Raw genomic sequence first — 72,089 nt, 5'->3', positions numbered from 1 at the left:
ATGGTAAAAATACCTTCCCTTTGGGTGGTTGTTTGTTTTCACTCCTGTGGTTTTTCTCTAGGTCTGGTAGCACTTCTCATGTCTGAGCTGGAGTAACCATTAGCCTGTAGAGCCCAGTTTAGATGTTTCAATTAATCTTCCAGGAAGTGGGGTTTGCAGATCCTTTTTGCACAGTCTACCAGTATTTTTATAGTGCTCCTTTTTTGTCCTGGGTGATGGTTGGAGTTCTTGTGTAGGTATCTGTCCATGTGTGTAAGTATTCTGTATACTGTGTGACCCAATCATTGGTTCAGTTTGCGGATGACTAGGACATCCAAGAATGGTAATGTTCCTTCCTTTTGTATTTCCGTCATGAATTGGATGTTGGGGCAGATGTTGTTCAGATGGTTCAAAAACAAATATGTTTTTAGTTGTTGTAAGTTGCCTTGAACCCCAATCTGGAAAAATTAATGGAGGAGGAGGAGGAGGAGGAGGAGGAGGAGAAGAAGAAGAAGAAGAAGAAGAAGAAGAAGAAGAAGAAGAGCTGTTTTGTAAATCCAGATTTTTCTGCTGAATGTGAATTCATATGCAGTGAAAAGAAATCAAATTATTGATTATACCTGTAGTTCCCTTTAAGAAGAATAAGGAAATTAGTGATAATAAATCAGCAGTGCACAGATTCTTTCTTTTGTTGGGACATGGACATATAGACCAAAGGATGCTTGCATCCAGTACTATGGGGTCCACATGATCTTTTAAAGTCCAGACAGGAAGATAAAGACTCAGCGGCTATACAGACCGGCAATTTGTGCCGGCCTGTATGCGCGATGAGGGCTGAGCAAAGCCCTTATTGCACCACCTGGGTGCCATTTTCTGTGCGCCTATCCATACGGCATGCGCCATGATGATGCATGCCGGGTGCAGCACCCAAATGATGCAACACAGAAGGGGTGTCATCATGGCGCACCGGTGTACCTGTGGTGCACCTTCAGGGATGCAAAAAGAAGCCCCTTTTGGGGGCTTCTTTTTTACTCCCTCCTGAGGCCATAATGTGTAGTGTCCACAGCCTCCATCCAGGGCAAAAAGGGGTGGTGTCTTGCCGCCCATATGTAGAGCCCCTCAGTCCAGCCTGTTCTTTCCTCCCTCTGTGAACAGCTGATCATGAGACTCATTGTTTTGTTGCTGCTATATGCCCTCAAATCACCTCTGACTTATGGTGATCCAACCATGGGTTGTTGTTTTTTCTTTTGTTTTGTTTTGCTAGATTTGTTTAGAGAGGTTTTTGCACTGCCTTCCTCTAAGGCTGAAGAGATGCCCAAGGTCACTGGGTGTATTTTCATGACTAAGTGGGATTTGACGTCTGATCTCCCAGTCTACACACAAACCACTACATGATGCTTGCTCTCTCAGTAGCCCCAGCTCTAGAAAATACAAAGGAAATGCAATGAAGTATTTATTGTACAACAGAGCTATGTTTGAAAAGTAAGCTCGCTTGTGATATCTTATATTTACTGAATTCCATATACATCAAATTCAAAACAAGTGGAGTTTGTGTTTGTGTTTGTCCCCTTTAGTTGCCCTGCACCAGCTAGCAGTACTTTTTTGGGATGGGAAAGCAAACATCCTGAATCACCTTATGGATGATGAGTCAAGAGGCCAATGGCTTCTCAAAAACAGAGGTGACTAGCTAATTCTGAGCTACGGGTATTTCAGCAGAAACTGATATAACTGCAATGCTTGTGATCAGGAGGGTGAACCAGTTCTGCTCAACTGGTAAAAGCATCATCTGAATACCATCTGCTGCCTCCGTCAAGAAGCTCAGGGGAAATAATAGGAGCCGAAACGAAAACTGAGTGTGATACAAAGAGCCTAGAGGCAACTTTCATCATGCTGTGCATCATAAGATGTTGAAAGTTGCCTCTGGGCTCTTCATTTCACACTCAGCAATGGGGAAGCTGGGGCTTTCTGCTTTTTGTTAAACAGCCAATCAATTTTCGAATATCTCGCAGAACTATTCCTTTAAGAAACATGTAAATATTATTTTGCAATGGTTATTGTGTCATCTTTTACAACCCTTTGGCCTACATTCAACTTTATGGCAGTTGCTGAGGGAGTCATGCTACTGGTATTGGCTGCCAAGCACTTTTCCCATGGCAGTTATGCCACAAGTGGAATTTCTTCTAACTTCATCCTGTAATTACTGTTTCTATCCCTAATGTACTGCACAATATAGATGGTGACAGGAAATTCTCTGTAAGGGAAGACACTTGTCATTTATCTTTTTTGCTGGTCTTTTCCATGTGAACAAAACATAGGTTATCCAGTACACAGTTAATTCTAAAGATGCATACAATCCTTCAGCACACCATGAATGGACAGTAAACTGTAAGAGAAATTTGTTCATTACAGTTGATGTAAATTGGTTGCTCATCTGCTTTTGTGATCAGTAAAGAGAAGTCCCAGAGGAACTATGTTATATCTGCCCCAACCAACTTCAAGTCCCTATGGAAAAGGCCCTTAGGATTTAGAACCCAGTGACTGGCACCGTTTTGAAGTTCTCATTTTTATCTGAAGTTTTAATTTGTGTTAGTCTCATTGGATTCAGCTCTGCTTTCCCTTATACCATGAAGCTTAACATACATCTCTGATTTTTCAGAAGGTGAGTCAAAGATAAAGGCATGTTCATATATGAGAGAAGTGTGTTCTATGTTTCTTCAAGGGCAGCCACTGGGAGTGGATTTCTTTTGTAAGGGGACTATTTTTGAAGATCAGGATCCAAGAGAAAAAATGGTTATGGGCCTGTGGAAAAGGGACAGAGGCTAGAGCCACACTACTCAGTTATAGCAGCATGATATCACTTTAACATTCATGATTCCATCCTCAGGAATTCTGGGACCGGTAGTCTGATAAGGGGCTTAGAGTTGTCTGCTAGTGAGCTCTAGTGTACTCCCCTGAATAAACATTTTAGTTGCTAAGGTATCCTGATATTACCTCAAGCTCTGGCTCCTGATCGTCCATCTCAGTTGAGATATCACGTTAATATTAAAAGGGATGCTGAAGTGGGTAACCTGAAAGGCAACTCCATTGCAGAGACCTGGCTGTACCATATTTGGAAATCCAGATCACTGTAACACGGGAAGAAGCAACAGAACCCACTACAATGAGATCATCCAAAGATGATCTCAGGGGTGTGCACTGGAGCTCTCCAGCAGTGAATTCTAAGGATCCCCCCAAATTGCACACTCCAGAATTCCCTAAAATGGAGCCATGAGAGTTAAAGTAACATCAAACTGTTATAAATATGCAATCTGTACATACCAAAAGCTTAAGCCAAGGAAAGCCTAATTCCTATTGAGGAAATAAAGATGCATTGAGACTCCACCATTCCAGAGTGGGTGGAATCCTAGGATGTAATGTTCTTCTCCATCCCTCTACCCCACAAGAAGGCTTCACACAGAAAAACAGGTGCCAAGAAAAAGCATGGGGAAGCCAGACCCTTCTTCAACAGACCCTTCTTCAACGATTCTTTTATCCCTGTTGGGCAATAAATGATCTCTTATCACAGACCTGGTCACTATCATCTCTCCTGAAAGGACCTGCCAGGCTGGGCTGCAGGAGTAAGCTGTAAGGCTATAGCAACTTTAAGACTATGAAAAAGAAAGGATTTTGTCAGCCTATAAAGTGACAGGAAACGAAAGGCATATCCACAGAACCCAACAGTCTAACAGTCAGTGTGTGACATTATCACTTGCCTCACTAATGGAATGTGGGCAGATGTAACACTCAAAGGTCATATAGTAAAGATTTCATTTTTATGTTTCATGATAGTTTAGATCAGCCTCATGAAAGTATGTCCCAACTCATGTGTTTGGGTATTGGTTACAGGAGCTGCTATTAAAAGCACCTGAAACAAGGATTTGGGGGTTTATCCAAGCTGGGCCCTTTGAACTAGAGAGAAACGTATGAGAGGGAAACTCAGCTGAGAACTGACTGACACATCTTGAAATATTTCATCTCTACTGATAGCAAAAACAATAAACCTGCACCCTATTTTTTGATCTCTCCTCTGATTTATGGCACCGCCATTTCTCTTCTGAGCTGACACCTCAAAGGCTTTGAGATTTTCAGGCATTTCCCTTTTGCTTTTTCTTAGTCACTCAGGTGTAACTGCTATAAAGTGAGGAAAAACACGGAACAGAGTTGGTTTGGCAATCCAAGACATCTGCAGCTGACTTTATTGAGGGCATGGTCAAGCTACACAAGACCTTTTCTTGGCACATTTTCCTTCTGAGTTAGCAAAATTTTGTATTCTTTCCCCAGATTTCAGATGTCCTGTAGGAATTATGTCAGGGGCTTATTCTGATTTTGTAAATGATGCCATGCTATTTTGCATCCATGCTTATATCTATATGAGAAATAAAACTATTCTTTTTCACATGCTGACTATGAGATAGGATTCACTATATGTGGTTTCTGGTTTTTCTCCGAAGGATCAAGAGCAACCATTTAATAAGTTATTAATGCTTACTTAATCTAGAAAAGGTGTGTGCTGGAAAATTACATGGTCCAGATGTCTGTGAAACGTTCTCTTAAACTGATTGCTCTTTTTATCCAACGCTGTTTAAATGGTAGAGATGACAGCTGTTTTAGAGTTGGAAATGCAAATCTGAAGGAGCCCATTGTCATACAAATCGACTAACAAATCATAGAAAGGGAGCAAATCACCTTGTTCATTTACAGTCATCTACAGAAACGGTAACACCAATTTTTCTATGATTTTTCAGATTCCTTTGTTTAGACCATATCTATAATACATATATATATATAATTTTCATAACAATTGCCACACACACACAAAGTAAACTTATGGAGAAAAGTACGTCCTTTTGGGGAGGGACCCCCAAATTGTACTCTACTTCACTAAATAAAGGCCCATATTAATCCTCATAGCTAGTGAAATGGTTACTTCTTTGACAAAGGAATTGCAAAAACAGGTTCCCACAGGAAACTTTGTGAAGCATTGATTCCTTTTGTTTAGGAATGACTCGAGAGCATTACAAACTGGAATCATTATCTTATTGTCATTTTATGAATTTTGTGAACAGTATTGGCCTAGACCAGGGGTTTCCAACCTGTGCTCCAAGGAGCCCAGGTGCTCCGTGGCCACTCCAGGAAAATGAAAGAAATAAAAATTGAATGAAATTAAAGAATAATATATATTCTTATATATACTCCTAAAAACCATTAACTTGTAAGACATAGGGTAGGCCTCTTAAGGGCTCCGCCATAGAAATAAGGGCTCCGCAAGTCAAAAGGTTTAGGAACCCCTAGCCTAGACTATTTTTTAATGTAATGCCCCATTTTTGATCCATTTTATATATCTTTCTGGATGCAGGTGCATAATATATCTGCCAAGTGAAGACAACCCCTCCTGATCTGATGAAATGGTCTCTAGATCACAAACAATTACAGTCAGCCCTTCTTATACACGGATTTTTTTATACATGGATTCAAGCATCCACAGTTTGAAAATGTTAAAAAAAAAGTATAAATTTCAAATTTTAAACCTTGATTTTCCATTTTTTATAAGGAACACCATTTTGCTATGTCATTATATTTAATGGGACTTGAACATCCACGGATTTTGTTATCCACGGGGGAACTTGGAACCAAACCCCAGCTTATAACAAGGGTCCACTGTATGTCACAACAAATGTGTAAGTGTGTCAAATGCCAGAGGACTCTGCCCAGCTATTTTCGCTGCACAGTATGGACATGACTACAACTCTGAAATATGGATGATAGTCAAAAACTCTCAGAAAGTCTGTGCATGGTACAGGCCTCTGTCTCTGAACCAGATTCTTGATGTTAGAGAGGAAATGCATATCTGTAAAACCCATGAAGAATGCTTATCCTATACTGACCTGGAAATAAGGTGCATTGAAATCTGTGGTGTTTACTACTGCGTGGATATGTACAGGATTGCTCTGTAAGGCTACCGTTCTGTCCATACTTAGATATTGTTCCCTAGTAGACATCCCCTCCAAACAAACATGCAGAGGATCAGGCTACAAGCCAGTAGCCCTATGCGGACTTCTGCTTGCTTTGGATGGAGTATGTATGATTTCATGGAGACAATTCTTCATTTCCTCTTTCTTATTCCATTAGAGTTCCTTCAGATGCATGCCCTATCCCAACAGAAGAAACAAATTTCTTCAAGGCTAAAACTATACTGATCTATGATTTCCATTTTCCTTTCAAGTTTAGAAAAGGAGATTAGGAGGACTCAGGAAATGGAATAAACCTAGATTTCTGAGAGATTGTTCGTTGATATAGTATAGTATAAAGAGAAAGAAGCAGGCTATGAAAGCTCATACCTTCAGTGTTTTCCTTTCAGTTAGTCTCAAAGGTGCTACTAGATCCCTTTCCATATTGTATGTATGTATGTGTGTGTATATGAGTTGCTTTAGAAAATGAATATTTAGGAAGAAGAAAATGGAAGAAGTGAAGAGTGTTTAACAATTAGTAATTAATTGAAAGAGGGTTTAAGAAAGTAGAAGAGGGCGAATTTAAGTATGGAACATTTTTAAGGAAGGCTGTAGAGATGAGAAGGAAAAGAAAGTTGAGAAGAGGATGGGGTAAAGAAGTAAGGTTAGATTAGAGTGGATGATTGGAGAGAAGAGCGAAATTTCGAGGATGGAAGGTATAGAGAGAGGATAAGGTGCGAAAGAAAAAATGGGAATATGGAATGTATCCAATTATATTATTAAGAACGTTAAAGCTGGAATGTTCTAATTTAAGAAATTCACAAATATGCCATCCGGTACTCGACCTCACCCTTGCTGTATTTGTATGTTATTGTTGTACAAATGCAGATATATTCTTGATTTTGTTTTCCTGTTTTCTTGAAATTATGACATTGTAATTGATGTAGTATTGCAGTAGGGAGTGTATGGATGTATATTTTAAAACATGATGTGTTTAATAAAAATATTTTAAAAATTTAAAAAAAGAAAATAAATATTTAGGCTATGTGTATCTTCTGTTGCCTACAATTAAATAAACAGCATCTAAAAACTTGTGATCCTTGAGCTGCCATGATCAAAATATTCCTTAGCAAAGATGGTGGGAATGATAAGTAACATGATATGGATAAAGAACATGGCTGCTTAAAGGGCCAACAGTGCAAGGTGGTAGCCCCATTAAGGTTTCTGGGCCTCAAGGTTTGTTGTGAAGTGCTGCTTTCTTAGGTTCTCCAACAAAAGGAATAAATTATCAGGCCTGGCTGAGAAGATCAAGTCAAAAGAGTGTGTTTGTGGGATTAGGAGAAGATTATTTTCTGCTCGATGTAATGGAAATAAAATGTTGTTCATTCCACCCATGTGGTCACCAGGCTCAAATCCTGAAGTAGTAAGGACAGCCAAGCACTTTCCCTGACAAGCCAGGATCTAGGATCTCGCAACAGCTTACCCCACTAGGTCTCATTGCAACCAAACCAGTCCAGGTTCTGCCCCAATAAACAAAGCAACACTCTTTTGGCTTTTAGGCCTCACCCTTTCATAGTCACATTCAGAAGTCAAGGCAGCTCTATGGACACTATAATCCATGTGCACATCTTTTCTCAACCAACTGCCCTTGTTTTATAAGGAGTCAGAGAAGAGAGAGAGAGAGAGAGAGAATGACATTTTACACATTTTTTTCAAGGTGCCGGTTCTAGTAACATGGCATTTTTGAATGAGACCATAGGGGGCATTTTTTTTCTTTGAACAATAGGAAAATGCATTAAAGGGCACATCTGAAAAACATGGGGCCATGCTTTTTGGTGATGTAAATCAACATTTATTTCACTCTAGTCATTCTGACACTCCCTAGCTGAGGAGGTACCCCAAAATGTTTCCTGTACTCTGCGGTTATGCTTTATGCTTTAAACAGTTTTCAGCTGGAGTTTATAGGGAAGAAATAATTAAATGCAGCCCATCGCAGTAAGAGTCCATTTCCGTCACTCTTGAAGTCAGAAATTATATATATATATATATATATATATATATATATATATACACATACACACACACACACACACACACACACACACACACTTTTGTGCTTTTGTTTATTTCTATGATACCACCTGGGTGATTTCGACTGAATTAATTAACATTTCTGTCAGGACTTTAGATGTGGAAAAGGGTGGGGAAGGAAGAGAAAAGGAAGAGCCTCCTTGTCTTGTTAGAGTCTGTTTGCTATAATGATGTCTAGAGCTGGAGGCCAATATGCCAATCGCTGCAATGCTCTCCCTGGGAATGGAACCTTTCCTTGCCATAACCAGGAAAAAAGAATGCTGCCTGTGCCAGAGAAGCTGGCATGACAGCAAAGCTTAAGACCAAGCTGGAAAATGGTGTCTCTGTGTCCAACTCATCTTCGGGTATGTCCTGGTACTCATCTTTATGGAGGAAATGGATTTTATTTTTCTTGACTCTAGGCTAGAAGTCTATTATTATTATTATTATTATTATTATTATTATTATTATTATTATTACCCTGCTCTTTCCCCAAAACTGTGACCCAAAGCAGCTCACAACATTAAAAGAACAATATAATTAAAAACATGGAAAAATGATACATTAAAACAGAATTAAATTGTTACAATATTAAAATAGATTGCTTATTAAAAGCATAAAAATACAGTTTAAATTGTTTAAACCACTTAAAATGATACAACATCCCTATCCGGTCCTTTAAAAACATTTGGTTTTATAAGCCTGCCTGCATAAGAAAGTTTTAACTTGCCAGTGGAAGGACAAGGAAGAGGCCATTGTGATCTCCCTTGGAAGGGAGTATTGTCATTTAGAATGTGTATATATGACTCCATGAATTTCATACGTTTTCTTAGGCAAGGAATATTCAGAGGTGGTTGGTCATTTTCTTCCTCTGAAATAAAGCCTTGCAGCAACTGGTATTCCTTGGCAGTCTCCCATCCATGTAGGCATCATGGGTCAGTGTTTGCTGTACAAACAGAACATCACACACCAAAACCTTATGCCAGCTAGGGCAAACATATTCAATTAGTATAAAGTAATGTATTTGTAACCATGGTGTAATGGTTTGAGTGTTGGACTATGACTTTGGAAATCAGGGCTCGATTCCCAGCTCAGCCATGAAACCCACTGGGTGACCTTGGGCAAGTCACATGCTCTCAGCCTTAGGGGAAGGTAATGACAAACCTCTCTGGACAAATCTTGCCAAGACAACCATGATAGGGTCACCTTAGGGTTGCCATAAATCGGAAACGACTTGAAGGCACACAGCAGCAACTTGTTCATAATGCTGAGTGATGTCACTATGTTATCTATTTTCTTTTAAAGAAATGGTGATGCTGTTAACAAAAATAATGATGTTTCCATGCTCTGTTTGGATGGCTATAGACCCTGCATGTGGACTTCCTTGTTCAACATTCTGAGAAGAAATTAGAAGGAGATTATTCACAGTCCGTAATATGATATGGAGAAATTCATGTACTGAACCAGGTAATTGGGAATGTTGGCAACCACACTACATTTGTCACATCCACAGATATCCTCAACATAACAAAGTATTCCTCCAAAAGTACTGCTGACACCATCAATTACGTATCTCGAGAAATTAATGCATGTTTTTAATATTTGCATTTAGTCAGAGGTGTGACCAAGATAAGTCCATATGCCCAGCCATAGAAGAAAAAGGAACAAGGGAGGTGAATTCTAAATGCAATATGGTTTCATTAATAACTAACTGGGAAGATTCCAAAGGGAATTATTTATAAAGTGATTTTAAAATATCATTTGAATAACCATAACTGGAAACATGGCCATGTTACTGGCTTACACATACAGCCTCTCTGCATTGTACGTCTTATTGTATTGTCTGGACTAATGCATGCTTATGTCCATAAGGAATAATCCCTTCTAGAATAGCAGTAATAATGATATAATTATATTTATCAGTTAAGTACCTAAAGAGCAACTATGCATGCATGCACACACTCATATGCTGCATTTACAGACTTATACTCTCATAAATGCAAAAGTCTGCTCAAGGTTTCAAAGTGTACACAAGTTGGAATACAAGATACAAAAGGAATTCAGCCCTCTCAATGTATGTTTGGCATGACATATAGGCCCGTTGCAGACGGAAACCCTAGGATGGACTCAGTCCATACTAGGGTTAGAAAGGGGCGTCTCTTCCAGATGCCCCTAACCCTAGCACAGAATGAGTCTGTAACAAATGGCGGCAGCCGTTCCACACAGTTGCTGCCATCTTGACGTAATGGATGCTCTGCGTCCGCATGTCGCACCCTGGAAGTGATGCCGCAGGTGCGCGACTAGCGCCTCACGGCGTCTCTTCCGGGGAGCAAAGAAGGAGTGTGATTTTCACTCTCCTTCTTTGCTGCGTCCGGGAACCACGCCGTTTGGCTGCTGCGGTTCTCGGATGCAGTAACCGGCAGCGGCAGCAGACCACCACATTTCAGCGGTCTGTAACCCACCATAGTATCTTTTGCTTTCAGTGGGATGCACACAGGTGAAAAACATTCATATACAGTAATCCATCTGTTACTGTATATTTTACCAGCTCTAAAGAATCAAGAAAAAATGTCTCCAGACGTGAAGCAATTTTTCAATATATATTCAGATCTCTAAACTAGTTTTTTCCCTTCTCATTCAAATTAAGAAAAGAGATTGGCTTTCTTTCTTTCATTTTATAATCTTGTTCACTTTTCTTCAAGGGCTGTTCTTGAGCTGGTGCTGCCAAATGAGAAATGTCAAAGTGCAGTCATCCAGACAGAGCACATTACTGGAAAAGCCAGTATTGGTTTTTCTGACCTGCAGGATGAAACGTAAATCATACTTTAAATTTATCCTTCTTTCCCCCCCAATGCCATCATATAGTAATGCTTAATAGACCACATTCTTTATTGTTAGATGTATTGCATCTTCCTCTGCAGATTTCGTTCAGATGGCCAAATCCAGGAAACATTTCTCCAAAAACTAATCACTACTGTTGTGTATGTGGTAATTCAAAATATTTCATTTGTGTTCCAATAATTCCAGATTTTCCTCCTCTGTCTTCTGAAGCACATCCTTCTTTCCAGTGCATTTGAACTAATGCTGAAGAGAAGTGCCTCGCTGCCTTAACTGTCCAATTTCCATGCTATGAAAAAGGAGCTTAAAGGGAGTCAAAAAGAGTTTGAAGCACATTTGTTCCCATGGTTGACACTGGTAACCACTGCACACTATGCAGTACATTTTAAGTATCTGATCATAGTTGAATTATAGTGATTATAAAGCTGGTTCAGAGTGATGGTAGGGCTTCTGGAACAAACTTTTTGCTAATGCCCCTAGTGCCATGATTTCTTTCCTTTAAGTTTTTCTTTTAAGTTCAAGGCAACCCCCTTTTTAATATTCCAGGCTATTAAAGTATTCAAGGCATTAAAAATTCCATTGATTGCTCTGTTTTTGTCTGCGGTTGTTATTTATTTGATTTATAACCTTCCCTTCTTCACAAATCATTTAAAAACATAAAACTTCCAAACACAAATTACAAATATTTTTTTGGGGGGAAAAACAATCAATGAAATAAAATTATGAGCAGGAAGAAAAGCGAGGAAAGAGAAAAAAAGATTTATTGCAGGATTTGATTTTTCTTGGCATTTTAATTTTGTATACTACCCTGGAACCAAATTTGATGATTGGTGGTGCATAAATCTTTTAACTAAATAACCAAACAAATGAGAAGATATTATCACCATCACCACCACCACAGTTTTTAGAGACTTGCGTTTGGTATGAAAGAAATGCCAGGACATGGGGCTGCATACATATTTCTTTTGCCTTGATAATCTGCAAAAAATATTACACACACACACAAATGGAAAAGCCCTGCAAAATCCTTTAGTACAGAGATTAGTTTTGATGCATGTGCATGCTGCAGGCTATGGTGACACTATAATATAATATAATATAATATAATATAATATAATATAATATAATATATAATCATCAACACTCTTATTCAGTTCAGTTTCTTTTCCTGCAGGACAAAGACTAACCATTTCTGGATACAGACGCTGCTAAACAGGAAACTGGGAGCTAACTGTAGGTGAGGGGAGAGGAGCAAGCGCATGTTTATACCAGGGATGGGGAACATGCAGCCCCACTCTGACCATTTTTGCAGCCCTCGGAGGCTGTCTTTGCCACTGCTACTGCCACCAATGAAATTACTGCTGTGGGACATGTGTCTCTCTAAATTTGCCACCATGCTGTCAGATTTCAGTGGTATCAGACTTTGTCCCTTTGAAAATGAGACATTAAAACACCCAGGGTTTATGCATCTTGCTTTAAAGCTCATTGGACTCTTCACAGGTTTTCTGAAAATGCTAATTGGATTCAAAACAATGTATGTAATTCCTGTTGCATTGTTTTACAGCAGGCGTATTCTGGTATAGTGGGTCATAATGATTTGGAGGGTTGTGTGAATCAAGCCTATGAAGTATTTTTTTAGCCTGTGGTTTATAGTCATATTTGAAGACTTACCAGGTACTATGTGAGAACCTGCATGGTGTAGTGATCTGAGTGTTTGACTAGGATTCCAGGACACCAAGTCTGAATACCCATTCAGCTATGAAAACCCATGACCTTAGGTAAGTGATAGCCTCAGAGGAACAAATCTTGCCTAGAAAGCCCCAGAATCAATATTGGAAAGCAAGACTAATGGACAGACTGTTGTCCAATGGACAAAGAAAATGCAAATACAAAATGTTAAAGGGCTGACTTCATTCATTTTTTCCTCTGAGTACTTCTACTGGTATTAGCTGTGGTTGTTTTTTTCTGAAAGACATGAACTTCTTGCAAGTCTAAAAATGATTTGTCACTGCAGACATAAATATAGGCGCTCCGGATGTATGCATCTTGGGCTCAGTCATTTAAGTTAAATATAAGATTTCAAAAATGATGACTGCAACATATTTTCACATTCTCTTTGAAAACAGTGAAGCCTTTAAATTTTTCATTAGTTTCCAAGACCCTCCAACAAGGAACTTTTGTGTCTTTTTTTTTTTTTAGAGTGTTATTCTCATGCTATGATCAATGACTGAATGAGCATGTGAGTGCATAATGCACACAGGCATTACTGGAGATTCTACTCCACCTGGCTTTTGCTACAGTGGCTCTTAAAGAATCTGGGATAATATTTATCTTTTTTAAAAATTTATTTTAAAAAATATTTATCTGATCAACACAGTTTGCCTGTATTTTTTAAAAAATGGCTTCATGGTCCTCAGTTAATGAAATAGCCTTATATTTCTAGCAGTGCAGAGAGTGAGACACAGAAAATCATTCCCACCTTGAACTCTTACATTTGCTGTGTTTGCAGCCCCTTGGTAATTCTCCCTTCTACTTTTCTTTGGGTGCCTAAACTGTATTTCTAAAAACTGATCTGATGTTTCGAGTTATAGCAACACTAGAATTTTAGGGATTGAAAGACACTCTAATGATGGAGGGGAATTATTTAGAGAAGGCAATACTCCCATTATGTTAAAGTGAAACTATACACATGACATTCAGCTAGAACAGGAGTGCACAGTGTATGGCTTGCTGGTGCCACCAAATCTGCCAGTGAGTTGTTGAATTTGAACTGGTATGATGTTAAAACCTCTCGGAAGCACTATTCTGCTTTAAACTAAGGAACATTCTCTCCATGCATCTTGTTTTTAAAGGAAATTGCATCTTTTTTGGCACCATTAAAACTTTAAATGACACAGAAACAAATATGATGATGTAGTAGAAGCCTGATATAGGACCTTATCGCACACACAAATTTAAACGTTCTAGGGACTGGAGGAGGACGCTCGTGTGCACGCGCGGCCGCCCCAAAATGGATTTTATCGCACACGAAGGCGTCCTCCAAGAGGCCCCGTTCCATCCCCCGGCGTGCACCCGTTCGCGTCCAGTCCTGACGGGCGCCATTTTTTGCAGACGGAAGGTAATCTGTCAGGCAAAAATCACGCCCGTCAGGACTGGACGCGAATGGGTGCACACTGGGGGACGGAACAGGGCCTCTTGGAGGACTGAATTGTGTGCGATAAAATCCGTTTTTGGGCGGCCGTGCACGCACACGAGCGTCCTCCTTCAGTCCCCATAACGTTTAAATTTGTGTGTGCGATAAGGTCCTAAGTCTCCTGTGCATTGTTGGAAGGGAGGATCTAATATGGCTCCTCAGCCTGGAAACTAGAAATATGACATTTTCTACAAATGGATAGAAACAGCTGAATGCAGACACATATGCACACTAGTTCTTAGGGTTTTTATAAAACGTCAGCTTTTCTTTTAAAAATAAAAAATTCTGAACAGTTTTTTTAAAATGGAGAAACATGTTCATAAGTGTCTGCATACATTTTAGTTAAAATAGTTTTCATACGCAATCTTTTTGGACCAAAATTAGGAGAAATAGACAGCCAGTTGTATTCAAAGGGTTGGGTCTGGAATTCCTGTAAATGTAATTGTAGTCATGGCAAGCTCCTGCTGGAATGGCACATGGCTGGGATTTTCATCTATCTTGTACCCAGAAAAAGTACTACAGAAAGCTGAAAGAGGCTCCAAAATAATGTGGGAGGAAGACATTTCTCCAGTAGTTACTTGTGTTAGATCCCAAGAAAGGGCCCCTTCTTTTTTGCAGAATGAAGACTCCGAATCCAACCTAATTTCGTAGTGTCCAGAAGAGAAGGTAGTAGATTCTAATGCATACAGTCATGGTCTCGGAATGGCTATTTTGCTTTGAGGTGGATATTCAGATCCACAATTCATACATTCCAGGGGAGACATACCAGAGTTTACATGTTATCAGATTTATTCAATATACATTTTTTTCAGGCGCATTAATATGAGAATGGGAAACAACTTTAAAAAGCTGTCTTTGTTGGCTAGTGTAGTATTTCCTGTGGAAGTATTTCTGTTGTTTTGGTTTGTGGGTTTGCTTGTTTATTTCTTTTTTTTCCCTCCTCACAGAAGACACATATTAGGCTGAGATCCTACATCAAATAGGAGGAGCATTGATACCCCACCCATGCAATTCTATGTTTTCTCCACCCGGAAGGTGTTAAGCCCTGAGAGAAACCTCTACTGTTGTTACTAGTGGGAAAAGAAAAGACAGTGGGAGCAATTCAAATGATGAAGGGGCAGCTGATCTTATTTTGGCTGGAAGAAGAAGAAAAGAGGGCACTCATAGATGGAGTGCACCCTCCTTTTCCTTCCCTTTGGAGCCCAGACCAGCTGTGTATTCCATTTGCTTTTCTCTGCCTTTTTCTGTGACCGTTCTGCTGAGTACTCCCCAAGTCTAACCAATCATACTCCAAATGATTTTTAAAGCTGAACTCATAGACAGAATATGCACAGCGTTTAACCCAAAGGGCCCAAAATAAGGTCTGTCTCTCAAGAATAGGGATATTTGGGACCTCATGAAAAAGGACAACATGAAGTAAGGTGTATTCCTCATGAAGAGGAACACTTGGAATATATGGGGGAAGGCTTGTAGCATATGCCAAAGATATCCACAGTTCCTGAGATCTTTGTTAAGCTTCCTCTTGTTATGTACAGTCCCCAGAAAATAATGGATGATTGCAGCAGCTTTGCATCTACACTGAGATGTGCCTTTAGAAGCATAATAAGGACTTGATAATGATGACTGAGAACTTGTCTATAGCATGATCAACCTTGTATTTACATACAAAGTCCTCTTCTTCACCATCTTTCCCTAGCAAGAACTTCAGCTAGTTTAACCTAAGCAAGCTGGACAATTGAAAAGTTGCCTTAGAAACCACTTCTTTTCACTTTCATTTAATTCAGGCAATCACTCTTTCTTTCTTTCTTTCTTTCTTTCTTTCTGACTCTTTATAGCCTCCCTTTCCATCTGCTTTTTATTATCACCTCCAGCTCTAATCCCCTCCTTAGTTGTTCACATAATCACCCCTTTATTTGAGAACCTGTGTTTTCACCCTTTGATCCAAGGCTCGTCTTTGAACTTTCTAGCCCCCTTTTATCCAGCCACACTTAGCCTAGATCTTCCTTGCCTGTTTCCCATTGCTTCCTATGGTCTATTGCTCCATGGCATGGCATTTCACCCAATCCTATTGTAGTCTCTGTGCAGGAGATGAATATGCCCGTTCTTTCTTTTCACAGACTGTCACCAAGTCTGTTCACTTGTTTAGAGTTACTTCCAATTACTTCTTGGTTTGGCATGTAAGGCATAACTCAAGTGTGAGTGGCTGCAAGCCATACAAGGCCTAGATCATAATTGCTTTAAATCCTCTTATTTTTGTCCCTTTGTCTTACAGATATAGCAGATATATGTTAATAGTTTGCTTCCCAATAAGAACATTTGGAACATTTACAAGCAGCAGGCAGGATTCTGCCCTTGTTTTAACAGGAGTTTTGTTTGTGTTTTTGTATTTAGCTCCTGGAGTTCTGTGAGTTCTTTTAGAGATGGAATTCTCCTATTTTTGTGGGTTTTTATAATTCTGCATATCATGTGTTTTGTATTTTTGCCGCAGCTGCCTAACATGGTTATCTACACTTCAAAAATATTTATTGATTTATCTGTTTATTTCCCACTCTCTCCTCCCAAGTGTGACTCAAAATTGGTAAAAGAAGCAGAAACTGAGGAGCATCCCATGGAATCCGCAGAAGAAACTGGAGACATGTCTCAAGAAGCTTGAAGGCAATTATTTTATATGGGGGAAAAAAGGGGCTGACATGAGCCGGTCTGTGTATACGCTCAAGGCCTTCCTCCAGGACTATTTAGAATCAAGGTTTGGACATTCAGACAATTGCTCTGGCCTCAGAGGGAGGAAAGCTGCCTGTTGAGAGGCCTTTGTAGGGTCTTTACCAGTTTTCCTATGAGACTCTGCCTAAACCTCCACTGCTACCAAATGTGAAGACTTCCACAACTCTGACTGTTAGCACCAAGAGTGAAGGCTTGCCCTTGTCCCCACCTCTGCCACCAATGTGAGGTTCTCCTCCTGTCCTACTGCAGTGGCCACCAACTATGGGAACCTCCTGGATGCCCTCAAGGTACCTTTGTGAGATATTAAGAAACTTATACCCCCACCAGACACCACTCTTCTTTATTCACTGCTGCTACCATAGATATCTTGTCTGAATCCAAGGCCATAAGGCAGGGTATAAATACAAAACCAATGCTTTATTTACAGAAGTTGAACATAACAAAGCAGATTAATTAGTTAATGCGTTTAGAACACAGCTCACACTTTCTCACACATTTTAGTCCTAGCCAATTCAGTCTCTTAAACATCACTCATTAATTCCTAAATATGAATGACTGTTTCTCTTAACGCTAATCCTCACTTCATCCATTCTTTTCATCTAACTGCCTTGACTATGGCTGCCATCACACTGCAAAATTAATGCAGTTTGGCCCGACTTTAACTGCTATGGCTCCATGATATAGAATTCTGGAAATTCTACTTTGTTGTGGCACCAGAGCTCTCTGACAGAGAAGGCTCACAAAATTACACATCCCAGAAATCCATAGCATTGAACCATGGAAGTTAAAGTGGTGTGAAACTGCATTAATTCTGCAGTGTAGATGCAGCCCATATCAATTGTCAACTCAAATGTCATTCATCAAACTTATCACAGACCCTTCACTCATTCCATCCAGTCACCACACGCAACATACCTTCTTCCCTTATTACCTGGAAAACACACTGCACACACACTGCATACACACGCACACACGCGCACGCGCACACACACACACACACATATAGAGAGAGAATTTACATCATATATATAGTAAATTGAATAACATTTTATATCAAAGGCCCATGACATCACAGCTGTCCCTTCAAACAAACTATCATTGCTTTGGTCTCGTAGGGAGGGAGAGTAGCCATCATCGGCTGAACTTAATCCCCAACCTCCCACTGCTACCCCCTTTCCTCCGTGTACCTTACAGATTATAAACTTCAGAGCAAGGAACTTTCAAATTAACAATTTGTAAACCACTCTGAGACCCTTATGGGCTGAAGGAGTATAAATAATGTAACTAACTATTTCTGGACCAGGAATTCTCAAACTACTAACTGCAGAGCAACATAATAAAACACCATTTTTTGAACATCTTGATATGTGTCCTCAGTTTCTAATCTAGACAGCTAAGAAGACGATTAAAAACTGGTATAGGTTGAGTGTCCTTTATCTGGAAATTCAAAATCCTCCAGGAATCCAAAATTGTTCACGTAGGCCTGTTACAGACAGCCAAAATAAAGCTGCTTCGAGTCACAGTGGAGGTATGGTGTTTCAATGATGCATGCGTCCTAAGAGTCCAGAAGTCGCACCAAAGCCACACTCCAGCCCTAAGGACTCATCATTGAAACAACATACCTCCACTGTGACTCGAAGCAGCTTTATTTTGGCTGTCTGTAACAGGCCATGGATGGCTAAAATAGTGATGGCTCTATTTTCTGATGGTTCAGTGTACACAAATTTTATTTTATACACAAAATTCTTTTAAAAAATATTGTGTATAAAATTATCTCCCAGGTATGTGTATAAGGTGTATATGAAATATAGGAATTTTGTGTTTAAATTTGGGTCCTATCTGCAAGATATTTCACTATGTATATGCAAATATTCGAAAAAACCCAAACATCTGAAATCCAAAACACTGCTGGTACCAGATATTTCAGACAAAGGATACTCAACCTCTACAGATAAAAATGCCCAAAATTATACTATGAAAAGGCGCTTAAACAACTTGTATTATTTAAAACCTACTTGAATTAAACACAGTTTAAAAGCATGCCAATGAAACACACCGTGCCTACCTTGGTCGTCCTCTTGTTTTTCAGTGTGTATGTGTCCTATGTGCTTATCACACTAGTCAGTTGTTTCAGGTTGCCTTCCTAGAAAACCATTTCACCTATAATCTTAAAGATTGCTGACACTTTTTATCACACCCTCACCATGTTTGTGTTTTAATGACATGATAGCATAAAAGAAAATACTTTCGTTTCCATAGAATAAGTTTCTCAATAATAATGCCGTCTTGGATCACATACTAGGAGAAAGGCAGGATATAAATCCCAGAAACAAACTATCCCATTTGTACCACCTTGTTTGCTCCCAACTCCTGTGTCATGATTGGTTTTATTTTAAAAAAATTCTCTTTTAATTTTTTAAATTGTTTTGTTTTAATTTTTAAAATTAAAACACAATTACAGCATGACACTACAGTGCTCTTACACTATTGCCTGTTTTTAAAAAATAAAAATAAATATGAATAATCCTTAATTTAAAACAGGTAAGTAAAGGAAAGAAATTTGGAAATCATTCCCAATACAGTAAAGGCATCTGAAGAGTGCAGCAAGGAACCGTGGGACCCATAGGATCTAGGCAATAGATACATAGAAATAAGTTTTTACAGATCGCCTCAGGCTTGATATATATTTTGCCATCCCACCCAAGCATTAATGATGATTGCAGCTTGGGACAATAATAGAGTCACTCATAACCATAACAAATAATATAGCAAACAACCTACAAAACAAGAAGGAAGGAGGGAGAAATTCCATTCTGAAAAACCAAATGCAGTGCCCAAAGCTCCTACACTTACTTGAAATTTGTCAGGTTTCATCGCTCGGAATGAGCCACTGTGTCCAAAAATGGCATAAAATTACCTAAAAATACTGCCCCCCCCTTTTTTTTTAAAAAAGATATAGGCATGCTTAAATTTTGCCTTATTAAAAAGCCACCATATCTGATGTTTGGCAAGTTCCATTCCCTGGGAAGGGAGTGGAATCAGAATTATAGAGCTGGAAGTGGCTATAAGGGCCACCTTGTCCCACCCTTGATAGTGACCTAAGCAAAGCCCCAAAGGTAGGCTCCAAACCAAATCTCTTTTGGTTTATGCTCTCCACCTGCATCAAGCTGTGTATGTGGTGGGAATAGTGTGGCCAAGAAGCCTTGGCAATTTCATCTTTTTTAAAAAAGCAGCACCAAATTCTCATTTACTGCCATTTTTAAATATTTTCCCAAGACATAGAATCAATGGAGGATGCAGGTGGGTGACTCAGTGTTAATGGGGCGGTGAATCCACCCTGGGTTTGAGTGTCAACTCTAAAGGCAGTATCCAAAATATTGAACTTCATCCACAAAATAGGCCCGGTACCTTGCATAACTATTTTATTTCATTTATTATTTTTATCCTGCCTTTATTCTAGTTCACACTAGAACCTCAAAGGTTCCCACTGAGATAGAAGCCATTAACCACCACTGGATACAACGCAGTATGGATTGCTATGCGGCAACAAAGAGTAATTTTACCATTTAGAACAGCAGCTCAACCGTGCCTTGAAAGTGAGAGTAAATGAAAAGGAAGTAAAGAGGTAAAGATGGGAAGATTTCAAAAGCACACACCAACCGGTGCTGAAAAATTCTTACTGTCCTAAAAAATAAAGGACATTTCAAATGCTTTTGGAGGGATGTGTTTATAAATTCAGAAATGGCATCTGGAAGTGCTTTGCTGCAGAGCAGTGCAAGGAGTGCAAGTTTTCACTTAGTTCCTCAGCCTTGCAGGGCCATCATTTCCCCCTATTGTTGTGGTGCCTGTAGATTATTTTTAGAAAATTGGAACAATCTATGCTGTCCCTGGAGGAGGAAGCCCTGTTCCTCTGATCTAGGAGAATGCTATTGAAACAGACCGACAAAAGAGGGAGAAATTACTGTTCTGTTTCTTTTTCAGGGCAACCATTTATGTTAGGCGCTGTCATCATGAACTCTTCAAAGGGGCAGCTCCCTATTTTCTACCTGGTAGTCATCTGAATAGATTTAGTTGAAGAAAGCTTTAAAAGCACTGAACCAGCTGTTAAGAAACCAAGTGTTTGTTATATAGATCACCATTTTTATTCAGAAAGGTTGATCAAAGTTGTAAATAAGTTGCTGCTGTGGTTTTAGATGTTTGGTTACTTTTTAGTGCAAATAAATAACACCACCACCACCAACAACAATAATAATTCACTTATAAGTTGAGGTGGGAATCAAGTCCACTTTCAGATGGGTGGGACTTCAAATCCCAGCAGCCCTAGCCACAGTGAAGCATGCTGGCTGTTGCAGTCCAATAATGTCTGGAGAGTTGTATCATTCCCATCCTCACATTATGAACCTAAAGAGCCCCGCTACTGCAGTCCTTCCAGCACTAAAGGAATTTCTTCTTGAAATTTTAATCACTCTGACAGGGACTTAGAGGCTCGGCAGACTGCCGTTTAGAGACACTGCTGCGCCACCCCTGGAAACTCTGGGGTGGGGACATGGCAACCGCATGCCATACTCCCAACCTGGCGCAAAAAGAAGTCACAAAAAGCGGCTTCTTTTTGTGCCTTTTCTTTAGGGTGTTAGGGGAGAAGTCCTGAAACATCAGCATCTGCTCTGGATGGGGTTGCACTCCCTCTTAAATATCAGGTTTGTGGCCTGGAGCCCCAAGCAACTTCAGTGGCTCATAGTCCCATTTTCTACCTTTGGATGATCTATCAGAAGTAGTGACTATTCCTGAACAGGGTCTGCTTGGCTGCAGTGGTCCGGGCATCCCAAGGCTAAATGATTTCAGTGTCCTCACTGCACATAACACTTTTGTTTTTAATGGTTAAAGCCCTAAACAGGGTTGTACTTGGTTATCTGACAGACTGCCTTCTCCCATTTGGTCTTTGGAGAGATCCTCTTGGTAGTGCTCCTGCTCTTCAGGATCACTCAGTATTTACTTAGAGCAGGTCAGGGCAATATGGTGAAACATGCTATATAAATGCTATTCATTAGATATTCAGCTTACTTCAACTATTCTTAGTTTTGAATGCATGTTTAAAATGTACTTATCTATGCAAGCCTGCCCTATTTAATCTAATGGCAATTTAATGAACCACATAAAGATTGTATGTATATGCGTGTATTTTGCATCTAGGGAGCTTAACCCATGGCTTACTAAATCGATTTACCTCTATCCGGCTTAAAGCTTAATTCAGATGGCATCCTGATGTTATCAGAAGATTTTTGCAGCCAAATTTGCTGTCCGAATACATCCTGGGTGCATCCACGCTTCCAGGAGCGTTCATCGCAGCTCTTTTTGGATCAAGAGTTTTCTGTCTTAAGAAAATGGCTGCCGGAACACTTTTGGAAATGAGGATGGACCTGGGCTGTATTTAGGCAGCAAATTCGGTGGCAAAAATCTTCTGATAACATCAGGATGCTGCCTGAATTAAGCTTTAAGCCAGATAGAGATAAATCAATTTAGTAAACTATGGGATAAACTCCCTAAGTGTATATATTTTATGTTTTATTGATCTGCACACCTATGATATTTTTCAATCTAAGTAGCAAGTACATATTTGTAAATAAATAAGCAATCTTTTATCCCTCATTTTCCAGATGTTTCAGCCATTCATCTATGGAAGACAGACAAATGGGTAACTAGCAAATTTCCTTTGGGTAACTAGCAAATTGGACCATGACATCCCATGGGCGTTCTCAGGTCTGGACATGCTTCAATCAACCATATAATTACAAAGGTTGCTGTGGTTCAATGACCTCTTAAAGTTGCATATTAAGGTAGTAGCCATGTTTTCCAAGAAAGCCAGTGTGTCATAGCTGTTTGAGTGTTTGACTATGATTCTGGAGACCAGGGTTTGAATTCCATTTCAGCCATGAAGCCCACTGGGTGTCCTTGTGCAGGTTACACTCTGTCAGCCGCAGGGGAAAGCAATGGCAAATCTCCTCTGAAGAAATCTTGCCAAGAAAACTCCATGATGGGTTCACCTTAGAATCGGCATAAGTCAGAAGTGACTTGAAAGCACACAGCAGACACACATCCTCAACTTTATTAAGAAGGCATGTGGTAAAGTCCTCAAGACAGCTAATTTTGGTATAATTAATAGTGCTTTCCTCTAGCACCTCACTGGCTGTTATCTTTATGCTAGGATGCAGACCAAATGAAACTTGAATTTGGCAGCAGTAAGATACTTTTTGCAGTGGTGCAATAATCTCCTTTGTTTACTTTAAGGGTTTCTTCTTTCCTGTGGAAGTTGTCTAGGTGTTTGTGGATTTCAATGGTTTCCCAGTGCTTGGTCAATACATTGGCCATTACTGTATTTTATTGTATTCTATCTTTGAACTGGCTGTATGCCGTAATAAATTTGTTGTATAGTAATAAAATGAATACATACATACATACATACATACATACATTTTCCCAGTGCATTCTGACCTGATAGTTGTTGGCATAGTCTAGAATTTCATTGTTTTCAAAAAGCATTTTATGCCCAGGTTGGTTTATAACATGTTCTGCTATTGCTGATTTTTCTGGCCCAGTCTGCAGTGTCTCTCATGTTCTTTGTTTCATGTTTGAACACTGCGTTTGGTGGTCCCTATGTAGACTTGCCAGCAGCTGCACAGTATGCGGTAAAGTCCTGCAACCATGAGAGAGTCTCTACTGTCCTTCGCTGAGTAAAGTATTTGCTGGATTTTCTTGGTCGGTTTTTCGATCGTTTGGAAGTTGTGATTCCTCACCACTTTCCCTCTTCTGTCTGTGACTCCTTTGAAGTATGGTAAAAATACCTTCCCTATGAGTGCTTGCTTGTCTTCATTCCTCTGGGTTTTTCTACATCTCGCAGCCCTTCTGATGTCTGAGCTGGAGTAACCATTAGCCTGTAAAGCCCAGTCTAGGGGCTTCAGTTCATCTTCCAGGAAGTGGGGTGCACAGATCCTTTTTGCCTGGTGTACCAGGGTTTTTATTGTGCTTCTTTTTGGTCCTGGATGATGTTTGGAGTTCTTGTGTGGGTATCTGTCCATGTGTGTAGGTTTTCTGTATACTGTGTGGCCCAAATGCTGGTTCAACAGGAAAGAAGAAATCCTTAAAGTAAACAAAGATTTGTTACCAGTTCTGAAAAACAGCAAAATCAAGACCCAGCAAGTGCAAATGAAAACCACCCAGGGTGGTTTATATATCCCACTCACTTCCATGCCAGCATTCTCTGAAGATGCCAGCCACAGCTGCTGGCAAAACATCAGGAATAAACTCTTCCAGAACACGGCCACATAGCCCAAAAAAAACCCCCATAAAAATTATACAAGTGTTGGAACATTTTGGGTATCTTAATTTGTTTATACTCAGAAATTTAATAAACAGATTTTTTTTTAAACATTAAAAGTGAATATTTCCACTGTGCTAGATCAGCCTAATTCCTTCTGGAAACAAACTGTTTTTGAAAGCTTTTTTAAAAAAAGCACAGCACTTGGCCAACCTGGAAAGTAGACCCCAGCTCCACATCCCAATCCCTGGTGTAGTGAGTTACTTTCAGGACATCTTGTTATACATCCAGTGGGGCTCTGTGGAAGACACAGGACTAAAGTACCTGGTATGGAGGCTTCTATTCTGAGCATGTGAATTTTCAGCAGAACATCAGGGTGGGAAGCCAAAAGTTTCTAAGCCTCAAGCCCATTCATCAGTCTGCATGGAACAGAGCAGAGACTATGTGGCGCGCACAGCAGACACATGCCAAGTGGCATCCATCCAGCCCACCCGTGTGTGTCATCATGAACCATGAACCATGACATATGCAGAACACATGTTCAGTGATGTAGGCCATGATCGTGATGGGATGAATAAATCAAAAATCACATTCACGATGTGTCAAAAGTGGTTTATGGGAGTTTTTTTTCCACATTAGAAACGGAAGAGCAGATTGGCTCACTGGGTCACAAAGACAAGGGCACCATTTACGGAGGGCAGAAAGAGCCATCCCTCCTTCTGTTTCCTCACGTTTCAGACCACATGAAAGTTATTCCTCTAAGCACCTACATTTGGCCAACTCACAATGAGCGACTGTTGTTGGAAACAATTAAATAGATCTGTGTAGTAGGTAAACAAATGAGGTAAGTGTAAACAAAGAATGTAGGCCTGAAGTATGAAATCCCCATGCCTGCACTTCAAGATGTCCTTTAAAATGGGCCAAAATCATTCATGGGAGACATAGCTAGGATGCCATAGCCATGATGAATCTCTTCATTTAACCCCCCAAAACTCAGCTTAAAAGCCAGGTGGCTGTACCAGCTGAAGACATCTGCAGTGCTGGCGAGTGGGGCTCTGAAGGTTAAGCAGACCAATAGTGTAACTCAGTGCAAAATAGCTTTCTGTGGAACACTTCCTAGAAGACAAAATGGCTCACTGCATATAGAAAAGGACTATGCATGGAAGCTAGGCTAGTAGCCTCTCACATTGTTGTTGTTGTGCACCTTCAAGTCATTTCTGATTTATGGTGACACATAATAGATTATCCCATCACCAAAAAAAGTGTATTACCTCTACTGATTTCAAGTCGATTACAGTCAGGTATTATCACAGGGGGCCACCTCCCAACTGCATCCCGCCTAAAACCTGGCTACAAGCCATACTGCTGGCTGATTTGCAAAGTCGGCGGCATCAGTGGCATTTTCCCTGCAATAATACCAGACTGCATCCCATAATCGAATTGAAACCGGTAGGGATAAATTTCTTTTTTTGTAATGGGATACTCTCCTAAGAGAACCTGTCATGGGAGTTTCTTGCCAAGGTTTGTTCAGAGCCAATTCCCATTGCCTCCCTCTAAGGCTGAGAGAGTGTGACTTGCCCAAGGTCCCCCAGTGGGTTTCCATGGTGGAGTGAAGATTCAAACCCTGGTCTCCAGAGTTGCAGTCCAGTGCTCACACCAGTACAATACGCTGGATCTTCCCTCTTGCATTACTGTTCTAGAATTCTATGTGCAGGATTCCTTATATTCTAACCCACCAAACAAAGGTCTTCCACCAAAATCAAAAATGGTCCTTTGTTTCTCTCTTACCACATTTGGATCTTAAAATTATTCTGTGCCCTACAATCATGTATCTGCTTTTATATGCATTTTCTCAGGCTGACCTACAAGAAGATCTCCCCAACTCAGCTTTCCCTCCATCTTTGCAGTGTCTCTCTCAACTGCACTTCAGGGACATTTATTTATGATTTCTCCTTGGGCTGAATGCAGTACAATGCCATATTGACATTTCAATTTCTCAAGTTTCCACTTCTTTCAGGGTTCCAAAATACCAAGTGAATGTTCCTAAAGATGTATTCACTCTCTATATCTGGGCATGTGTATCTATTTGGTATTTGTTAAGACTATATAATAACAAACTAGTTGGGATGTAATTATTTGCTGATTTTGTTCTCAAAGAAAGTGATGAATAATTTTAGGAATTTTTATTCCACTGTGAGAAAGTCTTTTAAAAAAACTGTGCAGTTTCAAAGACTATTTGCACTTTGGGATTTATTATGTGCAATATTTGCATTTGGTACTGTAAAAATAGCAGATCCTATGTAATCTTGGAAGCAAGCAGGATCAGCCCTGGTAAATACTTGGATGGGAGACTGCCAATGAATACCAGGTACTGTATTTCAGAGGAAGGAAGTGGCAAAACCATTTCCACATATTCCTTGCCTACGGAAACCTTATGGAATTAATGGGGTCGCCATAAGTCCACAGGTGCATGCATGTGCACACACCAAAACACATGCTTGTGTAGAAACAGAATTCTCATGGAGGGCTAACCCAAAGGATTAGAGGCTAGCTAGATTAGAATGAAAAACTTAGCACAGTGTGAGAGATGGTGTCATACTTCAGTTTTGGTCCCAGGACATCTGCTGATGCCTCTGAACAGGTTCTGTTTTGAGAGATTTTTAGAATATCTAATGAATTTGCCCATTCTTTAAGAACCATTTAAAAAAACCTGTGCTTTTATTAATATAATTTTTAGATTTGACAATATATTTTTTTCTTCCCTCCATATACTGACAGGTTTTTTTCATCCAATAAATCGATTTTAAATACTGGATAGGAGACAATAATGTTCAATCACTTTGCATAGTTCCTCATGTTATAAATGTGTATCATGCATTAGTTCTGTTTGTTCTGTTCCTTCAAGTTGTTGACAACGTACGCAACCCTAAGGCGAATCTATCATGGGGTTTTCTTGGCAAGATTTGTTCCAAGGAGGTTTGCCATTGCTTTCCCCTGAGGCTGAGAGAGTGTGACTTGCCCAAGGACACCCAGTGGGTTTCCATGGCCAAGTTGGGAATCAAACTCTGGTCTCCAGAGTTACAGTCCAACACTCAAACCACTATGGCACACCGGCTCTTATGCATTATTTCTACCTTATTTCTTTTTTTTAATGAAAAAGCCACAATTTCCTCAGCATTTTATTATTACTACAGGTTGAGTCTTCCAAAATCCAACATACTCCAAAAAACAAAACCTTTTTTTATGAATGGCTGTGATAGTGACAGCTTTTCTTTCTTTCTTTCTTTCTTTCTTTCTTTCTTTCTTTCTTCCTTTTTTTTAAATGATTTATTTCATTTCTATGCTGCCTTTCTCCCAGACAGGGACCCCAGGCAGCTCATAAGTTAGAAACGTTTTAAAAGACTTTACAACAAAAATGTAAAAATAACTGAAGCCATGTAGATAAAACAGTATTAAAATTAAACTCAAAAATATGCAAAAGTTTAAAACATAACTAAAACACCGCATATAAAAAACCACCCTTGTCATGTTTATATATTGAAAAGTCTTTACTTGCTGGTGAAAGGCCAGCAGGGAGGGGGCCAGCCTAGCCTCCCATGGAAGGGCGTTCCAGAGAGTGGGAGCAGCCACCAAGGAGGCTCTCTCTCATGTCTTGTGATCTTGGTGGAACTGAGAGAAAGCCTTCTCCTGAAGATTGTACGGCTCTGGCTGGTTCTTATGGGGAGATGCAGCCTCTCAAATAGTCTGGACCTAAGCTGTGTAAGGCTTTATAGGTCATGACCGGCACTTTGAATTGTGCCCAGAAACACACCCGTAGCCAGTGAAGCTGTTTCAATATGGGAATTATATGCTCCGTATAACTGACCCTGGATAGCTTTCTCCTGCGGCATTTTTAACCTGCTTATGTTTCTGAACAGTTTCCTAAGGCTGTCCTATGTAGAGTGCATTACAGTAATCCAAATGTAATGTAATCAAGGCATGTGTAGCCAGATCTGGCATCTCAAAGAACCGGTGCAGCTGGCACATAAAGTTTAGCTGTGCAAATGCACTCCTGGCCACTGCTGAAACCTGAGACAGGGAGAGTCTGGTATTTATAATTTTACCATTTGGAGAATAGGAATAATGTTCAGGAATATAGGTGTATCTTAGTTAAGAAAGTAGATGTCTTCCTGGGCTTTACTTCTTTAACAAAAATGTTGGTACCAGAGGTAGTAATAATATGAAACAAGAACAGGGATAGGTTCCTACACCACAAAAAAGAAAAAGAAAAAGAGACAGCAGTTAAACATGTTTCAGCAAACGTTTTATTCAAAATAACACGTCTATGATAGAGGCAGTTTCTGCTGGACTTAATTCCCTCCTGCACTGCCATTCCCTTTCCTTGTGTGTCATGTCTTTAGATTGTAAACCAGAGGGCAGGGAACTGTTTTTTCTTGGGGGGGGGGGGGGTTGGTAAAGCACCATGGATGATGATGATGATGATGATGATGATGATGATGATGATGATGATGATGATGATGGAACAACCAGGTCAGGTAAGCCATGCATAAGTAAACAAAAACATTTTGAATTTTTTTTAGAGACCACTTGGAAGCCTCTTCTAAAATGCATCCGGAGATTATTATTATCGTTTCAACAGCATGTGCGTTCTTATGATTTCCATTTTGGGTGAAACCTTTAGATCTGCACTGTTAAAACTGGCCAGGATAACTGAGGCAGGTTAATCTACTCTCCACTTTTCTTTCTGTTTCTTCACACATGGTCAGGGAGTGATTCTGAAGGCAGGTGTTTACCTTGCCAGTCGTGCCTCCTGTCGGATGACTTTGATTTGAGTCCATTCTTTCCAAGGTCAAGCTTTACTGAATTGTGTATTGCAGACACTCTGCTGCAACACAGTACTGAAAGTCTGTCCCTCTCTGACCCTCCTTCTCCACCCTCCCAGTGCTGATGCTGCCAAAAGAAATTCCAGCTAGACAAAAGACAAGAAAAGAGGTGAGGGGCTAAGATGCCACCAAAAGACATTGTTGTCTCATTCACAAGGTCATCATGAGTCTGAGTCAACTGGAGGGCAGTTAACAACAACAACCACAAAAAGGAGCTTCCTTGTCAGTGGCTTTGTTAAATGAGAAATGACTGCATTCTATAGTGTAGTTCTTTTATTAATAAGCCTTTTAAAAATTGTTTTCCCAAACTGCTCTTAGAGGTTATAAACACAACTGTGTGACAGGAATGCTATAAATGCCATGCACTGAGGCTTCAGCTGACCGACATTCCTAGATTTCAAGATAAAGAGGAAGCTGGGAGGAAAAGAACACCTCTGAGAAGTGCAAGAATTTTTAAAGCAGATTGTAAAGATCCTGGTACAAATTAGGAGTTCTCCTTTCTCCAGATGTGCTTCAGCCTTATTATGACACCTCTTACCTAGTTTCAGGCATGGCTTTACACTGGTTTTGAAGAGGTTCACAAGTTGTCTTCCCCCCCCCCCCTCCACCCGCCGCCATGCTATTGTTCAGGGGAGAAAGGCGAAGAAACAAACATCTGGAGAGCAGAGCTGCCAAGTGTGTGCTTTTTCCACTGTTTTCAGCTTTCCAATTCTTTGTTTTTTTGCATTTGATAAACGTTAGAAAGCGCTGCAGGGCAAAGATTGCAATCAACAGAAAGTGTGATTCACTACTTTATTATTCTGACTCTACACAAGTTAAAGCCCACTCATGTTAAGTGCCTCGTTCGCAGAGGCGCTCTGTTCTTTTGTCCAATGCTGAGGTAATTGTGAGCATTGGCACTCACTTTGCTGGGAAGCAGACGGGGTCCGAAGTTTGTTAGCCACGTTGCTCATGTCATGGACATCTGCCAAACCTTGTAATTCTGGTTTTTAATAAAGTGCAGTGGTTGGAAAACAACTTTATAGATGCACGGCTCAGCATATTGAAGAACCATATGGGGGTCACACCAAGAAAGAGAAGATGAAAGTGTTAGTCATGACATGTTAAGAAAGGAAGAGCCAGAGAGCTTGGTGGATAGACTAGGAACACTGTCTTCATTTACTTTTATTACAACAAACAACCAGAAAGAGAGAGAGAGGATGCCTTAGTGGATATATCTGGCATCTGACAGTACAAAGAAAATGTCAAGAAGATGATATAAGGAAACTTGGGAATGAAGAGGAAAAAATATTGTGAAGGGAAGAATGTAAAAAAAGCCATGCCCAACAGCTGATGCATGAGGCCACACTGTTGCACAGTCCATTAAATTGTCTAATTAAAAAGACTGTATGTACAGCGCTGTGTAAATTTACAGAGCTTTATAAATAAAGGTTAATAATAATAATAATAATAATAATAATAATAATAATAATTAAATAATTAAAAATTCCTTTGGTTCATTCTGGTCAACCTGAAGATTTATGGGAGGTTATACTCTTTATTTCAGATGAGGAAAAGGCCAGACAACTGATCTGCACACTTTTTTTTATTCCCGTTGGATTAGGAGCTCAAGCGAGCAAACTCCAAATTCATAGATTCATAGAATCATAAGAGTGGGAAGAGACCACAAGGGTCATCCATGCCAACCCCTTTCTGCCACACAGCAATACACATTCAAAGTACCCCTGACAAATGGCCATCCAGCCTCTGTTTAAAAACCTCTAGAGAAGGAGAGTCCGCCACTCTCCAAAGCAGTGTCTTCCATTGCCAAACAATAATTTGGACAAGGGAAGGATCTGTTTCAGTTAGAACACAAGGAAACTGCCACTGTAGAAAATATAAAAGGAACAGTTCAGCAATGTCAGAAACTGTCAAGATAAAAAAGAGGAGTGATTCCAAAATTCTGGCCTTCCAGATGTTTTTGGACTTTGGCTCCCAGAATCCCAAATCATTGGCTGAGGCTTCTGGGAACTAAAGTGAAAAACACCTGGAGAACCAGAGTTTGGAAATCACTAAATGACACCCGAGGAAATGTGCGGAAAACTGTGGTTTCTCCCATTCCTGGTTCAAAGAATTGGCACAAAACCTACTCCACTGTTGTTACTGTAGGTTAAAAAAAAACAAAAACCTTCAGTTGTTTCATACCCTTTCTAGGGAATAGCATTAAACTGGAGGAGGACACACAGGAGAACACAAAAGCCCTGACCAGAGCATCCTCACCCTACCTGGCTTCTCTTAGAGTTCAATGCACTCACATAAGCATCCATTATTGGAATCTCTGGCTTATTCCTGACATGGCTTCCTGACCCCTATCCTCTTATCACCTGTTCCCTGCCACACACCACATGGGCTCATGACTAGCACTGGATGGCTATTACTACATGTGGTGTGCAGAGAATGAGTCTTATTGGAACAGGTGGTTGTGTTAAGCTGTAACTGCCACTGATGCTGGCTCTTTGGATACCTCTTGTCCCCCCATGCCCACATTTCAGCTACCAGTCAGGGATCACGGTACTGCATGATGACAGCTCATCACTTGGATAATTATATGCTGGCTGCCTTGCCCTACATTTTGGGTTCATCTACATTGTAGAAATAATTAGATATCACTTTAACTGCTATGGATCCATCCTACAGAATCCTGGAATTTGTAGTTTTGTGAGGCATCAGCACTCTTAGGCAAGGAAGGCTAAAGATTTTGTAAAACTACAAACCCAGGATTCCCCAGGATGGAGCTACAGCAGTGCCAAGCTGCATTTATTTCTACAGTATAGATGCACTCTTGAATAGCACTGCAGAAAGGGTCACACTCCAACATGGTATGAGCTGTTTTAGAAGAATTATTAGAAGATGATCATAATTAGAAGCGTCAAGTGAAGAAGAGTTCATTCATCACTAGCCTGGACTAATGCCTGGAACCCTTTTGAATCACACGATTACAATGTTATGGTCTCCCTTGAAGTGCCCTGGCTGCTTTCCTATGGGATCCTGAGATTGTCCATTGAGGATCTTTGGAACCCTCAACCAGAGAATCCACCTCTGGGTCCTCTGACCAAACCCCAGAAAGACTCCATAGCTTGATGTTAAAGCGGAATGAGAGTGCTACAATTACATAGTATGAAAGGGCTCCTAGTTCTCATAGAGGTGGTAAACTGTGATATTTCAGGCTGTACAGGGACGTAGCCAAGGGGGGGATCTTGGGGTCCGGACCCCCCCCTCCATTAGAAAAATGAATGGTATGTGCTGCTGCGCCGCTGCGCCCAAGCCCCATTATAATGGTGGCACTTAGTCTGGACCCCCCCCCCTTCCTAAAATCCTGGCTACGTCCCTGGGCTGTAACTGAACTTCAAGAATAATATAGTTTAACCCCACTTTAACTGCCATGGCACCATCCTATGGACTTGTAGTCTGTTGTGCTACCAGAGCTCTCTGTCACGAGAAGGCTAAATATCTCACAAAACTACAAATCCCAGCATTCTATAGCATTGAGCTATGGCAATTAAAGAGGCATCACACTGCATTATTTCTGCAGTGTAGATTCAGGCTTTGATTACAAATATCAACAATACTCCACACACAAAAATCTCGTTGAGACACATTTCCATGTGAAGATTTCTTTTTTGATTGGATGGACAAATATCCAGTCATGTGAACTCCCACCTGGAACAGTCCTCACCTTCATATCATACACCCAGAAACAGGTTTACCACCTCATTGAGGCTACGGAAAATGAGATAACAAGCAGAAGCCATAATTCCAAAAAAAGTATCCAGGGAACTTTCAATTCTGAAGCCCATCTCCTTTGCATTTTCCTCACCATCTTTTCCTACCTTGACATTTTGGAAGCGATTGTTCCTGTTTTATAGTGTGAACATGTGCTGTACTTGTCCCATAAAGCTGCAAACAGGTGTCAGTCAAATAGATATCACCCTGTAAATCTGCTTTAACAACTCGGTTTTCAAATCTAGGGCCTAAGGGTAGGTTTATGAGGTACCTTAATAGCTGTACAGGTGCACGCTAAAGAAGAGAGTAAGGAACAAGGTCAATAGCACAGGCCATAAAGTGAAGTGTGTGTTTTGGGGTTGTTGTTTTTACTCTCTGTGACTTTCATAAATTTATATTCTTTTAGACCAATATAGTAGGCTAGCACAGGAATTAGTTTACACAATTCTGAACAGCAGTTTTGCTAATTGCATTTCTTCTATTTGATCTAATCTATCTAATCCTGGCTGTGAATTCACTTTTCCTGGGTAATGGATCCAAAGGTTCTAACCGTTTGTCTGAAATCTTGTTGGATGCAGACCGCACATTAGCACTCCACCAGCACACCTTTTCCAGAAGGTCCAGAAGGTCAAGAAGGTCCATTTCTTCCCAGACATACACCAGTAGTCAGAGAATGGCAGGGCACCAACCCCAGCTCACCAGTGGAGTTGGACCCTGGCATCACCTGTTGCACAGCTAGTGGCAAGACATGGCACAATAAAGGATTGGTACTTCTTTGCACAACAGCCAAGAAAATGCTTCTGATTTAATATGCCTCTTAAATTATTTAAAAGATTCAATCTCTTCTCTGCCAAGATGAATTATTATATTGCTATAAAGAAATTGTCTGGATTTCCTAGCTTTTATTACGCTTGTGTTTGTAAGACTGAAAGACCTCACTCCGTGTCACTTAGGCTTTTTGTTTGAATTTGAAAATACCTTTGAAGTGTGATGCAGTCCCACACAATACTGATTTGTGATCCATGGGCACAGCCTTTTTTTTTTTTAATGAACAGTAACTCAAGTCTCAGTACAGTACATTCTGACTTTTAGAACATAGAAACACATTTGACGCATTCACATGTACAGACATAGCCAGTGTTTGCCAGAGACATGGTGGAACGGAGGAGATGTCTGTGGAGTTCACTGAGTGCCTGCTGGACTCAAGATTTATTAGCAATAAATGTTACCTTATGCTTGTAGAGGATTATGCATAAGTCATTTTTTCTTTCCTGACACAGTGTTTCATCTTCATACCCAACATTTATGGATAAAGAGTGATTGTCAGCTGAAGTTAGTGATAACTGAACCAAGGTTAATCATTCCTTTTTGCTGTGCTTACATCCTGCCGTTAGTTTGCTAATACTGTACAAAGTTGCCTTCCTTTTAAATGACCATTGTAACTCATTTTTACACAGTTACAGTATATAGGGCAGCACAACGCCTAAAATGGCTGTATGGCCTAAAACACTGTGAACATGTTCCTAGGATATTCTGATGCCGGATCAGATATGAACCCTATAAGTGATGGGTACCTGTTAACTTCTCTTCCCAGCCTGTACATTGGTAGCAATATTAACCACCCCATATAACTGTTGTGTGAGTGAATGAAACCAGGATAAATCATTGCCTGGCCTGAAACTTAAAGACAGTCCAAGCTATCATTTAAATATAGAGAGATGATGCTAACAAGAAGTCTATAAATATGTAAGTAGGACTGCCTCCAATGTTGCATGTACAGATTTCCGCTCACATAGTGGAAACTCTCTTTCCCCTCATACTCCGCCAGTTGGATTTGGGGATTAGAGGGAGCTGCAGGAGAATGGGAATGATCCCCCCATTCTGCTGATGGAAGCCTTCCATTGGCAGAGTGACAGTAATTGGATTTCACCTACTAAAACAAAGCATGTATGGTAAGTTTATATTAACGTTCTCAAATGACTAAACAATCACACGCTTGGTGAAAGGGATTTGATCTAGGGAGGGGTCTTGCCAAGAAAAACAAGCAATTGGTTTCCCTAAAAGGGGCTTAATACTGCTGATGGCAGCAAATCATTCTACTGAGCTGAGTGAAAAAGGCACACACAACTCCCTGTGTGTCTGTGTCCAACTGGCAGGACTCCCTGCACCAAATTCATTCCTAGCAGATTCTCATTGAGGCCTTTCAGAGAGTTTTGAGGAAAGCGACTTCATTTCCCAACTTTCTGCTTAGAGAATGGTTTGCCATCTCTGACAATGAGGCTGAATCTCTTCTACTGCAATTTGGACTTGTGGCTTCTTGGACTTGTTGTATTTGCGAAGTACAGGCTTACTATTACTTTTGAATCCCAAAAAGCAACTCATTTACATTGATTTTCAGTACTTCTTTCAGGTCATCTGGTTCTTTTTTCCTCCTCAGCCACAAATTAACTAATGTATTTATTTAGAACCTCTAAGGATGGTGGTGGTGGTTGTTGCTGTGTGCCTTCGAGTCATATCTGACTTATGGTAACCCTGTGGTGAACCTGTCACAAGGTATACTTGGCAACAATATAAATAGCAGAGGAGAGAAACACATAGGCCAGTTATGTCACTGTGATCACACTAGGCCCAATGTGCTAAGGGATGCACATTTTCAGAGTTAACAAAGGTGGAATTCAATACAGATTTTACTGAGCAAGTGGTAGTACAAAGTATTTCTGCAAGTGGTTGTGCAAAAGGTCATGCAACCCAGTTCTATAATATCTTGCACAACAACATTACACAGCCAGTTGCATGAAGCTATTACTTTGCTAGCAGGTATCTTCACATTGCCAGCATTTAATTGAATTTAGGCCTCAGAAGCAACAATCAACAGGATTATTTTAACAACAACAACAACAACACAGAAGCATCAATAGCTTCTCAGCTAACCACTTCATCAGATTGATGCCTCTCTGAAATCATGAACCTCCTTCAGAAGAGAATTTAATAACCATGGCACTATCTCTGTTTGAAGCTGGGTGTGTGATGATGATCAACTAAGTCAATCAATAGATTTACTTTATATGGGAAAGGAAGGTTCTGAAGATACCTCTCAGACTAGCCTTCCTTATCACAAAGATTTAAAAACAAAAACACGTAAGAAAACAATGGCCTGTTACAGACTGCCAAAATAAAGCTGTTTCGGGTCTCTTTGGAGGTATGCTGTTTAAATGATGCATGCATCCTAAGAATCCGGAAGCTGCACCAAAGCTGCACTCCAGTGCTTAGGAATGGAGTGTGGCTTTGGCGCAACCTCCGGACTCTTAGGACCCATGCATCATTTAAACAGCATACCTCCAAAGAGACCCGAAGCAGCTTTATTTTGGCAGTCTGTAACAGGCCAATGGTTTAAACTAGAGCTGAATCCCCACTAAATGTTGAAAAACTATCACTCCCATCATCACAGTTGTGCAGCATAGAACAGGTTATGGGAAGTAGAGATTATCAACATCTGGAAAGCCTGAGGTTGTGCTGACATGCCCATCTGGCATGAGCAACAGTTACCATTGCCATATGCATCAATATGATATCATAATCCCATGGGGGAGAAGGATCATGTCAAGCAGATACTCAAGGAGATCTGCATTATTTAAAGCAAATCAAAAGGGTAGATTGTTGTATTGTTCAAGCTGAGCTTGAATGCCCGTGTCAGTACTCTTCCATCAAACGCAGATGCCATTTCTGTTCACCTCTTCAATATAAATAATATTATTGTGTACCCACCCACTCTCCCATCAGTTCTCTGAAGTTGAAACATCCTTTCTGGGGACTATCCAGAGCTGCCAGCAGAACACTACAGACCTTGGTTAAATCCCCAACTTTCTTCTGTATGTAAAACAGACATCAGACACCACAACAGTCTCACATATCTACAGCACAGGTATACAGTTACATTAGCTGATAAAAGACAGTCTCATGTGGAAGCGGAATAGTTTCCTACTCCTTTACCAAACATATCGAGCTCAGTGCTGGAACCCTTGAATATGATTTCCACTGTACTTGCATCTTTTAAATAAATAATAAACAAAATATTTATATTTATTTATATTAAACATTGATGGAAACAAGAAGAATCCCACACTAGCAGTCCTTCCTTGCCTTTCATTTCTCCATCCCAGTATTACACTCCCCCCATAAACTTTGCTCCAATTTAAGCATCTCTTCTTCCCTTTGGATCAGACCTTTCATATTCTTAGAAACACCACTAGTGTTTCTTTATAGATCCTTTCCCCAGAATTCATTCCTCCCAAGTGCCGGTTCCATGACTGTTTCTGATACTAACCCAAGTAACCTTTTCCCTCTGAGCAGAATGGAAAGACTGACCTGAGAGACTGAAATGGCTCCCAATAATAATAATAATAATAATAATAATAGGATTTATTTATATGCCGCCCAATCACTTGGAATCCAAGAGGCTTACAACTGAGGGGATAATACAAGGCAATAACAATAAACATGAATTAAAAAAACAAATGTAACATGGCAATGCATTAAACAATAGCGATTAATAATAGCAATAAATAACAAAAAATGCATAGCAATTACAGCAAGAAAAATGCATTGTAATTATAGCAACAATAAAATTAACAAAGCAAAATGCATAACAATTAACAGAGCAAAAATACATAGCAATTATAGCAACAAAAATACATAGTAGTTATAGCAACAATAACATTAACCAAGCAAAATACATCATAATTAACAGAGCAAAACAAGTAAAAAGATTTTGTATGCAAAATAAGATTGGCCATTTCCAGACCACTTATTCTGAAGTGCAGCAGGCCCTTGGTATCCACTGGGATTTGGTTCCAGGACTAGCATCCCACAGTGGATATCAAAATCCATGGGTGGTCAAATCCCATTATATACAATGGCATAGTAAAAAGGTGCCCCTTATGACAAATGACAAAATCAAGTCTTGCTTTTTGGAATATATATATATATATATATATATATATATATATATATATAATATTTTCAAACCATAGATGGTTGAATCCATGGTTGAATAATGAATGGTTGGATAAGGAATCCATAGATACGGAGAGCTAATTATGATTCCACATAAACTGAGCAATGAAAACCACTATTTTTCAAGACCCTACACGCAGACTGCTTTGTAGGAGAATGAGCAAGTAGCTTGAAGGCAATCAGATATAAAATCAGTATTAATAACATAATTGATTTTAACACTGACACAATGCAGCCTTAGGAAATTGCTGGAGTTGGTGATAGTGAATGACATAAAAATGTCAAGTTCAAGTAATGTTGTTGGTAGAAAACTGATGTCACATTATGGGTTGACATTAGGGGAATGTGTATCTCCTATGATAACCTGTTTCCCTCCCACAATGGGAGTTTCTCAGAAATATACACCTCAACGTTCAGATTTGCAAATTAACACTATGTTTACCTTCCAGACCTATTACAAAACAAAGCACACTAAACGGATGATAAGAAGGTGAGGAAAATCAAATACTATGACAAACAAATATCTTTCACTACTGGAGAGAGCACATGTCCAAAAAAAGGGTAAATAATATATAGTACCCAAGGAAGTACATCTGCAAAAACTGCAATAAAACCCCACCCAATTCTAGTGTGGGAGATTGTGAGCCTTCTGCCTTCAACAACTGTGCAGCAGAAACAAATTTTAGAATGGGGTATTAGATCGCCAGTTATCTTTCTGGGACCTTAAAGTCTGAGCAGATAAAACCAATTGGTCAGGATAGGAGTTTCTTCATGCATGCAAGGCAGAGCAGTCGAGTGGCTACTCTCCAAAGTTTCTGTTTCTCCAGGCATTCCATCAGTCTCAAAGGATCCCCCTGAACCTTTACACCAGTGTTCCTAGCAAAATGGGACAAGAAGTAAATCTCAAGTAACAGGGCATTGGTTTTGATGGAGGGAAAGATCCTAAGCATTACCCAGGAATTTGAACTGAGCTCTCCCAAGGCCTTGCTGCTTCTGGACCTGGTATTTGATTTTGAACTTGTTTGGGGGGTGACTGGTCTCTCCTCCTGTCCATGAATCCTTCTCAGATGGATACCTGATAATTATTCAGCCTTGTTGGGTTTGTCCTCCTTCTGCATTCACCCCCATCCTTCCTCAAGCAGCTGCTTTACCAGAGCTGCCTTCCATTGGAACTCTAACCTTCTTCTCAATTCCTTGGTCAGGGAAGGTTCCCTCCACATCTATATATCATAGAATCATAGAATCATAGAGTTGGAAGAGGCCACAAGGGCCATCTAGTCCAACCCCCCTGCCATGCAGGAACTCTCAGTCAAAGCATACATGACAGATGACAATCCTCCCACTGGGGGACTGGTCACTGATTTGTGGGTTCCCAAGACCATCTAAATATGCCTCTGTTTGGTTCTTCTACTCTTTCAGTTTTATCTAGAACCCAGTTAACAAAATATCTTTGGACTTCTTTGGATTTTAGGTTTTGCTGGTGTACAAACCATACTGCAGTAATAATTCAGTTTGAGACCACTTTAACTGCCCTGGCTCAGTGCTAGGGAATCCTGAGAACTGTAGTTTATTGGGGCACCAGAGCTCTCTGACAGAAAAGGCTAAATGTCTCACAAAGCTACACTTTTCAGAATTCCTTAGCATTAAGCCGGGGCAGTTAAAGCGGTCTCAGACTGGCTTATTTATGCAGTGTGTTTTGGACCTAAGTTCCATATAAACCAGATCTTAAGAAAAGCCTCTGTATTAATCTGCCCTGATTTTGTACTGCATATGATAGATCAGTTAATTTTCAGAAACTCTATTAGTTCAGTTCAGAATTTTAGACCTACAGAAAAAAAACAGTTTTAGCTCTTTTGACATAATACAATATTGGATTCACTAAGTTTTAGCAGACAGCAGTCCCTTCAGATGTTTGTATTTCAGTTCAAGATAGCAGATTTGCATTGACTGCTCTCCTATTCCACTCATCCCTTATTTTTTTAAATAATAATAATAATAACAATAATGCAGAGAACCCAAGTAGCCTTGCTGCATCAAAGGCGAAGTATCATATGTTTCTGACACTATTATAATGGGATAAATTCCTATTGTTGAGTTTTTAATTCAGTTGGCTGCATATCATTCTGTTAACAGTACTAAAGGGATAAAGAGAAGCACTTTATACTCTTTTCTGTTCCTACAAAAACAAAGTCTGTGAGATCTTTTCTATAAAGAGAAGGCAAAGAGTAAAGCAAATGAACTTGTGAGCAAACTTGGTAGTGACTTCAATGGGGTTTTCAATCTGGACCTCAATAGAAAATAAATTATTTGTTATCTCATGATAGCCAAAAGATAATTGAACAAGAGCAACCTCTTAGGAAGGTTCCCAAGTATTTAAAGCTTCAAATCCTCCCAGTTTTGCAACCTGGTGTAAAATCAGCACTGTAACAAACTGAATTCAAAACATTCTGTTTTGTGTTAGATCATCAGACTACTTTTCTAAGGTATTTTAAAAAGAAATCTGTGGGTTAAGTTTCAGTTGGTACAGCAACATTTCAAGGGCTAAGAGAATGGAGTCGTCCTTTTTCAATTGTGAAGAAGATTCAACATCAGATTGTCCGTTCTGGTTCAATGAGGTTTCCAGTGACCAACTCTCCTCTCAGCCAGACAATTTTGTACATGACTGCTTTCCTCTTACAGGTGAAGGGACTCCTTGGATGTCTACATCTTGTCAGTCCTTATTTCCTGATGTGCAAATACCACTCCCAGACTTAGGTGGGCAGATCCAGCAGTTTGAGGGTAGTGCTGAATTGGACAGCTCCTTGTTGGTTCAATCCGATGATAGTGATCTGCCGCATAAATATGACAGATTCACTCCTGCTCACCCTTATGGGACACAGAGACATGCTGCCAACATTAGGGAAAGAAAAAGGATGCTCAGTATCAACTCTGCCTTTGATGAACTCAGAGGCCACATACCAACTTTCCCTTACGAAAAGCGCCTCTCCAAAATAGACACCCTCCGACTGGCCATCGCATACATTGCACTGCTTAGCGATATCTTGACATCAGGATCTGACCCCAAATCCTATGTGCAGAAATGTATGAAAAATGGATATAAGGGTAATCAGGATGCAATCTGGAACACAAGTGGTAAGTCTGTTAAATATATATTTTAAAGCTCTGTCTTCAGATTTGGTTTTCATCATGACAGATGAAAATCAAAGCAGAAGAGAGGCGAAAACACTCTCAGCAGAATATTCTCCCTCATGATAACAGAGCAAATATCTGAAAATATCATTAGCAGTGCTGCATATTATAATCTTTTTGTAATGTGAAACTATCCAGTTTTATGTGTCATTTAGCATGTCACTGTGTTTTTAGATGTTTGGAAAATCTTGCATGGCATAATTAGTCCAGGTTCCAGTTTTTTGTAAGTATAGTTTTGGGCTTATCTTATACAAGCACTTAGTTTTATTTTGGAGTAGACATTAAGACAGTGAGTTACTTTCGCTGTTTTCTAGCCATAGAAGCTTACAAATCATCATCATCATCATCATCATCATCATCAAGGTCATCTATAACAAGAAAACCATTTAAGCAAGAGAGGAAATCATACAAAAATGCAAAATGTTAAATGAATGATAAGTAACTGCCTCAATTTGTCTAGTACTCTAAAAGAGACAATGAAGTGCAACTGTACATTCCCACTTCCTTGCAATTTGTTTACATTATATAAGAAATGAGAAACACAAATATAGCAGTTTTGGAAGGGAATCCAACATATTATAGATATGGATGTCCTCCAAAGTTTATTCTAACATGCAAGTTGACATTTTATTTTATTTTATTGGTGCAGGGGAACTAAATTTCTCCAGATCTGGTCATTTGTTTGCAATGGACAGATTATTTATTGAACAGAAATGTATTTGGGTGAGAATGTTTTTAAAAAGTAGAAAATAAAGATGAGAACAATGGCCAGCATCCTGTTAGGAACTTATGTAAGTAGATTTAAATCTGCAGGAGTTAGAATTGCATAGTTCCATAACATCCATATCCAGTAAAGAGCTGTTGTTACGTTACTATGTAGGGAGCCAGCAAAGTGACCAAAGCACATTAGGACTGATGTAGAGCCTGAGGCGCATTGTCAGTGCCCTAATATGCATATTCGGAATTCACTAATTGGGTTTCTTAGTGCCTTTCTTATATGGCTAAGTACAATTGGCCCTCCGTATCCAAGGATCCTTTATCCATGGATTCAAGCATCCATGCTTGAAAATATTTAACAAATAAATAAATTCCAAAAAACAAACCTTAATTTGAGCATTTTATATAGGGGGGTGTCACCATTTTACTGTCCATTGTTTTTAATGGGACTTGAACATCCGCAGATATTGGTATTCATGGGGGCTCCTAAAACCAAAACCCAGCAGATATTGAGGGCCCACTGCATACATCTCTCTCATAAGAATCTCTTATTCTTTTCAAGGTATCTTCATCTATGTTCCTTCCTTTCCAAACTGTAGGTTCTTTCTGATCCCCCTACTTTTCTGTCCATCTGTCCTTCTTTTAGGAAATACTGAGCTGGTTGCTAATGGGGTGGACAGGGGCAGGAGGGCAGGAAGCATGAATTAAACCCCCAAGTTCCCAGTTCAGATTTTATCTCTGCCACGGATTGTGGCAGCTGGATGTACAAATTCAATTCAAATGTCCAACCTCGGCGTAAATCAAAATATAAACTCCTGGCTTAATTGTCACTAATAGAACGAGATAAACCAGTTCCTTAATTAAAAGGAAAGGGTGTCATATGTTAATTAATTCCTTTCATCATTTTCTTCCTTATTCGTTTCATCAAACATAATGTAACAGATGGAGAAAGCGATTGGGAGTTTGCAATTTAGCGTGCTCCCATCTTTCTAAATTAAAATGCGGCGCTTCTCCAGACATGTGTGCTTTTGTTGAGCTTTTAGTCATCCTTTTTTGCTGAAGAGGAGTGTGAATAATGAAATGTCTTCTTCAGAAGAAATGAGAGTTTGGTTCTTCTGCGGCACATGGGAGAGATTGTGGGGGTTCTTCCCCTTTGTTTGGTTTATTACTTCTCTCTCTTCTCTCTCTCTCTCTCTCTCTTTCTCTCTCAATCTTCCAGATCTGACAGCCCGTTTATCCTGGGTAAAATGGGATTGAGAGATGCCCTGTGTTGAAGAGGGAAAAAAGAATCTTTTTTCAAAGGACCTGGCTGCTTGACACCATCTGTTGAATTATCATCATCCAGAAGAGAGATATTCCACAGAAATGCAATAATACATTCACACTACTGATTGACTGATACAATTTTGTTTAGAAGCGGACATGAACCACTTATAGATGCTTTCAAAAATAAAACCCCATTAAAATGCAAATATTGTTATAGCAGAACCTAATACAGACTAGAACGGATTTAAATCTGTAGAAATGTGGCTTTTAGCATCATGCTTAAAAACTAGAATAATCTCAGTTGAATTAGCCTCATAATTGCAGGAAATCCAGAAGAATTTATGTGTGTGTTTTAAATGTTTTGAAACAGAAACCCAAGATTTGAATACTAATGCAAAGTTTGTGCCTCAAAGACTGATATTATAGGCCAGAAGCCGGCATCTTGATATTGCTCTGGTGTAGCTTCAGTGGATAGTATGGCTTTTCTCTGATCCAAGCCCAGTCAGAAAATCTTTTGCTTTCAATTGACCCATTTGCATATACTTGCTGCTTACACCACTGTGTGATTTCCAACTTTTCTAGCCTGTGGGCTTTATTATTGTCATATTATTAATATTATTATATTGAGGTTCTAGTGGTGCCAGTGCCTGTCTAGAGTCTAGAGTCAGTAATGGGCTGGATGAGGGAAAACCGACTCAGACTGAATCCAGAGAAAACGGAGGTACTCGTGATAGGTTCCCCTGGTCCAGGAATGGCGGTGGTTCCACCTGTCCTGAACGGGGTCACGCTCCCTGTGAAGGACTCCGTGCGCAGTCTGGAGGTGCTTCTTGACTCGTCTCTTCGCCTGACTGCTCAGGTGAATGCGACGGTCAGGAGCACCTGTTATCAGCTTCGACTTATTCGCCAGCTGCGCCCATACCTGGCCCAGAGGGACCTTGAAACAGTGGTACACGCTCTGGTAACCTCGAGACTGGATTTCTGCAATGCACTCTACATGGGGCAACCCTTATACCAAACTCGGAAGCTACAGATGATACAGAATATGGCAGCCAGGCTGATCACTGGTACTTCCAGGGCCAGCCACATTACACCTGTGCTAAAAGACCTGCATTGGCTGCCTATTCGCTTCCGGGCACAGTATAAGGTGTTGGTGATTACCTATAAAGCCCTAAATGGCTTGGGCCCAGGATACCTGAAGGACCGCCTCTCCCCGTACATTCCGCCCCGCACCCTCAGAACTTCTGGGCAGCAATTACTTAGGGTTCCAGGGGCTAGGCTTACCTCTACTACGAGGAAGACATATTCCATCGCCGCCCCGGCCCTATGGAACACGCTGCCCACAGAGCTCCACTCGGCCTCCTCCCTGGCTCAATTCAGAAGGGAGTTAAAAACCTTCTTATTCCATGCTGCATTCCCCGATTGAAGTTCCAGCTGGCCTCCCTTCCTCTTTTGCTGGCAAGAAGATTGGCTAACGGGGTTTTTTAATTGTTTTTATATTGATGTAAGTGATTGGATGTATTTTATGTTATTGTATTGTTTATTATGTTGTTCACCGCCCTGATCTTTGGAAGGGCGGTATATAAATAAAATTATTATTATTATTATTATTATTATTATTATTATTATTAGTGCTGTGCATCTCAGTGTCATCGTCTCTGATGCTGGTGATACACTTGGTCTCCTAGGCCAAAGATCTATATGCTGTTGCCTCAAGACATTTCTGACTTGTGACATCTCTACAGGGAACCTATCACAGGGTTTTCTTGACAAGATTCGTTCAACAGAAGTTTGCCATTGTTTCCCCCTAAAACTGGGAGATTGTGGTTTGCCCAAGGCCAGTGACTTCCCTTGACTAAGTGAGGATTCAAAGCCTGGGCTCCTGTATTCCAACACTCAAACCATTATAGGATGCTGGCTCTCATACACTTTTAGGGTGGTACAAATCTATGCCTGCATAGTCAACAGCATCCCACTGTTGCATAAACCAAATTAAAGCTTTGTACTCCAACTAAAACGTAAGAGTCAAGGAAACGGAGTGTTCTTGCAGAATGACTGGATGGACTAGAGCCACACTGACACCACATGACATTGTGTGTTGTTGTTTTTAGCTTATTCTAACCAAGCAGCACACTGGCCCAACAATCTGTTGGCCTTTTTCATAGGAAACCTATGTTAATTCTAAGTATGTACCAAGCTAGGAGTGTAGACACCTTCCATGTAGAGATAGCCAAAGTTTATGCATGCATTTTCATGCATACAAATATGCATATTTCATAAACAAATTTATTTGTTTATTCATTTCATGCACTTTTTAGCCACTTTTGAAGACTGTGACCTTTCCTCGTTGATTATAAAAGTATAACTATGTCATAAAATAAAATAAAACCAGCAACAACAACAACAAAAAACCACAGTTCTATCAGTCATTCAATTCATTTGCACTTTATGGATGAAATCCTATTGTCATCCGAATGCACACACTGAATCAATAGGAAGTTTATAAGTCAACATTTATGTAAATTTCATTGATCTAGTGAATCTGCTGCAAGTGGAACTAAAAATTGGATTTGATCCTGGATTTTCCAACAGTGTTCAATATATATTTAAAAGTTATAAAACAGTTGCCAGAATCCTGTATCAGGTATAGTAGTATATAGTTGTATACTTAACTAAGGGGCTCAACAGACTGCTCCTTTGGAGCAGCCTGCAGCCGCCCCTTTCCTCACCGGATTGGGGCTGCAGCAACTACATGCAGTGGCCCCAGTCTGGTCTTTCCACTGTGCAAAAAGAAGCTGCAAAAAGTGGCTCCTTTTTGTGCTGCAGAAAGGGCGCTTTTGCCACCACAGCAACACTTTCCGATGTTCCTTATGGCATGCATCATCTGGACACAGCTCCACAGGAGCGCTGTGATGCTGCCTGCCATGAGTTTGGGCACATGGCATGATGTCGGCATCAGGGCAGCACTGGGGCATGCATCGTGCGGATGCCATGCCCCCATTATGCCCCAAGGCTGGCGTTTAGTGCCGTCTGTCAAGGCCCTGTGTAACATCTCCTGGCCTAAATGTCATTCACCCGAATGTGAATACAAAAGAGTTATGGATGAGTAAACCTAGAGAACTGTTTTGTATTCATCAGTGTTGTAGACTTCAGTTGACTGACTCGGATTCAAGTCCGACTCAAGTCACTTCAATTACTTCACTTGACCTCGACTTGCAATAAATGATGCACTGAATCACCTTGACTTTGAAGTCTACTTAGCAACTGTCCCCATTGCACATTGGAGGAACCTTCTAAAACCTTTGAAAAACTTTGAAAGGATCCTTCTGCCTCCAGCCCATTGCCTAACGTGTTGTTGTCTGGGATTTTTTTAAACTTAACTTTGCACACCTCTCCTTGTCTATTCCCTGATACACACACCACCACCATTTTTCTGTTGAAGTTGACTTCCAGACTTAAGACTCAATTTGAGACTTGAAGATAGAGACTTGAAACCTGACTTGAGACTTGGAGTGAAAGACTTGAATACATCACTGGTATTCACAATTGCTGCTTAGTTATGACTATGACATTATTGCCACAATTGCGACTCTTCTCTAAACCTTCTTTACCAAGCACAAGCTCCATGGGGAGAAGAAGATCCATTCTGCTTTGACTGGAGAATGGGTGAATAATGTTTCCATCAAGTTAGGGAGGGGATCAGGCCAGGCCAGGTTTTTTAGTTAAATATATTTAACTAATATATACAAGGATAGCTGTGTTGGCCATATAGGAAAGTACAATGACACTCAAAATGCACGAAACAGAGAAACTTTTATTGGACCAACCAAAATGCACAAAATACATGTTTCAAGCTGTCAAAACTCCATCGGCTTCTTCATCAAAGGTGATAAAAATCATACAGAGGAAAGAACAATAGCACAGTGTTAGAGCCACAAGCCTACATTTTGTCAAAAATGCTGTAGTTCTAAGTTAAGATGGCATGGATGGTATCCATGCAGGCAAAGGCCAATGCTTTTGGCCATGTGGGTTCTGGGAGACAAAGTCAAAAAGTCAAGGAGATAAAACTAAGTAGCTGAAACAGGATTCTGGCCAACGAGTCTATCTGATAAGAAGAGATGAGACACTTTGTCTTAGCCAAATTGCCAAGAGTCAATGGATTTCTAATATTTTATGTTATGACATGGAGTTATATTATACTTATTTATTTACTTACATACAAATAAGGAATAGAAATATGTGGCATACACATTTTTACACAATTTCAATTAGATGCCAAAGTAAAAAAAAAAAATGAAACAAATTGTCATAGCTAGTGTGCCCCTCAAGAGAGAATTCCAGAGGCCAGGAGCCACTACTGAGAATGCTCATATTAGCCAGCCTTTCAAATTCAGAGGGCAGGCCAGTGAGTAGGGCAATAATAATAATAATAATAATAATAATAATAATAATAATAATACGTAATAATAATATTTTCCCACCTCTCCCAGATGGATCGATTAAAATACATACAGTACACTAAAATACATACATCAATACATAAGACACATATAAAAACACATCAGTAAAATTGTAAAGATCTTAAGACATGTTAGGTTCAATAGGACAAGGAGTAGAAAAGCCAGGCTACATTGGATGTACTCTGGATACACCTCTTAACATACACACACACACATGCTCCCATTTTGCCCATGAAGGTTTCACTCCTTGTATTTCAAGGAGTTGGATTGGCTCCCCAAACGATTATGCTGAAATAAAGGTATTAAAAGGGGCCATAATACTCCTTTTTTTTCCATACTGGAACACGCTGACATGAATATCTCTTTGAAAACCGCTACTATGAAATGTAGTACAACATGGTATTAATTGCACCTAAAACAACATTGTACTGTGAAGCCTAGGGCAACACGGGAGGAGTGGCATTCTTTTCATCTGTGCAGTATGGGTTACAGGAAGGTGTGCACAGAAAGTAGAATAGCAGCAGTTGCACTCTTAAATAATGCAGATGAACACTTTGCATCACTGGGAGCCCTTTCCTGCTGTTGCTGCAGCTGCTACAGCATCTGCTACTGGTATTATCTGTCTTGGATTTTGAAGGAGGGAAACGGCTTCCTCCTTTAACAGTCAATACAGTTAAAAGTAGATTTGAATTGAAGGGGGAAACACTTATATGTTTGAAGATTGGATAATAAAATTAAATGATTTAATGGCAATGTACAAACTAACAATGATGGTCGTAAACCACTTAGACACCGTAGGTTCAGTATAAAGCGGTATATAAATGAAGCTGTTTGATTTCTTTTGTCAATAGCAAATCAGAACAACAATTTCAAAGGAAATGGAGAAAAATCAATAAAGTTTGGGCCTTCAGCTAATATGGGAAAGGAACCCTCCAAAGACCAGGGACGTAGCCAGGATTTTAGGAAGGGGAGGGTCCAGACTAAGTGCCACCATTATATTGGGGCTTGGGTGCGATGGCGCAGCAGCATGCACCATTCATTTTTCTAACGGAAGGAGGGGGTCCGGACCCCAAGAACCCCCCGCCTTGGCTACGTCCCTGCAAAGACATGTATAACATCATTAGGAGGAAGCTTGTTAATGTTATAAAAGTCAATAGATTTACATAACAATCCATGTGGAGTCTCCTTCCCTCGAGGTCTTCAAACAGAGGCTGGATGGCCATTTGTTGGGTATGCTTTGATTTGGATTTCCTGCATGGCAGGAGGTTGGACTGGATGGCCCTAGTGGTCTCTTCCAACTCTATGATTCTATGATTCTATGTATCACCCTGTGTTAAAGTGTAAGAAGAATACATTAATCTCTAAAAGAGATAAAGATGAGTGTAAGCAGAAAGTGCAAAAGGTGGGGAAGCTATGTGTTGAAAGGTGAAATCAACCTCCTTTGACAAATCTACTTATGCTTTATTTTTAAATGTGGCATGAATTTTGTTTTTGCTCTCCTCTGGCAAGTGCCTTTGTAAGATATTTGAGTACTCAGTGATAAAAAGAGGAGAAAAATTCTGAATATTATAAGAATGATGTATTTTTTAAAAAGAGTAGGTTTGAATCCATACCTATTTCTATTTCATTACAAGGAAAGCAGATGAAACATTTCTCACAAGTTTCATTTGAACTGCACATGAAGTATCATTTATTTGGGAGCATGTGGCAAAGGGCGTGCAAGGTGTTATCGGTCGGTGTTGGCATCCTCTGCAATGCAGCAGATGAAGCTCTTCTGTATGAAGGAAGAAGGAATTAATAGAATGAAAACGGCAGTCTTGATCTTAAGAAATATGTTGAATATGCTAAGGGCAGACAAAAGGTATCCTTCACAGTTGGGCGGTCACATATTCAAAGACTGTAGGAAATGGATGGATAACGTGATAGAAATAATCCTGTTTTATTTAATAAATAATTTATATAGTGGTAATAAGTGGGCACTTTTTTTAACTGTCTGAGGTATGATCAATCCATTACTGACATGTTATGATTAATAATAATAATAATAATAATAATAATAATAGTAATAATAATAATTTGTTTTATTTATATACCGCTATTCCAAAGATCATAGCGGTGAACAGCAAGTAAGCTAATTAGCAAGTTAGACTCATTTGTGCATGTATGCATGTGTATATTGCGTCTAGTCTGTATTTAATTGTATATTTTTGTCTCACAATAAAGAAATGTTAAAATTCTTCAAATAAATTTTTTTGATGTGACTTTATTTCAAGTGACTAAAAACACTATTATAGCAATAGATTCTGACACTACTGGACAATGCTGCTGGATGAGAGGCAAGATCTCAGTTCTGATCCTAATCAAAAAGGGGTATTTTTTTAACCCAATATATATGGATACTAATTCTCAAACGCTGTTGTTGTTGTTGTTGTTGTTTTAATTTTTTTGCCTATCCCACTGCAATTAGTATTTAGTGGCATACAACTTATGAACGTGGGTGTTTCCAGAGCTTGGAAAACTTACTTTGCTGGACTGCAACTCCCAGAATTACGAAGCTATCATGGACAGTGACTAGGTTGGGAAATCTGGGGAGACAGATGTAGTTTGCTAAAAAGTTTCCAAGCACCTGATGTTGTTGTTAACATATTGTTGGACCACTTTGGAATTTTTAGCAATATCCCTTTGTCAAAGCGATGCTTGACACAATCCAATAATCCACCATGCAGTTTGTTTCTTAATTTACTTCTCTGTGAAACAGCCTTTCTCAAAATAAAAACAGACCAACAGTCAAAGATCTAATAATGTATTCAGTTGTCTATATGCAAATCTAGCTGCTTAGCATTGCCCTCTGGCGGTCGATCATGGAAGCATTTTCATTGGGATGGGGAAAACAAATTAGAATAGACCCTTCGGAGGGATTATCCCACAATTCCCACTAACAGAATGCTTCCAGTTTTCCAAGGATGGTTTCCCAGACGTTCTCCGGAGGCTAATAAACTATGTGCCCCTTCAAGAAGATCACAGAGTGAGGTTAGAGGTTTCTTCTGGCAAAAGAAGCATTTGAAAGATAGGATGATCAAAATACTTCCACTGGCACAAAGAAGTGTGAAAATCAATTTAAACCAGAAGTTTCGTTGTTGTTGTTGTTAAATATGATGGATGAATCCTTAGAAAAAAAACATGTTAGAATTTTTTATTACATGTCTGCCACTGGAATGGTTGTGGAAATCTGAATCAATTCCATCCTTAGAAGTTTGGCTTGTAAAATTACTCGATGTAATGGAAACTGATAAGTTGACAAGATATCTTGAAAATCAATATACAAACAAATTTATAGAAGACTGGGAAAAGTTAAATAATTATCTAACTCAGGAATGGGGGAATATAATTATACCCGATGTAATTTCGTGACATAAAGGTGTAAATAATAATAAAGATGTAGATAATAAAAGTAGAAAACCAAGCACTACACAAACCTGATAAAAGTTACTTTGGAGATAGTGTTCAAATTGAAAATGCATAGAAAAATGTGGTTTATTAATAAATAATAATAAACTGTTTATTTGTATCCTGCTTTTCCTTTGCAGATCAAAGCAGGTTACAGCAAGTACAACAGTGTACAAATTTTACAAACAGTCAAATTTAAGTATTAAGTATGAGATATTACATTAAAACATAATTTTTCTTTGAAATCTACCAAAAGACTGTGGATGAGGAAGCAGTGAGTGGGTTATGGATGAAATATAATGTCATAGTTAGGTTCTAATTTAATTGTGTTTGAATTATTTTTGTGAATTAACTATATAAAAAAATAGATGTCTGAAATATTAACGGAAGCTGAATGTTTATGGAAACTGAGTGTATTTTACATGAGTTTGTCTTATATTTTTGGAAAACTAATACAGTCGGCCCTTCTTATACATGGATTTTTTTATACATGGATTCAAGCATCCACAGTTTGAAAATGTTCAAAAAAAGTATAAATTTCAAATATCAAACCTTGATTTTCCATTTTTTATAAGGGACGATTTTGCTATGTCATTATATTTAATGGGACTTGAGCATCCATGGATTTTGTTATCCACGGGGGATCTTGGAACCAAGCCCCAGCGTATAACAAGGGTCCACTGTAAATATATATATATATTAAATTGTTGTGTAACTCTTTCAGTACATACTAAAGTGAGTTGTTTTTAAAAAGCCATTCAATGTCCATGAATACAGTAGAATTCTTTGAACATGTACTTCTTTTTTTAATTGATGGGGTTTTGTGATGAAATTGAGATATAACTATGTTGACTCTAATCCAGAGATGTTTTCACAAATCGCAGATGGTGGGCCAGCCAGAGCACAAAAGGATCCAGCATTTCCATCCCTATCAGCAGATGGGGACAACTGGATATAAAATTCAAATGCCACGGTCCCAGATCATGAAGCTTTCCTTTCACAGTTTGGTCCATAAGAAGAGAATGTGGACCGCTCTATATGGTCCATATGCTGTGTCTCAACTATCAAGATGAGTTAAAACTGACAGATGAGTTTGTCAGATCTGTTCTCATTTGGATGCTGTAGTCGATATAGGTCCATTGGGTGCAACTTTGGCCCCTGTTTCTCCAGGGGCAATCAATACTTTTCAATGCTTGCCTTTCATGGTTCATAAAGCTAACTGGGGAGGCTGACTGGGAAAGGGCAGTGGTGGACTCCTATTTGTTAAATGCCATGGTTCCATCATGCCTCATTGAGATGGTGTTGGTGAAATATCTGCTGTAACAAGACCTCCCTGAATCCCATTCAAGTAGACTGAAGTCTAGGAAAGCTCATGCTGCCAACTTCTTTCTTTCAGTTAGTCTCAAAGGTGCTACAAGATCTCTCTATATACTGAATCCCACTGTTGTGGATAATTTCCCACAAGCATTCCTTGCTTGGGTAAGTTGATGGAGTGTACAGTGGTGTCTCAGCTCCAGGAGTTTCCCTTGCCCCCATGCAATTTAAAGCATACACAAGAAACACTGGCCTCAATTATTAATTGTGCCACAACGGGCTTTTAGGTGCTGTTTTGTGTTTCACTGGTGTCCTTTAAATTACATTTTAAACTTTTATGCTGAAATTGTTTTACATTTCACTTGTATTTGCTTTACTCAGCTTTACTTGCTAATTAGCTTACTTGCTAATTAGCTTACTTGCTAATTAGCTTACTTGCTGTTCACCGCTATGATCTTTGGAATAGCGGTATATAAATAAAACAAATTATTATTATTATTACTGCAAGCTGTACATTTGGGAATTAATTAATTGATTGATTTTAGAGGTGATTTCCCCCCAGCTGGTCATGTTTTGAATGTGCAGATATGGAGAATTTTGATCATCACATAGCAATGGTTGTGGCCCTATAGTAAGGCTAAGCCAGATTTATTGCTTCCTAGCATTGTAACTGGAAATTGGTGGGAGGAAGTGCTCTGATTTATAGTCAGAAAACAGCCCATCTTGCGAATGGTATAGATATTTTCAGATCTCTTAAGGTTGTTATAAGTGTAAAAAGTTGAAATTGTCATGAACATAATTCCAAAGATATGGTCCAATACCTATGTAAGCCCTGGCCTAAATCCAGTTGCTAGTCCCAACTAGACCAGCCCCATTTACTTACTTGTAATTTTATGTAATTTATTATTTTATTGAATTTATCATTCAATAATCAATTCAGTGAGAGCAATGGTAAATTCAATGTTGATTTAGGGAGAGCAAGTGTAGTGTAGTGGTAGTCAGTAGACATTTTTGAAGATTTGAGAAATAATTAACCAAGTAAATCGAAATATTTAAATATAGTTTTTTTAAAAAAAAATGAAGAAAGAATGGGGATTTTTTTAAAAAAGAAAGAAATGTGGCAGTGTTTCTTTAAGACTGATTTTTTATTTTTGCATGGGCTTTCATGAATAGAAACCCACTTTTTCAGTTGCAGTACTGGGTGGTATAAGATATAAAGTATATTTATACAGCTGCGGGAGTGGTCCAGAAAGATGTAAATCATGTTCTTTGCCCCTCAGTTTTCAAAGGGCTGCCTAAGGTAATACAGAACTTTACAATGGATTAATAGTGTTGGTGTGTGAAAGTAATAATAATTAATAATTAATTAATAATTAATAATGTCATCTTGGCCTCAGAGGGAGCGATCAGGCAGACCCAGCTCCATCTGGGACAGCCTGAAGGAAGAGACTTCTCCCTCCTTTAACTGTCACCTAGTATTTTGTATTGTATTATATTGCAATTTTTACTGTACACTGCTATGATCATTGCGGAATAGCGGTCTATACATAAAATGTATTATTATTATTTATTAATAATAATTTGTTTTATTTATATACCGCTATTCCAAAGATCATAGCGGTGAACAGCAAGTAAGCTAATTAGCAAGTAAGCTAATATGTCTGCTTACCAAAAGTCTTTTTTCTTGGGTTGAAAATTCCCTCTGAGAAGATTCCTTTTGTTATATGTGTTTACAAACTAAATATGATTACAAACAAAATAGAAATTTATGCAACTTCTAATTTCTACCTTTTACTTATTTAATTTCAACCTAATTTAATTTGTATTTATTTGTTTTAATTTAAATTCATATTGTGACTCTTCATAAAGAATACATTGCATTCCAAATGACATTGACTGACATTCAGTTGTACTTGATATATCTGATGGATCATTGAACTACTTCACTATTAATCATAACATCATAATCATTCTCATTTGTCCTCAGAGGTAAGTCCAATTTAGTTCAATAAGCTTTATTGGTCTTATAAGTTGACTGTAGTCTTAACCTGAATTCTTCAGTTATATTATTTTCTGTGCACTAAAACTAGTCATTTCCATAAAAATTCTAATATTCTAATAAAAGCTTATACTCCAGTATGCTACGGGTCCAATATTATTTTTTAATAATAGACTATTGCCTCATCGAGCCCTTTGTCTCTTCATGAAATCTTACCAGATGTTTATATACACGTTATCTGAAAATTTGCTATTTTATTCTGAAGGAAAGGATATGCATGGTTATGCCTGGATACATAAGTGCTTGCTAAAGAATGTAAATCTGTTTATTGTTCAGCTTATTTTTTTAAAAAAATGTTTTGGCCATTAGTGATTACCAAATTGTATAGCCAGTGCTAACAACTATACGCCAAATATTAAAAATTCCAATAAGACCTGAGATTTTAGGATATAACATATAAAATGTTGGCTTTTTCAAGAAAGAAAAATCAACTAGGCTGATTGTGGATGGATGTAGGTGCCAGCCTCCTCCACCCCAGAAACACACTGAGTTATATATACAGTGGTACCCCGGGATACGAATTCACCGCGTTACGAAATTTCCGGGGTACGAAAAAGTTACATTGGAAAAAACTGTTCCGGGTTACGAAAGATTTTTCGGGTTACGAAATTAATTTTGGCGCGAAATTCAAATCGGAAGCCGCGGCTAGCGGCTTTCCAGCACCTTTTCGGGTTGCGAAATGTATCGGGTTACGAACGGCGCCGCGGAACGAATTAAATTCGTAACCCGAGGTAGCACTGTACTCAAGAATGCACACACAGCCTTCCCATCTCTATTGACGTATACATTCTCCCATAATGTAGTGCAGTGGTTAAATGCCAGTACTGCAGCCACAATGTTGTGAGTTCAACTCCCGGGCTCCAAGGTTGACTCAGCCTTCCATCCTTTCATAGGTCAGTAAAATGAATACCCAGCTTGTTGGGGTCAATTGGCTTACAGATTGTAAACTGTGAAGTTGAAGGCTTTCATGGCTGGCATCCATAGTTCTTTGTGGGTTTTTTGGGCTATGTGGCCATGTTCTAGAAGAGTTTATTCCTGACATTTTGCCAGCCACAGATGCTGGTGAAACGTCAGGAATAAACTCTTCTAGAACATAGCCACATAGCCCAAAAGACCCACCAAAAAACCCTATAGATTGTAAAGTGTTTAGAAAGTGCTGAGTTCACTGATAAAAGGTATAGAAATGTACATGCTAATGCTGTTGCCATTGCTATCGCAATCACTATTGCTATTGCTGTAAAGAGTATCCCTACACAGGCTTACATTTACATAGGCCCAATGGATGCTCCATTAGGCCTGTCATCTGTTTGCAGATCATGAGCTTCGGAGGTCCTCATAAACATTACTCAATCAATCAATCAATCAATCAATCAATAGAGATGGCTCCTTCTTCCCCTTGCTCCCTTTGGCCTTATGTCCTCTGCATTCTCTTATTCTGTCAAGTTCAGTATTTCACCCCACCCCAACATCAATAGATAGACTCTCATGATATTTGCAGGTTAAAGAGCTTATTGCTGCAGCTTCTTCTCTGTAGCTTTAAGTGAGCAACTGCAGTTGGCAAGATGGAAAATAATACGAAACACTTGCTAACAATATGCAAGATCGCAGTGCGGAAAACCACCATCCTATTGGTTCACAGATGTTGCACTGCAAACGAAGAAACACATTTCTGTTTCTGTACTTAATTAAATCTTAATTGTGCCACCAACAAGGTTCAAAACATTTATTTTAGATGACTCACAGGAATACTGCTCTGCTATTGGCTGCAGGGACTTTGAACCTACATAATTATCTTCACGCACATACATACACACAGAGCCTATTATGGTATAGCCTACAATTAAAAATAAATCCATATAAAATAAATCAGGGAAAGAACTTGGGGAGGACTTTGAGCTATTAAATCAGAACATATTCTTTAGATTAAATGTGTGCCTATTTGAACCCATTCGGTGCCTCTCCGCAGAGATCAAGGAGTTTTGGTTTGGACCCTCATAAAGCTGCATTTTCCTCTTCTGGCACAGGACTGAAATGGAATCATAATATGATCAAGCTGTTCTAATTCAATTCTTCCGCCAGCAGTGCACCAAGCTGATCCCGAGAATCAGGCGTAAAGGGATGTCATAAATTGGGTTGCTTTTCTCCAGCGAGACCACTCTCTCCTGGAACACTTTTCCTGATGCCCCACATTTCCCCTCAGTGTTTTTTCCCTTTTCTCAGAGGGTGGCTTTGGGTGGTCTTGGGAACGCTGTCTTAGTAAACTTGTGATGAGTTTACTAAGGGTGGCCTTTTCCCTTTTCCCTCCCCCCCCCCTTAGTGAAAATGTACTATCAAAGAAGGATGTAATTCTTTGCTAATTTCATTCTGAAAGGAAGCAAGAAAAACCTTTTAGCAATTTTTCTCTCATTATGAGAAAGTATTTGAAAACTGCAGTTTTTGAAAGCTATATGCAGTTCTGGACTCATTCTGCACAATGCAGTAAACATCATTTTCTGCACATAAAATAATATTTGTTTGCAGGAACATTATCTTCAGGACAGGCAATGCTATAAACAGCTGTTTTTCAGCACATGAAATAATATTTCATGGGGGGGGGGCAATGCTATTTTCTGTAAAGAAAAAAAACGTGTGCAAGTTTTGCACAGAATAAGTCCTGAACTGTAAAGATTTTTGTCAATCCAGGATTCTTCTCATCGGGGTTTTCTGAACTCAAGAAACATGTCTTTTCCACCATTTTGCTTACTTGCTAATTAGCTTACTTGCTGTTCACCGCTATGATCTTTGGAATAGCGGTATATAAATAAAACAAATTATTATTATTATTATTATTGGGAAATATTTTTGAATATTGTTTTCACTCCTGCTTTCCACCTCAAGGAAATTACTGCTATGGTAAATTGTACATTTTACATGTCACATAGCAGTCCAGTAGATAACACTTTAAAGTATACCAGTATGTGCATGATGGTAACAATCCTAAGACTTTGATTTATAGTTAACACTCCAGATACCCAAATCTCTCTCCTTTGATTTCCGAAACTAGCGTAGATACTTGCCAGTCAAGTCAGGCTTGCCAGCATCCTTTTCCTTGATCTGCAAGGCAATACACTTCTCTCTTTCGGGTTTTCCAACAAGTGGGTTTTGAGTTCCCAGCAAAACTCTTTTATATGCAATATAACTGAGTATTTGTAGAACATGCGAAGTAACTTATTTCACAATAATAACCCAAATAGGTGGGAACACCTTCTTTTTAAATTTCATTAAATAATAGTAATTTGTCAATCATTTAAAGCCCATTAACCTGAGAAATACTGGAAGAGGAGTGGAAGAGAGAAGAAATCTTACGTCTCATATGTGCATTTTCAGCCATTGACAACGTGGAGCGCAAACTGTTTTATCACTTTTACTTTACAAAGAATTCTGGCATATGAAATTTTGGAGAGGGGTCTCTTTGTTGCTGTTATCATTTCTTCCTAGATCAAAATAACTCCTATTACCTTTATTGCTTTTTCAGGAATACTATACTAAAATTATGATCTTCCTTACTACAAATATAAATATAGGCAAGCCACTCAAGCTTGTAACTGTTTCAGCAAGTTCTCCCATATATTTTCTCTGGGAGTTTTTTTCTTTTAAGCAAGCAAGCAAGCAAGAAATGAAAGTTGATTTTGTTCATGTGAAATGCAACATTAGTCAACAGAAGGTAGAGTCTCCATTCTGAAATGGTGCAAAACCTTATTTATCTCTTTGTTTAAAATCTTAAATATCATTGAACTAGCTCTCTTGCGGTCAGGTAACTCTTATGTCAGCCACTAAAATAAAAACAGAACAAAGCACCATTAAAACCACACATTCTATTTCACAAAGAGGAAAACTGGTACTTTGTGTACCTCTAGAAATGTAAGTGAAACTCATAGAATCATAGAGTTGGAAGAGACCACAAGGGCCACCCAGTCCAACCCCCTGCCATGCAGGAAATCCCAATCAAAGCATCCCTGACAGATGGCCATCTAGCCTCTGCTTGAAGACCTCCAAGGAAGGAGACTCCACTACACTCCGGGGGAGTGTGTTCCGCTGTCGAACAGCCCTTACTGTCAGGAAGTTCCTCCTAATGTTGAGGTGGAATCTCTTTTCCTGTAGCTTGCATCCATTGCTTCAGGTCCTAGTCTCTGGAGCAGCAGAAAACAAGCTTGCTCCCTCCTCAATATGACATCCCTTCAAATATTTAAACAGGGCTATCATATCACCTCTTAACCTTCTCTTCTCCAGGCTAAACATCCCCAGCTCCCTGAGTCGTTCCTCATAAGGCAAGGTTCCCAGACCTTTCACCATTTTAGTCGCTCTCCTCTGGACACACTCCAGTTTCTCAATGTCCTTTTTGAATTGTGGTGCCCAGAACTGAACACAATATTCCAGGTGGGGCTTGACCAGAGCAGAATATAGTGGCACTCCCCACTAAATAAATGGAAAATGCAACAGGCTTTTGAAAAGCTGAGGTAGAATCAACCACATAGGTCTCCTTAGGGAGGGAGATCCCAAGTAAGAATGGTGGAAGACCACTAGCAAAGATCTAGAAGATTTTATTTCCATTCTCCACTAGATGCTTTCAGCAAGGAGTGCCCACAAACATCTTTGGAAGACAGGGAGAGGAGGAGGATTTTACTTACAAAATCTTCATGTGCAACAAGACTTGCATTGGGTCCATGCAGCTTACATGGAACTATAGTGACAGACCTCCTGGATTATGGTTCACACAGTCAAAAAAAATGGAGCAAGAATTAAACAGAAGTTCAATTTCTTGGGAGAAGTGAGGCAAGTCTGTGGGCCTTTTCCAAGCTGTTTGTAATACTGGTTGATTTAAAATCTTTTATGCATGGAATTAGACCATCTATCAGGCTCTAAAAACCATAATTTACAACAATCTGCATTTGTAATTTTGAATTTTGTAGCCTAAAAATTGTAATTCCTCATTGTACAAAACATTGTACATAAGGGACTGACAAAAAGCAAGAATAAGTTTTCAAAAATCTAAGAGAACTAGGCTTTGGGTGAAGAACCATCTGGAAAATATTAAATTATTTTCAGCATGGGCTTTCATTTAACTAATGATTAACAAATAACCTACTACTGGAATAATGGTGAAATTGGTGAGAACATACTAGCCCTATTAACTACAAGTTTGGTTTGGGACCCATATCTAATAGGGCTCTATATCCTGAATAATTAAATAATTGAATCCTAGCTGCAGGTCAAAATGAATATTCCTCTCCAGTATTTCTATCTGTATTCAAACATCCCAAAAGATGGCCGAGAAATTATTCTGCAGAGAAAAACACGTGCAAACATGTATAATTTTTTCTATGCAGTTTTCTTCACTGGCAACTTATTTTCTGTGCACAAAACATGGGGGTTGCTCACACACATTATTCTCCACAGAATAATTCCTCCACACCATTTCATGCTATCAAATACCAGGAGAAAATATTACAAAATTCTTGCTGATCTATTATTCTTCCTAATGAGTCTTTCTAACTGTTGTGGAAACCATTTTTTGAACTGGGACCAAATAATCACAGATATTCTTTACATCAAGGTAGTGGCTTTGACCTTTAAACTGATGCACAGTTTGAGTCTCCAAAATGAACAAATTAAAAACACGAACAACAGCAGCGGCAATAAGAAACACAACATGATGCTTACCCTTCAGCTGAGATAGTAGCTTCCCTCTCCTTTTGCTGGGGACAGTTTTTCACTGGAAAGCCCCTATGCGAAGGCAGTTCAGGTAATCCTAAATCGAGTTTTCCTCTGCCAAATCTTTTATGTCAGAAAGACGTTTAATTTGTTCCTGTTTTTGAGCCCTGATCTTTATTTTGAAATCTTTTAGCCATTCTGAATTGTAAGGAGAAGAACTATGAACAAACAGTGCGTATTGGGGTGTAATTCAGCCGTGAAAAGTTACCTTGGCACTTATCCTAAGTGAAAATTTGGAAGGCTTCTTTCTTGTAGGTCTATGCCGTACTGTACTTATTGTGGTATTTCCTTCTTTATGCTTGCCAGTATGAAGGAGAGCCCTCACTGTGTGAGAAGTCCTTCCAACATGCCTACCGTAGGCCAAGAAGCAGCAGGAGTCACAGTAACCTCAATTACTTGCTTTATTCATGGACAACAGAAACCAAGCAACATGTAAATGGCTTGGGCTTGCTATCCAGGCCAAGAAGAGGGAGATACATCACCCGATCCTGAATTGGGACCACCCACAGGCTGGAATGGGTCCAAGGGTCCCCTAGCCTATCCTAGGCAGATTGTAGAGAAAACCACACCAATCCCAAAAGGAAGAGGAGGTGAGTGATCATTTATACAACACTGGAATAGAAGAAGTGGTTCATGGGGGGGGGGGGGGACAAAAGTGGACAGATTTGACTTTGTGAATTTGTGCATGGATAGTTGTAAATTTAGCATAATTTAAATAGAAACATAGTACGAGTCCATCTACACTGTAGAAATAATGCAGTCTGACACCATTTTGGTGTCCATCCTACAGAAATTGTAGCTCCATCCTACGGAATCCTGGCCCTTGTACTTTTCTGAGGCATAAGCACTCTTTGGCAGACAAAACTAAAGACCTCCTAAAACTACAGATCCCACAGGATAGAGCTACGGCACTTAAACTGGTGTCAAGGTTAGGGTGTCCAGAAGCCCTCCTTTTCCAGGACAGGTCCGGCATTTCAGCCTCCTGTCCAGGAGGAATTCTAAAATGTCCTCCATTCTGAGCATGACAAAGAAACATGAGTGTATTTGTGTTTTTTAGCTTTTATTGGGTCATGTCCTACATTTTTCTGGACTGTCCTACCTTTTATGGTGCTTTGGCTTCCTTTGCTATTATGACATCTGGTCACCTTGTATCAAGTTTCATTATTTCTAAGGTGTGGATGCACCCTACATCTCCCTACACTGGGGGTGACTCTCTGTGGCCAGTATAAAAAGAGGACTCTAGCCCATTTCTTCAGACTGTTTTTAGTGCTGTGACAGAGGATTCTCAGTGACCAGGAGACCATCATGCCTGCTGAGCTGGTTGTCCAAGTGCTGGCTGTCGATGAGCAACTCCAAGGCTCATTCTCCTTCTCTTCTACCTGATGGTTCTTTTGGGGGCTGGATAACATTTCACAGAGAGGAACATTCCTTGACATCCTTTCAAACAGGCTGCCTCTGACCAGCATGTCACACAACTACACTAAAGGGAGTTCCAGTTACAACCCAGGCCTCTCTCTGAAAAAGACAGCTCACACACAGTGCACCTACCATTCAAGAACTACGTACATGGTATATGGTAGCTGGTAACTATATATATAACTGGTAACTGGTATGTGGTGAATGGTAACTGCAGTACATATAGCATTAGCAATAGCATTTACATTTCACATACAGTGAACACAGCACTCTCTAAGCGGTTTACAATCTGTAAGCCAATTGCCCACAACAAGTTGGGCACTCATTTTACCGACCTACGAAAGGATGGAAGGCTGAGTCAGCCTTGGAGCCCTGGGATCGAACTCACAATATTGTGGCAGCATTTAACCAGGGCTCCTACATATGAGCAATTCCTGAAACATTTCTTTCCTATTACCCTCTTAGAGGGTGTGAAAGGGATCTAGGAGTCCAAGCAGACCACAAGTTAAAGATGAGTCAACAGTGTGATGTGGCAGCTAAAAAGGTCAATGCAATTCTAGGCTTCATCAATAAAAGTATAGTGTCTACCTCAACAGAAGTAATAGTGCCACTCTATTCTGCTCTGGTCAGGCCTCACCTGGAATACTGTGTCCAGTTCTGGGCACCACAATTTAAAAAGGATGTTGAAAAACTGAAGTGTGTACAGAGGAGGACAACTAAAATAGTGAAAGGTCTGTAAACCATGCCCTATGAGAAATGACTGAGGGAGCTGGGGATGTTTAGCCTGGAGAAGAGAAGGTTAAGAGGTGATATGATGGCCCTGTTAAAGTATTTGAAAGGTTGCCATATTGGGGCTGGAGTGAGCTTATTTTCTGGTGCTCCAGAGACTAGGACCCGGTACAATGGATGAAAGCTACAGGAAAAGAGATTCCACCTCAACATTAGGAGGAACCTCTTGACAGTAAGAGGTTGTTTGACAGAGAGTGGTGGAGTCTCCTTCTTTGGATGGCCATCTGTTGGGTATGCTTTGATTGTGAGTTCCTGCAAGGCAGGGGGTTGGACTGGATGTCCCTTGTGGTCTCTTCCAACTCTATGATTCTATGATTATAGAAGAATCACACTTCTCCTATTACTGGCATTTGCCCTCTGATGGCTTTATCTGGTGTCTCGTGAATTTGGTTTTTTTTTGTTTCCCACCTTACCTTAACCATTTCCTAAATGGGAGGTATAATAGGAGAATGTGGTTTGCCTGCTGCCATGTTTTTGTACAAATCTCCGTTTTGAACCAATATAATACACTTGACACAATGGGAACTAGTGTGCTCCCAGGTGGGACTCATATTGTGCCATGGTCCTGCTTTTAATTTTTATTTCCCAAAAACAAAAGCAAAATGAAGAAACAGAGAAAGACAAGGGAGAAAGCATAAAAGAACATGAAATTCAGAAAGCTGAACTCTAATTATTGACAGAGGGTAGTATTTGTGATTGTATGACTCCAAGTATATTCCTCCCTTCCCCCCCTTTTATTCCACAATGACAAATATCAAATAAATCCATTAATGGCTTCGCAATTTTCCATTTCAGCTTTTCATGTTACAATTTTATTTTCCATATTCTTGGGGAATGACTTTGATAGATGTCACCTTTCTGATCTGTATATAAAATAAAGTCCTGCCATGGTCTTGAAAATTAAATTAATTTAGCTTTGTGTGAATATGTGCCTTCAAGTCATCTGCTGACTTACGGCAGGAATGTCTTAGGATTTTCTTAAGCAAGGAAAACTCAGAGTTGATTTTGCCAGCTCCTTTTTCTGAAATGTAGCCTACAGCATCTGGTATTCATGGGCAGTCTCCCATCCAAGTACTGTCCAGGGCTGGCCCTGCTCAGTTTCCAAGATCAGACAGGATCTGAAGTATTCAGAGTATTTAGGCAACTTAATTTAGCTTTACCTTTAACTAATCTAATTCTCACCTAATCTAACCAAGTATTTTCAAATTGACTATTACTCAGTTTTTATGCCTTATCTGTTCACTACTGCTCTCTATATTATTAATTTAATGCCAAAAAAATCAGCATTTTCCAGCAAGCTGCTGTCAGTAAGCAATAACTGTTCTTTAAATATATAACTTAACAAGGAGTCTCTTTGACTGAATCTGTGTTTTCGCTATACTTACACTATGGCCTGTTACAGACTGCCAAAATAATGCTGCTTCGGGTCTCTTTGGAAGTATGCTATTTAAATGACGCATGGGTCCTAAGAGTCCGGAGGTCGCGCCAAAGCCACACTCCATTCCTAAGCACTGGAGTGCAGCTTTGGTGCAGCTTCTGGATTCTTAGGACCCATGCGTCATTTAAATAGCATATCTCCAAAGAGACCCGAAGCAGCTTTATTTTGGCAGTCTGTAACAGGCCTATTTTTTTTTCTTATGTAGAAAGATCATGGAACACCTTTGAGACTAACAGAAGTTGGCAGCATCAGCTTTCATAGACTTCAGTGTACTTCCTCAGCTCATGCTGCCTGCTTCTTTTTTTCAGTTCGTCTCAAAGGTACTACAAGATCTCTCTACATACTGATTCTACAGACTAACATGGCTATATTTTTGAATTCTATCTTTTTTCTTATCACACAGTTAAGGAGAAAAAGATGAATTGGCTGTGTGATCCCTCCTAGATGCTGAAAGCTTCCTGTCTGGACCCACTGTGAGCTCTGTACCAGGTTCTAGGAAGCTGTGCTCCCTCTTGGCCTGGTAGTCCTAGGAAAGCCACTGTCTGAACCTCACTTCCCCACACATGTCTATAATAAAAGTTAACCTACCATAAATAGTAGTCTTTAGGGGTACTGAAAAAATGAATCCGAAAGGCTTTCAACACTCTAAAATGCTACAAAAATGCTAGGAATACAAAAGAATGTCTGAGACCCATGTGACAGCTTGCCCATCAGTATACAGGAAGCCCTTGGCATCTGCTAGGGTTTGCTTCCAGGACCCTACATGGATAACAAAATCTGTGGATGCTAACGTTCTGTTAAATGCAATGGCAAAATAAAATGGTATCCCTTTATAAAATGACAAAATCAAGGTTTGCTTTTTCTGAATTTATACATTTAAAAAAATATTTTCAAGACATGGATGGTTGAATCTGTGGACATGGACTCTGTGAATACAGAGGGGTGATTGTATTGTCAAGAGGTCTACAGGAGAACAAAATGAGAACATTGCCACCCAATAAAGATTCTATCCCACCAAATGAAATTTTATTTCAGTTTCCCAATAACTAGCGTTACAGAGAATGAGACACTGAAAATCATTCACATCTAGAACCCCTATATTTATTGTGTTTGCATTGCATTGGTAACTCTGCCAACCCTTTTTCTTTGGTTGCTTAAATTTATTTCCAAATGCCCTACTGAAATTTTAAGTTACTGTTGTGCTACAAATTTGGGCATTGAAGAAAAATTGCATTTGGGAAAGCAAAGTCCTTGGTGGACACCTCATTCCTTGCTCCCCCATAACTACATCTCTGATATTGTCCTGCAGATGAGATGTGGGAGGAAATCTACATAATTCCAGGGGTTTTCACTTAGCTGCTTTGTGAATTAGAGCTGAGCTAACTTTTACCCAAAGATGTGTTTTCACTTTGATGTGTTTTACTTTACTGGCTGAAAACACGTCTGACATATGTAGAATAAAAAGCTCAGGTGAAATATGCAGAATAAAAAGAAACACAACTGAAATATGCAGAATAAAAAGCTCTCTTGCCCTGGATTCAGATACTGGTTCATCTTGCTCAGGACTAAGTTGACTTGTATCTGTCCAGGGTTTCTGATAGAGGACTTTACCAGCCCTATTATTTCTTAGATTGTACACCATGGGCAGGTTTACTCTTAGCTATTTTATTGTTTGTATGTACAGCGCTGTGCAAATCTACAGCGCTATATAAATAAAGCATAATAATAATAATAATAATAATAATAATAATAATAGGTAATTCCAAGACTAGAACCTGAACCTACATGAAAAACCCAAATTATTAGAACTATGGCAGGATACAGACAACCCAAAAGGGCGGTCTCCCGCCACCCTCATTTGTTGGCGCAAGGGAGCCATAGCGGACAAACCGTGCGGCTCCCTTGCACAACAAAAAGAAGCCACAAAAAGCGGCTTCTTTCTGCGGCGCCATTATGACGGTGCAAGGCACCAACGGCACACTTGCGGTGTCATGAAGGCGCCGAGATGTGCGGACGCTAGGCGTCCATCACGTCAAAATGACGGTGCCCATGTGTATAGGGCGCCACCATTTTTACGCCCTCATTACGTGCGAGGGGCAAGGCGCATCAGGAAGCGCCACCCCTCATGAGTAATGACGGCGCCCGATAGAGCCCCTCTATACAGCACCTATGTTAAATTTAAACATAATTTATTCAGTTGTATGTACCAAAACAACTGGATTGTAATTCCGTTGATTTTAAGTGAGGGAGATGAAGTATGGATGAACAACCTCCGGTTCCCTACAGAGATGAGAGCTTCATTGTTATGGTGCATCTCAGATGTCAATAACTTTGAGGTGGCCAGGAAAGGGACCCATTCTGCAAACTGTTTTTCCAGGTCTCCCCATGCCCCACTTAAATCCTGTACTTCAGTTTTCTACCATCTGAAGCTTTATTCTGTTGACTGTTAACAACAGCCTCAGCAACCTTGCAGGCATGCTGACAAACAGACACATACCTACTGGTGTGCCTGATTTTGAGGGCTTGGCATAGTCACAAATATGTATGCGCTGAACTGGGGCTAGGAGGGGAAAGTTGTAGTTGTGCCTTATTGTAGGTGCATGTCCAAGGTTTTGTTAACTGTAACATAAAACTGTAAAACGTTAGCTGGGGAAACTGCTTTCCTCCCACTGGCCTGCTGCTCCAATCAGAGAGCAGCCCTGCATCTCCCTCATTTCTGACAACTATTTAGCAACTGAGCTCAGCTAAAGTTTCCAAAAAAGTTAGAATAACTTCCTCTCTCCAAGACCTCAATTTTTTTGCACAGCCCGGTCCTTGAAATAAGATCCCTTCAAGAGACCTGGAAAACGTTTGCTCAGCAAAACCCTTTCTGTTTTTCCAAAGGCTGTGTCTCTGGAATTTTAAAACACAGAGAGAGAGACACCCACCATTTAAGGAGGGGGGAGAATTCTTTTTTTTCCCTCCCACCCCTCCTTAGAGAAAGAATGGAAGAAAGTTCTAGTTCTCCTGTTTCTCCTGTGGATAGCTTGGGGACTAGCGAAGAGGAGCTGGAGAGGCAGCCAAAGAGATTTGGGAGGAAGAGGAGAAACAGTAAGAAGTCCAGCGAAGATGGAAGCCCAACGCCAGGCAAAAGAGGAAAGAAGTCCAGCCCGGGTGCCCAGTCTTACGAGGAGCTCCAAAGCCAACGGATTCTTGCTAATGTCCGAGAGAGGCAGAGGACTCAGTCTCTCAATGAAGCTTTTGCTGCCTTAAGGAAAATCATCCCTACGCTGCCTTCTGACAAACTCAGTAAAATCCAGACTCTCAAGCTGGCTTCCAGGTACATAGACTTCCTCTACCAGGTGCTCCAGAGCGATGAGATGGACAATAAGATGACCAGCTGCAGCTATGTGGCTCACGAGAGGCTCAGTTATGCCTTTTCGGTGTGGCGGATGGAAGGAGCTTGGTCAATGTCTGCCTCACACTAGTCAGCGGCATCAGGGTAAAACCAGCGCGACTATCAACAGGGTAGGTATTGGATTCTTATTACAGTGATAAATGGGGCCAAAGACACAATGTCGTGAGATTGCAAGAAACTGTGGAGTCAAAATCTCAGCGCCATAATGGGCTTATTTGGCGGTTGTTCCTATTTGCACAGCCTCAGTTCCCTTTCTGGAAAACTGAAATCACAGGAGTAGATTCATACAGAATCCCTCCTGTTATCATGCAGGCTAGGAATCCAGATTTTATTTTAGCGAAGCAAAGGTCAAGATGAAAAATTCACTGTCACTAGCCTTTCCTTTCCTTTCCTTTTAAACCCCAAAAAGACCTAAATAAAATTCCCTTTACCAGTATTTTTAGGAAAAATCTTCAGAATCTAGGCCTTGTGACATTAGTAACAAATCTTTGTAACAAATGCAGGCATCTTCTATGGGAAAATGGTTTTATTGACCACACGATGTATAAATGTCTAGGCACAGAGCGAGGGAGAAGGAATACAGCTGTCATTGCAAACATTTCATACCACAAAGGGAATGGCAAGATGGAATGAGCCTTCTTCCGATGTTGGAAAGTCTGCATTTGTCACAATGAATTTTAAAAGGGGAAAGAAGACAAGAAATTGACAAGCAAGATCAGAAGTAATGGCTAGTAGAGGACTGAAGGGTAGTTCGCTTTTAAGAGTTTGGTAATAGATGAAGAAAGCAGGCATTCTGCATTTTTACAGTGTTGTCCTTTTGGGGTGAGTGTGAGGGGCCAGCCCTTCTTTAAACAGCCAGCTCCATTCTGGTCTTAGTGAGAGTTTGTAGGTTAAACAGATGTTCAGTATTTGTTTTGTTTGAGCTTTGCCCCTCCCATGTTGCATATGAAAGGTAAACACAGAGCCAGCATTTTTAGTCACTTCTGGTTTGATTTGTTCCCACTGAACACCAAGTAATATCATTCATGCAAAGACTTAGATCTTACACTAACTTGATGTCTTGTGTCCCTCTGTTTTTCTTGTCTATTACAGGACAAAATTTAACTCCCTTATTACATGTTTGTTTGAAAAGGGTGTTTCAAAAACAAATTCATTTTTGGGATATATTTCACACTTTGCATTTGTTCAGATGAGTATGGAAACAACACAGCATTTTCCCCACTCTGTGACATAAATTATATTACTATTTCATATGTACCTATGAAAGCATCAGATATGTTCCATATTTCCTGTGTTTGGGCATCTGCAGAAATACAATGAGACAACAATAGGGAAAATATGATATAAATGTGTGTATCTAGACTAAAGGGTGTATTTTGCCATGTGAACTGTACTGGAGGGGGGGATATGTTCCCAAGTTGGATACAAAATTAAATTGGCAGGAGGGTTTGCAAACAGGATGTTGAGGAACCCGACAAAAATACAAGTTGTAAACCGTTTTAGCACACCTTGAATACTTGTCTATAATCTGGATTTTGTAAAAAAAAAATGTTTGTTAAAATTAATTTGTTCTTTAAATATAGATGTGGATGCAAGTCAGTAAAATTAAAAAAGGGCTCTATCTCACAACCTTTGTTGACTCACTTCATAAACATTTTTTTAATAGTAATGTATACTTTTATATGTCTTTCGCTTTGGTATCAGTTGAAAAGAAGCATGTATGTATATGTTTATGTATATTTAAATAAAATATCTTATATAAATGTGACTTCTAGAGTTTAAAGGGGAAAAATGGAAGAAGTGAAAGGTTCTCTTTGTGGGAATCCACTTCTCTCTCTGCCCCAAACAGATGTAAAATACCACAGACACATACTTTGCTAAAAGTTTAGATTGCACTTTTATTATTCATTCAGAGAAACAATAAATGCATCTTGTCTGCTTTGGTTTAACAAGGCTTTGGCTATAATCCAGATTTTTTACTCTGAGGAAGTCCCATTAAATTTAACTGAACTGGTTCACAGCATGTTAATGATAAGATTGCAGCCTTCATTTATTATCTTCTCTTTGGGAGTCCTTTAAAACTGTACATTTAGAAACAGGCCAGGGCTAATAGCTAGTAGTTTTTATTTTCTGTATTTTAGATTGCTTTTAATTCACAGAAGTGGGGAAACATTTCCCATGTGTGGAGATAGCAAACTTGAACACTGTAAAATCTTTTCTGAATAAAGTAAAATACTGCTTTGACACTTCTAACTGTATCACATCATGCCTAAATATAGAGCTGAAAGTTATTATCAGCCAAATGTAAGTGTCAAACACACCTTTGTGTGTACTAATGTACTGTAGACTCTTGGATACTAGCATATAGTCCATTGAGCGTCTGTTTGAATCCTGTTTAGTGTTGGAAATAGTTCTGTTTTTATGTTGTTTCATTCCTCATATTAGTACTTAATGCCTTTAACTTTGCTCACCTAATGTGTTGTTCCCATCTAGATTACCAAATGAGTAAACAGTTAATGGTGTCAGTCCTGTTAGATAAAGATATAGAGAAAAAAACCCTCAAACAGCCAAACTGCCAAACAGCCAGATTGATCATTTTAACACCATGATCTATGTGATTTAATATAATATCTGGGAACATCACACAAGCCAACAAGGCTAAAATAGTATGATAATGCAGATGGAGATTGCAATCTGGAGCATCTTTGTTCACAGTCATTTTCACGGAAGAAAGTGAGCTTATTTCTAAGGAGATCCATTTTCTGGGCTTGTGCATCATGGAACCTAAGGTTTGCATGCTGGTCACATCATTGTCTATGTTCTGCTAGTTTACTTTTGGTTGTAGGCATTCCTAGTAGCTATAGTAAGGAACATTTGAACATTTGAGTGCCATAAAGATATAACTTGTAACCTAAACAAATAAAACCTCCAATAAATATCAAAACAAACAAGGTTAAGCTAGAATATGGTCTGCTAACAGTAGCATCCATGAATTGCCATGTAGATAGGACTATAGTTCACCACTGCATCAGTGCCACCACCAGATTGTCTGTAGCTCATCCTCATTCTATGAATCCCATGCTCACATAATGTGAATTAGGCATACGCATTTAGCGGACATGAGTTGCATGCTGAAGTTGTGTACTTGACTCTATGTCTTCAGACATGGGATACGGGGTATATGTTCCTTCAATGAATCGGGGGAAATTCAAAAGTGAACTTTGAAGCAGCTACTACAAAGAGAAAACTGGGCAAACTCTGATGGAGTGCCCAATGCTGTCAGATGCCAAGTAAGACGAGTGGTCTATGCAGAGTTTCAAAATAGAAAGCAAAGTCATTTTTCCTTTTAGTCGAGCCCTTGAAAAAATATACTTAAATAATTTTACAGGCTGATCTAGATTGGGTTTCTTAGCAGAATAAAACACTATGCTACTATGTTAACTTTTCAGTAGACATCACTTTTCCAGAACTAGACTGTAAATGAAGACTAAGGTTTCTTCTACTCAATTCAAAAGGCTGATTACAGCAAATGTACTCAATTGTCAGATGTTTCCCTATACTCTTTTCTGCCTGTAAAGGAAGCATTGTGGGCATATCCACACTGACTGAAAAGTCCCAGATATTGTTCCTTTTCTTTCTGATTTTATACTCTGTTAAAATAAGCCGACCTGAGGAACTGGTGTAAAAAGTCTCTGATCATCCTGAGAGCTGATGGAAAATATTTTGAGATAAACCAAACATGCATAGAGCTCCACAATAAAATTGGAAAGAACAGGAACAAAATCTGGGACTTTCTGGTCTTTTTCATCACTTGGGATGAACCGTAAAAGAATCAGGGCAGCCTGAGAATGTGAGGCAGTTAAAACTGTGTCCAAGGGCTGATCTTTGTAAATATCCCTTTATCCCTTGCTGTCTTTTGTCTATGAAAGTGGATCAACAATATTTCACGGTCAGAAGACGTTTTAGGATAGATAGAAAAAGAGTGAGGTAGGAAGATAGCAACGAAATATGGTAACAGAGCACATTCCATACAAACAGATCTCTTGTTCAAACAGAAGCACTTGCCAAAATTCGTTATTTAAGACCAAGGTTTTTCAATTTTATATATATTCATTTGGAAATAGGTCCCACCAAACTCAGTGGAACTTACTTCTAAGCTATCTGTATAGGAACACACTGTGCAAGCCCTTAAATTTGACAGATTCAGGTTCCTTTTTGGTAACTCTAGATGCCATTAAAATGAAGACCAGTTAACTAAGATTTTTAGTCTATTGATTAGTTAACTGGTCTTCATTTTAATGGCATCTAGAGTTAACATAATAATGTTATTCATATGACAAATTAACTACTGCTATGAAGGTTTCCTTATTTTTCAGCACATGCATTTAGTTTGAAATCCATGTGAAAAATTCTGTGGGGCTTCTATTCTTAGTATAATTCAGTGGGTACTCATCATAAACTGGTGATGATAAGAGTTCAGTTATGATAATGTTCTAAGGCTTTTAATTATTTTAATATGCATTGAGCAAGAATGTTTCATTGTTACACTACTGGGTGACCTTTGGCAAGTCACCCGTACTCACCCTTGTGATAAGTTCGCCTTAGTATCACCTAAGTCGGAAATAACTTGAAGACACACAGTAACAACAAACTCAGTCTCCATGTCATTTAACCAGTGGAACACCTTGGAAATATGGAGGACAGTGTATGTGCATTGTGTCTTAAAAAAAACAAGACGAAACAAAACAAAACTCTGTTGTGTCATACTTTTCTTATTTTTTAGCAAAGCTTGTATAAATCTGAGAGTTTAGTTCATGCCATTATATATTTAAAACATTCATGCATCAGTATAATTACAGTCGGCTCTTCTTATACACGGTTTTTTTATACACCGATTCAAGCATCCACAGTTTGAAAATGTTTTAAAAAAGTATAAATTTCAAATATCGAACCTTGATTTTCTATTTTTTATAAGGGACACCATTTTGCTATGTCATTCTATTTAATGGGACATGAGCATCCACGGATTTTGTTATCCATGGGGGATCTTGGAACCAAACCCCAGCGTATAACAAAGGTCCAGTGTATTTT

General features: G+C 39.5%; 2 protein-coding genes across 2 annotated transcripts; both read left to right on the top strand.

Annotated features, from left to right (window-relative positions):
* Positions 1-40,307: 40,307 nt before the first annotated feature.
* LOC149305356 (helix-loop-helix protein 13-like) lies at positions 40,308-42,921 on the top strand. The gene is made up of 2 exons (XM_089477646.1): positions 40,308-40,890; positions 42,884-42,921. Exons 1-2 carry the CDS (start codon positions 40,308-40,310, stop codon positions 42,919-42,921), a joined length of 621 nt encoding a protein of 206 aa, XP_089333772.1.
* A 23,664-nt stretch (positions 42,922-66,585) lies between these two features.
* Positions 66,586-67,092, top strand: LOC149305355 (twist-related protein 2). Its single transcript, XM_089477943.1, has one exon. The coding sequence runs from the start codon at positions 66,586-66,588 to the stop codon at positions 67,066-67,068; it is 483 nt and encodes a 160-aa protein (XP_089334069.1). The 3' UTR covers positions 67,069-67,092.
* The last annotated feature ends 4,997 nt before the right edge of the window (positions 67,093-72,089 follow it).

Source organism: Sceloporus occidentalis, unplaced genomic scaffold, assembly GCF_023333645.1.
Source record: "Sceloporus occidentalis isolate IW3139 unplaced genomic scaffold, rSceOcc1.0.p SCAF_12, whole genome shotgun sequence".
NCBI classification, from domain to species: Eukaryota; Metazoa; Chordata; class Lepidosauria; order Squamata; family Phrynosomatidae; genus Sceloporus; species Sceloporus occidentalis.
Note: the sequence above shows the minus strand (reverse complement) of the source record. Positions and strands in the feature narration are given on the sequence as shown.

Excerpts from the sequence above, each read along its gene's own strand:
- LOC149305356 (XM_089477646.1), top strand. The coding sequence starts at position 40,308 with ATGGAGTCGTCCTTTTTCAATTGTGAAGAAGATTCAACATCAGATTGT. Across the intron at positions 40,891-42,883 it reads TGCAATCTGGAACACAAGTG|ATCTGACAGCCCGTTTATCC; the intron begins GTAAGTCTGTTA and ends TCAATCTTCCAG.
- LOC149305355 (XM_089477943.1), top strand. The coding sequence starts at position 66,586 with ATGGAAGAAAGTTCTAGTTCTCCTGTTTCTCCTGTGGATAGCTTGGGG.